The 72089-nt window shown below is 37.1% G+C and overlaps 1 protein-coding gene and 1 long non-coding RNA gene across 2 annotated transcripts; one reads left to right on the forward strand and one right to left on the reverse strand.

Moving 5' to 3' along the window:
• Positions 1-21646: 21646 nt before the first annotated feature.
• LOC114270563 (WAT1-related protein At2g37460-like) lies at positions 21647-23668 on the forward strand. The gene is made up of 6 exons (XM_028212086.2): positions 21647-21749; positions 21832-21948; positions 22120-22345; positions 22932-23093; positions 23200-23351; positions 23443-23668. Exons 1-6 carry the CDS (start codon positions 21703-21705, stop codon positions 23525-23527), a joined length of 789 nt encoding a protein of 262 aa, XP_028067887.2. The 5' UTR covers positions 21647-21702; the 3' UTR covers positions 23528-23668.
• Positions 23669-25893: 2225 nt separating this feature from the next.
• Positions 25894-28866, reverse strand: LOC145802030 (uncharacterized). The gene is made up of 2 exons (XR_014344229.1): positions 28548-28866; positions 25894-27634 (listed from the first exon to the last, which is right to left on the reverse strand). It is a non-coding gene; the product is annotated as an uncharacterized LOC145802030 (long non-coding RNA).
• Between the last annotated feature and the right edge of the window lie 43223 nt (positions 28867-72089).

Below are 72089 nucleotides of genomic sequence, written 5' to 3' on the forward strand. Positions count from 1 at the left end.
TTAAATTATTTACAATACACAGGACAATTATTTAAAACCTCACTTTTTATCATTGTACAGAAAATGAAAAACAAAAATAAAAATAAAAATAAAAAACACATGAAAAAACCATTTGCAAAAAAAAAAAAAGACCTTAAAATACACAGGACAATTATTTAAAACTTCACTTTTTATCATTTTACAGAAAATTAAAAAAAATAATTTTAAAATCAACATAAAAAAACACATGAAAAAACCAAGACAAAAAAAAAACAAAACAAAACCAAATTAATGTAATAAAAAAAACAAATATTAAAATGACCAAAAAAAACCATTTGGGTCAACAATTCCATAGCACAGCCGCCGAAATAAAAATAAAATTTAAAAAAGAAAAAAGAAAAGGGAAAGTGAGTGGTGACGTCACAGTTAGACAAAATTAGTTGCAGGGGCAGTTTAGTAATATTACATATGGACATCTCACCAAAAAGTCAAAAAGTCAAAAAGTCAAAAAAGTCAAAAAGTCTTTCCCAAACCACCCTTTTTAACCCTAGGCTTTTGAGCTCTCAAAGCTGGTTTTAGCTGAGAATTGTGGCTGTTTTGCTGTTGTGCTTCAAAGGTAAACACTTAAACACTTACCCCTTTTAAGCTTATTTTTGCACACTAATTTGGCCACCTTTGCATGTTGTTTTTGGCCTACTTTTCAACTATAAAAACCTCTATTTTTAAGGCTTAAAAATAGTGGTTTAAGTCCTTTTAGGAGTTAGGGGTGGTTCACCCTCTTTTGTAGCTTGTTTGCTAAGTGTTGTGCCATCTTTTAAAGCTTTTAAAACAATTCTTTTTTGACCTTTTAACCACTAAATTTCAGGAGAATTTTAGTGGTAAAAACTTGATTTTGGGGTCCAAAATTGGAGGGAGTGGCCTCCTGTCATGACCCGAACCCGCCCCTATGGGTTAAGGACATAACCGGCCAGTAATCTTGAGATTACCTACGGCCTCATATTCAGAACAGACATAACTTGTCAGAGTAAAGGGGCCAAACGGAAGCAAAAATTAAAAACTTTGTCCATAGAGCCGTGCTTATATGCACATCAAACAGACCATATTCAGTTACGTTAATAACCCACATCAAAAGTACAGTTTCACAAAATTCATTACAGACAGGATCATCCAACACGAGTCAACCTATGACAGGCTATATACAAATATACACTAGGCCCTTGCCAACAAGACAAAACATAAGTATATAGCAAAAGGCAAGGTAGGTCTCAAGAGTGAGACGCAAGGCTGACTTCCTCAAAACTCGGATTTCTCCTAGCAGACTTCACTGGGGCTGGGTTTGGACTTCCCTTGGCTCACCTACAAACACATGAATGAGCGTGAGCGATAGCCCAGTGAATAATATCAAACATGACAGTTACATAACAATATGTAGAACAACATGCTCCGAACGGCCTTGGGCCCAATTCATATTTCTATTTAACAAGGATATATGACTATACGAAATGCAAATCAAGTAACTGCAGTTCCAAACATTCATGGCAAAACGGCCTTCGGCCCATTCACTTATGTCGAAACGGCCTTCGGCCCATTCATTTCTGTCAAAATGGCCTTCGGCCCATTCCTTTATGTCAAAACGGCCTTTGGCCCACTCGTTCATGTCTAAACGGCCTTCGGCCTACTCACATGAGTCAGAATGACCTTTGGTCCATTCATTTACATCAGGACGACCTTTGGTCCATTCATTTATATCAGGACGACCTTTGGTCCATTCGTTTATATCAGGACGACCTTCGGTCCATTCGTTCACATCAAAACGACCTTCGGTCCATTCATTCACATCCAAACGACCTTCGGTCCATTCATTTATATCAAAACGACCTTTGGTCCATTCATTCATTCCTGTCGGACTTTTGTCCACAATCCCAATTAACAACTCATAAAGTTTATAAGGGAGTAAACAATTGGACATTGACAAGCTTTCGAATATTGATATTACTCACATTGATCGGCTTGCGGATTCGCCCTGGAGCTTGACTCTACACATTCCATGCACACAAAAGGGTCATTAACAATTCAATCCGTCCCTTAATTCACATATTCCTCTTTAGGCTTTATTCTTATCTCATTAACTCATTTATAATGTTTAACACATGCCTAAGAGTGATTACAAGTGAAAGAGAACGGAAAACGAAACACAGAACGCATGAACAAAATTCCAGAAATTAGGGTCCCCGCTCGAGCGTGTACTTACCCGCTCGAACGGACCCTTAAGGCCTGCAAAAGTACTGGTTGCCTGAAAAATGCGCTCGAGCGTGTAATAGAGCGCTCGAGCTGAAGGCCCGTCTACAAAACTCCACGCTCGAGCGTGAGGTTTCCCGCTCGAGTGGACGTCCAACTCTGCAAAAGTGCTGGGAGCACGATTTTCCCGCTCGAGCGGCCATTACCCCGCTCGAACGGACATCAAAATTCTGGGTTTCCCAGATTGTGTTCTTGAGCTCCAAATCGGTTTTCCAGCTACATTACTTGCATGCAATGGCTCAAATTACACATTTACACATGCGAACATGCTACTAATACAAGATTACAACATCAGGAAGCTCAATTTCATAATTTATCTACATGCATGTCCCAAAATATCTCAAACCCATCATCAACATGCTCAATTTCAAACATTCAAGACTTATACTCCCATGATTTGTACATGCATGTGGGAGATGCTCATCATTCTCAACTTAGATGGTACAAATGGTGATTACAACATGAGCTTTAACCAAAACTCTACATGAATCATGTGTTTCAAGCTCAAATATGCAGATTCAAAGTAACTTCTTACATGCATGAGTTCCAAGACTTCAAACTCAACACAAATCAACTTATTACATGCCCTTGATCACAAACAACTCTTGAACTCACAAGATTACAAGTTCAATTCATAATTTCAAGAGTCAATGGCTTACCTAGAAGTCCAATTCTTCAATCTATGGTCCAATTTGAGTTGGACTTCAAGATTCCAAGCCCTCAAGATCAAACACAGATTTTTCTCTCTTCTCTCTCTCTAATGGCCGACCCTCTCCTCTCCTTAGAGTGTATATCAGCCAAGTGAGAATTAGAGAGGGAGTTTAATTGAGTAGTGCTCATATACAACAAGCCCCACTAAGTCACAATATACTAGTAGAGAGCAATTGGGCACCCATTTTACCAACTTAATCAACTTAATCTGGTCCAAATCAATTTTTCAATTAAATTTCACCGTGGGCTCTAAAAATTATGCCAAACACAATGGCGTAATCAATTTCGGGTTCTGTGGCCGATAAGGCCCTCAATTTAATTTCCAAAGCAAGCTATTCAAACAGGTATTCCTACGATGAACAGATAAAACTTCAAAATCATATATATATATATATATATATACTCACATAATGGCACACAAAATCATGCTAAACACATACCCATAAACAAATTAAGGGCCAATTAGCATAATACAGAACAGGGGTATCACAGTCTTCCCCCCTTTAGGAAGTTTGGTCCTCCAAACTTAGGTTACCTTCGTCGGGAAACAAATGTGGATAGCGTAGTCGCATTTCCTCCTCTTTTTCCCACGTAGCATCCGTCCCATAGTGTTCCTTCCATTCTACTTTCACCATTGGGTTGGACTTGTTTCTTAATTCTTTCACTCGTCGATCAACGATTCTTTCCGGCCACTCTGTGTATTCCATATTCTCATCAATAGCTACCCAGTGGTAATCAATCACATGTAACGGGTCTCGGAGGTAACCCCTCAACATCGACACATGAAACACGTTATGGATTTGCTCGAATCCCGGTGGCAAAGCAACTCTATAAGCAACTGGACCAAGCCTCTCCAAAATTTGAAACGACCCAATGTAACGGGGCGACAACTTGCCCTTTTTCCCAAATCTGACCTGGCCTTTCATCGGAGAAACTCGAATGAACACATGGTCGCCGACCTCATATTCAAGAGGTCTTCTCCGAACGTCTGCATAATTCTTCTGTCGGTCTTGAGCTGTTTTGAGCCTTTGCCGAATAGTTTTGATCTTTTCAGAGGTGTCTTGTACAATTTCAGGCCCAAGCAAAGCTCTGTCCCCGACCTCTGTCCAACAAATAGGTGATCTACACCTCCTACCATACAAAGCCTCGTATGGTGCCATATCGATGCTGGAGTGGAAGCTGTTATTATAAGCAAACTCTGCAAGCGGCAAATAATCTTTCCAACTCCCCTGAAAATCCAAAGCACACATGCGAAGCATATCTTCCAAAGTTTGTATCGTTCGTTCTGACTGGCCATCTGTCTGTGGGTGGAATGCAGTACTGAACCTTAGTTCTGTTCCCATAGCTTCCTGCAAACTTTTCCACAATCTAGATACAAATTTCGGATCCCTATCTGACACAATGGACACCAGAACTCCGTGTAAACGGACAATTTCATCAACATAAATAGTAGCCAATCTATAAGCAGTAAATGTAGTTTTGACAGGCAGAAAATGTGCAGATTTAGTCAGTCTATCAACTACAACCCAAACAGAATCCATACCTCGGGAAGTCCGAGGTAGGCCAACAACGAAATCCATAGTTACATGTTCCCACTTCCACTCAGGAATAGGGAGAGGTTGAAGTAGACCGCCTGGTTTCTGATGTTCAGCCTTAACTTGCTGACACTGAAGGCACTTGGACACATATTCTGCAATCTCTCTCTTCATTTTAGGCCACCAATAGGTTTGTTTCAAATCCCGATACATTTTATTGTTACCTGGATGCATAGCAAATACGGATCTGGGGCTTCATCTAAAACTCTCTTCCTTAGCTCCGGAATATCTGGGACACATATTCGGTTTCGAAATTTCAACATTCCATTCTCGACACTGAACTCTGCTTTTGGGCTCACTTCAAATTCATCAATTGCCTTTCTGAGGAACTCATCTTCTTTCTGTTTCTGCTTGATTTCATCAACAATTGCCGGTTCGGCTGTAATGGCGGCTATCAATCCGCCCTGTTCACATACCACCACTTCAATTTCAGCCTTTTCAAAGTCTTGCAAAATCTCCCTTTGTTCAGTAAGCAAACAAGCCATACTCCCTGTTGATTTTCTGCTCAAGGCATCAGCCACTGTATTAGCTTTCCCGGGGTGGTACTGAATCTCTAGGTCGTAGTCTTTTATCAGTTCTAGCCATCTTCTCTGACGCATATTCAACTCTTTCTGCGTGAAGAAGTATTTCAGGCTCTTATGATCCGTGTAGACTTCACACTTTGCCCCGTACAAGTAATGCCGCCAGATTTTCAAAGCAAAAACAACTGCGGCCAATTCTAGGTCATGTGTTGGATAATTCTTCTCATGTGGCCTCAACTGTCGGGAGGCGTAAGCAATAACCCTTCCGTTCTGCATTAACACACAACCCAAACCTTTACAAGATGCGTCACTGAAAATCACAAAATTTTCCGTACCTGAAGGTAGTGTCAAAATTGGTGCAGTGGTCAATCTTGTCTTTAATTCATGAAAGGCTGATTCTCTTTCACTATTCCACTCAAATGGTTGTCCCTTACGTGTCAATTGGGTAAGAGGTACAGCTAATTTCGAAAAGTCCTTTACAAACCTCCTGTAGTACCCAGCCAAGCCCATGAAACTGCGAACTTCTGTCACATTAGTTGGTGTAGGCCAATTCACAATTGCTTCTATTTTCTGCGGGTCCACTGAAATTCCTTTCTTGTTGATCACATGCCCTAAGAAAACAACCTCGTCCAACCAAAACTCACATTTCTTTAGTTTAGCAAATAATTTTCTTTCCCGAAGTATTTGTAAAACAGTCCTCAAATGATGTTCATGTTCAAGTCTATCTTTAGAGTATATTAAAATATCATCGATGAAGACTACAACAAACTCATCAAGGTAGGTTTTAAAAATTCTATTCATTAGGTCCATAAACGCTGCCGGAGCATTAGTCACTCCAAATGGCATAACAAGAAACTCAAAATTACCATACCTCGTTCTGAATGCGGTTTTCTCAACATCCTCTGCTTTAACCTTCAGCTGATGATACCCGGATCTCAAATCAATCTTAGAAAACACCTGTGATCCCTGCAACTGGTCAAATAAGTCATCAATACGGGGTAGGGGGTATTTGTTCTTCACTGTTACCTTATTCAAGTCCCGATAATCGATGCACAGGCGCAAAGTACCATCTTTCTTCTTTACAAACAACACTGGTGCACCCCAAGGTGAAGTGCTAGGCCGGATAAACCCTTTATCAAGAAGGTCTTGCAACTGTTCCTTTAGTTTTTTCATTTCGGTGGTAGCCATTCTGTAGGGAGTTTTAGAAATAGGTTGGGTGCCTGGCACAGTTTCAATGGTAAACTCGATCTCCCTGTCTACCAATTCCCCTGGTAATTCATTCGGAAACACATCTGGAAATTCTCTAACAATAGGAATATTATTCAATTCAACATCCTCAGATTGTTCAGACAACACATAGCACAAATAACCCTGGCACCCTTTCCTAATCAGTTTACATGCTTTCATTGCGGATATCAAATACGGTGGAGGCACTACCCCATTACCCACAAACACAATCTCTTTCTGTTCTGGGGGTTTAAACACAACCCTCTTTGTCACACAATCTATAGTGGCACAATATTTGGTCAACCAATCCATGCCCAAAATTACATCGAAGTGTCTAAAGTTTAAGGGCAACAAATCTACATATAGGGTAGTATCCTCAATATGCATGTCACAAAACCGATATATATAGTCACATAATACAGATTCCCCCGATGGAGCAGATACACATAACAAATATGGCAACAATTCTAGGGGTCTTTTCAGTCTAGATGCAAATGCATATGTCACAAATGAGTGCGTTGATCCAGAATCAATTAGTACAAAGGCATCCTGATTACATATTGAGATAGTACCTGAGACAACGGCATTGGCATTCCGTGTATCACCCGGAACGAGGGCAAAAACTCTCCCCTGTCTCACTATATCTCCAGTAGTAGCAGATCTCAAAGTATTTCCCGGCTTTGGAACCGATGCAGTTGAACTAGCTGCTAGTTTCCCACCGTTCTGATTGCACTCTCGGGCTATGTGCCCTTGTTTCCCACATTTAAAACAGGCTCCCGATGCACGGTAACAGACTCCACGGTGCCTTTTGCTACAAATGCTGCACATGGGAGTTGTGTCTCGGGAAGAACTTGAAGTAGTTGAGGAGCCCGTGTTTTGCTTTTTCAGAAATTTCTTCTTCGAAAAGAAGCCTTGTCTTTTGTTGCCTTTCCATTCGGTTATTGGCTTAGCTTGTCTAGCTATGTTAGCCTCTGATATGATGGCCCGGTCAAGTACCCCGATGTAGGTCTCCAACTTCAGGACATTCACTCGCTCTAGGATGTCACTTCGGAGCCCTCCTTCAAAGTGCCTTGCCTTCTTATAATCAGTATCAATTAAATGTGGTGCAAACCTGGCCAACTCAGTAAATTTGGCCTCATACTCAGCTACAGTCATGCTGTCTTGCTTGAGTTCCATAAACTCTGCCACTTTCCTATCCCGGACACACTGCGGAAAGTACTTGTCATAGAAGATTTCCAAAAATTTCGCCCAATCAACATCTCTGTGGTTTTCCCTCATCAACATCCACCATCTTCTCGCTTCATCTTCTAGCATAAAGGTGGCTAGAAGCACTTTCTGTGTATCCGAGCACGGAAACACCTCAAACAGTTTTTCGATCCCAAGAACCCAAGCCTCAGCTTTCAAAGGATCCAGTCCGCCATGGAACTGTGGTGGTTTCATTTTCTTGAATTCCTTGGTGAGAGCGATTATCCGATCATCATTTTGATTATCTGGCACAGGTGGTGCCGGAGGTGGAGGTGGCAGGTGTGGTTGCTGCCACTGTTGTTGCCACTCCTGCTGCTGTCTCAAAGCTTCTGCCATTTCTTGGATCAGTCTTTCCATTCTGTCCAGTCTGGCAGTAGAGGATTCCTCTAACTCATCACCTCTGGTTCTCACCATCTGATTAAACTTGCATTACATTCATAAAAAAAAGGTACACAAGTATGCATACACTAAGGAGCACATATTTCTAGATAATTTGCAATGCAAGTAATTCACAACTTACACATATAATTATTCATAACAAAACACTTAAGCATATAATCAATGCTTCCAAACTCGTACTTATCACATGAATGCATCCTAGATCTTATCTAGACGCTTATTGCTCTTTGGACAAGTGTGTGAGTTATTAACTCGTGCTTTGATACCACTCTGTCATGACCCGAACCCGCCCCTATGGGTTAAGGACATAACCGGCCAGTAATCTTGAGGTTACCTACGGCCTCATATTCAGAACAGACATAACTTGTCAGAGTAAAGGGGCCAAACAGAAGCAAAAATTAAAAACTTTGTCCATAGAGCCGTGCTTATATGCACATCAAACAGACCATATTCAGTTACGTTAATAACCCACATCAAAAGTACAGTTTCACAAAATTCATTACAGACAGGATCATCCAACACGAGTCAACCTATGACAGGCTATATACAAATATACACTAGGCCCTTGCCAACAAGACAAAACATAAGTATATAGCAAAAGGCAAGGTAGGTCTCAAGAGTGAGACGCAAGGCTGACTTCCTCAAAACTCGGATTTCTCCTAGCAGACTTCACTGGGGCTGGGTTTGGACTTCCCTTAGCTTACCTACAAACACATGAATGAGCGTGAGCGATAGCCCAGTGAATAATATCAAACATGACAGTTACATAACAATATGTAGAACAACATGCTCCGAATGGCCTTGGGCCCAATTCATATTTCTATTTAACAAGGATATATGACTATACGAAATGCAAATCAAGTAACTGCAGTTCCAAACATTCATGGCAAAACGGCCTTCGGCCCATTCACTTATGTCGAAACGGCCTTCGGCCCATTCATTTCTGTCAAAATGGCCTTCGGTCCATTCCTTTATGTCAAAACGGCCTTTGGCCCGCTCGTTCATGTCAAAACGGCCTTCGGCCTACTCACATGAGTCAGAACGACCTTTGGTCCATTCATTTACATCAGGACGACCTTTGGTCCATTCGTTTATATCAGGACGACCTTTGGTCCATTCGTTCACATCAAAACGACCTTCGGTCCATTCATTCACATCCAAACGACCTTCGGTCCATTCATTTATATCAAAACGACCTTTGGTCCATTCATTCATTCCTGTCGGACTTTTGTCCACAATCCCAATTAACAACTCATAAAGTTTATAAGGGAGTAAACAATTGGACATTGACAAGCTTTCGAATATTGATATTACTCACATTGATCGGCTTGCGGATTCGCCCTGGAGCTTGACCCTACACATTCCATGCACACAAAAGGGTCATTAACAATTCAATCCGTCCCTTAATTCACATATTCCTCTTTAGGCTTTATTCTTATCTCATTAACTCATTTATAATGTTTAACACACGCCTAAGAGGGATTACAAGTGAAAGAGAACGGAAAACGAAACACAGAACGCATGAACGAAATTCCAGAAATTAGGGTCCTCGCTCGAGCGTGTACTTACCCGCTCGAGCGGACCCTTAAGGCCTGCAAAAGTACTGGTTGCCTGAAAAATGAGCTCGAGCGTGTAATAGAGCGCTCGAGCTGAAGGCCCGTCTACAAAACTCCACGCTCGAGCGTGAGGTTTCCCGCTCGAGCGGACGTCCAACTCTGCAAAAGTGCTGGGATTTTCCCGCTCGAGCGGCCATTACCCCGCTCGAGCGGACATCAAAATTCTGGGTTTCCCAGATTGTGTTCTTGAGCTCCAAATCAATTTTCCAGCTACATTACTTGCATGCAATGGCTCAAATTACACATTTACACATGCTAACATGCTACTAATACAAGATTACAACATCAGGAAGCCCAATTTCATGATTTATCTACATGCATGTCCCAAAATATCTCAAACCCATCATCAACATGCTCAATTTCAAACATTCAAGACTTATACTCCCATGATTTGTACATGCATGTGGGAGATGCTCATCATTCTCAACTTAGATGGTACAAATGGTGATTACAACATGAGCTTTAACCAAAACTCTACATGAATCATGTGTTTCAAGCTCAAATATGCAGATTCAAAGTAACTTCTTACATGCATGAGTTCCAAAACTTCAAACTCAACACAAATCAACTTATTACATGCCCTTGATCACAAACAACTCTTGAACTCACAAGATTACAAGTTCAATTCATAATTTCAAGAGTCAATGGCTTACCTAGAAGTCCAATTCTTCAATCTATGGTCCAATTTGAGTTGGACTTCAAGATTCCAAGCCCTCAAGATCAAACACAGATTTTTCTCTCTTCTCTCTCTCTAATGGCCGGCCCTCTCCTCTTCTTAGAGTGTATATCAGCCAAGTGAGAATTAGAGAGGGAGTTTAATTGAGTAGTGCTCATATACAACAAGCCCCACTAAGTCACAATATACTAGTAGAGAGTAATTGGGCACCCATTTTACCAACTTAATCAACTTAATCTGGTCCAAATCAATTTTTCAATTAAATTTCACCGTAGGCTCTAAAAATTATGCCAAACACAATGGCGTAATCAATTTCGGGTTCTGTGGCCGATAAGGCCCTCAATTTAATTTCCAAAGCAGGCTATTCAAACAGGTATTCCTACGATGAACAGATAAAACTTCAAAATCATATATATATATATATATATATATTCACATAATGGCACACAAAATCATGCTAAACACATACCCATAAACAAATTAAGGGCCAATTAGCATAATACAGAACAGGGGTATCACACCTCCCCTCCCTGTGTCTTGTTTGCAAGTGTAGATGGCCTTACATGTGAGCATGTATTTCTACCCTTTTGTAGCTTGACTCCAACATGTTTTAGCCTCTATTTTGACATACTTTAACTCTATTTTGGGTGGTCTTGGTCATATAGCTCATGTTTTGTATAGCTATAGTGCAAATGCCTTCACTAGCTTTGTGTTTTAAGGCCTCCAACATACTTTGCATGAGATGATTGCATGGTAGAACATCATTTTACATGTGATTCCAGTGCATATACCTCTGTCACTCTCACTTAGTTCACTCTTTCATTGCTTTTGAGAATTGTGCTTTGTGCCTTGTTTGCGTGTCAACATGTGAGCATGTTTTTCTTGCCTTTTATGCTTCAATTTTAGCATGTTGTGGCCACTGTTTTGGCATGTTTAAACTCTGTCCAGAGCTTGTTTGGTCATGTAAGCTTGATATTGCATGCCTCTAGTGTAATGCACTTCACTAGTTTAATGCTTTTAGCTTTTGAACGCGTTGTACATGTGTTGCTTGCATGATTTAGCACTATTTTTCATGCCATTTCAGCACTTTAAATCTCTGCAATCTTCCTCCATGCTTCACTCTTTCATTTGATTTGAAAAGGGCTTTGAGCCTCATGTTGGCTTGGGTGTGGAATTGAGGCTCTCATGCCTAATGGTTTTAATCCTCTCTTAAGGGTTTCTACTAACCAACAGCATGAGGCTTCTTTCATGCTCAAGGTACTTGTGGCTTAAGCCCTCTTTCCAATTAGAGGACTTTCATATTGGACTTAACCGGTTAAAGAATGACTCGGTAATGTAAAATGTGTAAACACAATGAGCAAAGTAAAACATGAACAAGTTAAGCATCTGTGTTGCATTGCATGTGTTTGGGTCGGACGTTAATCCAAACACAAGGAATGTGGGACGTTTCATACTCAAAGTGATGAAACGTGTCACGTTTCTTGGTCGCCGTCATCCTTGATCATGCATGATAGGGTGATGGCCATTTGAGTCTTGTGTGCGCATTCACTAAGGTTGTACAAGATTGGTTCTTTGGCTACCATGTATTAAAAATGCTTGGTTGGTGGCTTGAGAGCCAAGTGTCGCACTCCTTTGAGCTTGAGGAATGATAAGGAAGGTGAAAGTACACACATTTCTTGGAAATACTCTGTCTTGCCTCTGTTTGTGCTCTGTTACAGCAAAAGGAGGAAGTTCAGGAGAGCAATGGCCGACCGGCCACAAGTACTAGCCGACCGGCCACCAATTATAGCCGATCGGCTATCAGTGTATTCTTGAGATGGGGTAGAGGCAATCTGGAGGTTGGCATAATTTTCAGAGGTCCAAAGATGTGCAAACAGAGGCATCTAAAGGCAAGATAGTGGATTTTTGGGAGAAACAACCAAGCATGCATGCAATCCTTGCCCTCGGGGCCATTTAATTGCTTTAATTAGCTAGCGTAGCTAATTAGTTAATCAAGTGTTGTACTTAATTAGTTTGCGTAACTAGTTATTTAATTCGTTTTGTTGTAATTAATTAGCTTAGATGGTTAATTAGTTTAATTATCTTAATTGGCTTAGCTAGTTATTCAATTGTGTTGTAATAATTAGTTAACTAGAATAGTTAATTATTCATTTTGCAATGATTAGCTTAGCTTAGTGTAGCTTAGCTTATTCATTCGGACCCTCCTCCGCGAGGGCACAATGTTGTAATAAGTGTGTGTGCACGTGTGCATGCCTTCCAACCCCACGTCTTTCTCCTTTTTACTTAACCACTTTCGATGGTTAGTTTAGGGTCATTTTCAATTAGCATACCTTACGCTTGCATGTTTGCATAATTCGTTTGTCTTGCATGCACGGGGCTCGGCGCATCATTCAAACTGCATTGCAATTTCAATACATATTTGAATACGTGTTTCAAAGCATGTTATCAAATTGTTGCATTCATATGCCATCTTAGTAGTTGAGCCTATTAATTGCATATTGCATGTGTTGCATTAGGCATCTTAAACATAGTTAGGATCATGCATTGTTTCTAACTAGTTTTCTGTTTTGGCTTGGAGTACTCCGTAAGTTTTACGCTTTAGCATACTTGCATGTGTGCAAGTGATTCCCATGATTAGCATACTTGCCATGAGGCTATGTGCTTAACTACTAAACTACATGAATGCCTATGGATAAAGGCTTTGTTGCTTGAATTGGGACAATTCTATGATTGTGAGTTTTAAGCCCACTTTGCGAAGTGACAAATCATATTTTAAAGCCCATCTTGCGAGATGGAAAATCCGCGCTTTAGCCCACTTGCGAGTGGCAAATTCAAACAATTTTTGAAAACAAACATAAATTGTTTTGTTCCAAGTCTTGCGACGTAGTCTATACTTGTATGTTGTGCGCATCACATAGTAAAGTTAGCTAATAATCGGACAAGAACACATGAGGTTTATAAAACAACATATCGTGGTTAGAAGATGCCGATCTTTGATGGAGTGAGTGGGGGTGCTCATTTCAGGACCTTCCCCTCTTGTATCCTAGTTCCCGAGCCGAGACAACTTTGGTAATGACAGACACATGGCCTTTGGCACGAGTCAGGATTTTCTAAATTTTTCAAAAACAAAATATTTAGGTGGCGACTCTATAATTTGGAAAAGTAGTCCAATTTTGGCATTATTTGATTGAAAATCGATTTTCCAAAAACGATTTGCCGGATTTGAATTCTTTGGTGATTTATCAGTTTTCACATTGCACTTTGTAAGACTAGATTCAGAACCCTGACAGGAGTTCGAACTGTAGGACCAATTCGAGCCTCTCCGAGAGGGGGGCGCAAAGAAAGTCGAGCTACAGAGGGAAAATGCCACTATTTATATTTGTAGATGAGAGCCTTAACCATGAAGGTTAACATTAATAGAGTCATCAAATTGCCATAACATATAATAAACTCTAACCATTAGGATTAGAATTACAAAAGTTAAAAACTCTTGGTCACTAATATGGCCATCAACTCCATCATCAAAATATAAGAGTTACAAAAGTCTAAAACTCTCATGTGCTTAATATATACAAATAAATATATATATAATGATATTTGAATAATTTAAACAATGAGTCACAAAATGGATACGGGTGTTAGGTCACAACCTAATCCAAGCCCAATCTTAAACACATGTACAAGCTAAGCCTGACACAACACAGCTCAGCCCATGCTTAAGACTAGATCCAAGTCCAAGACCAAACTCAGCACATGCACAAACATAAGCCTATACTCAATCCAAACCAATACTAAGTCCAAATCTAAGCTCAACTTTTATTGATGCCCACTTTATGAGACAATTCTCATTTACAACCTAATGATTTCGGTTTATTATTTTTGTATTGTAACATTCTCACTTAGAAGAATATAAAATCACTTAAACTCACCTCAACCGATGGTTAGGTCTCACTTTAGTTTCACATTAAAGTTGCTGGAAACTATTATTTTCCAACAAGTGTCCTCTAGCCAGCAAAACTACTCCATGATGACTTGAACAGTTTTTCACTCCAGAGGATTCCATTCCCATACCATGTCCCCAATTTTTATCTTCCTAACCTTCTTCTTCTACATATACTCCTATATATATTCCTAGCTCTCTCACCACACTCCACTAACTCTCACTACTATCTCTAGGTATTGATATTCACAAAGTGTAATGATAATGATTGACATTGATAATTTTTGACATTGATTATTTGTAGTTCTGAAGTGTTTAATTTCATCATTTGCTAACACAATCAATTTATTATAAGGTAAACTACCAATAGGTCCTAATAGGTGGACTTAATTCCCATCAAGTCCTATTAAAAATAAGTCTTAGTAAAATTGTCGTTAAATATAATTTTTTTGTGACAATTTTTTATATATGTCGCTAAAAATTGGCAATTAATGACTTTTTTTTGTCATAATTTTTATGAATTGTCGTTAAAACTTACAATTAGTGACATTTTTTTATGACAAATTTTTCTCATAGGACCTATTAGATAATAAGTTCACTTATTAGGACCTACACGTAAGTATATAGCTTTGTAGTGCTGAAGTGTTTAATTTCATCATTTGCTAACACAATCAATTTATTATATATATAGCTTTTTGTTGACTCTCTCTCATTGTCATTTGTATTTCAGAGTTGGTTGCCAAATGGCAACATCATGGATAGAAAGGCTGCGGAAGGCACTGCCGTGGATTGGTGTTGTATTCCTCCAGCTAGTCAATGTGGGGAATACAATCATCACCAAGGCCGCTTTGTCGGAGGGCATGCATTTCTCGATGCTATCATGTTTTAGAAACATAATAGCATCAATTGCGTTGTTACCCATTGTCTTCATACAAAGGTACATAGTTTTACCTGTCTCTTCTTTTATTCTAGAATAATTTTATTTTTGTTATTAGCAATTTCTTTTATAAATAACGTAATAATAAAATACAACATTCAAAACACAACAGTGAGCAATGACAAACTAAACAAAAAATAGAGAAGCAGATAAAAACATCAACGGATTCGTGATAAATTTGCTTCCAACTAATCAAATTATATATATCATTCAAAAGTACGAACATCCTAATTTATAATTTAACTTGTTAGTGTATATTAGTGTATCATTATGTAGTGCATTATCATGTTAGTGTAGCATTATGTTAGTGCATTATGTTAGTGTAGCATTATCATGTTAGTGTAGCATTATGTTAGTGCATTATGTTAGTGTAGCATTATGTTAGTGCATTATGTTAGTGTAGCATTATGTTATTGTTCATAGGCATCCAAGGCATCCTCTATAAATAGAGTGCCTTCTTTGTGTAATAGACATGTACAATTCATAGAAACAATTGTGCCTCTCTCTCTCTCTCTCTCTCTATTCGCTCATCTCTATCTTCTCTCACTTTCTCCAATTATTATTTCATGGTATCAGAGCAGGGATATGATAAACTTGAGGGATAGATAAAGAAGAGGTGGAAACAGTACCAACATGACGGACAGACATGAGGGAACCATCAGCAGTATGTATTGAGGGAATATGAGGAGATGAAGAGAAGGAAGAAAAGATAGTAGAACTGGAGGTCATATGATTACAACAAGCAGAGTCAAAATACCAAGAAGAGTTACCTGGGATTACAGACAAAGCAGTAGGAGGAGGTGTACCAGATGGGGAGAGAAGTTGTTTGAGCATGGCCTCTACATCCGTTGGAGAAAAGCGAGGGGTAGACGGAGCAGACGACTCAGAGAACCCCGCAGAGGTGACAGCATCAGTGTGGGGAGAATGATTCCCGGAAGCAGCAGCAGCAGTGGGATGAGGCTGATTCCTAGAAGCAGTAGTAGCAGTGTGATGAGACTGATTCCCGGAACGATGAAAGCTTCCCCGGGCAGAGCCACCGCGAGAGGAGTGGCTATTGGACGATGATCGGGATGGATTGCGAAAACAATCCTGTTGCAGATGACCAGGACCAAGTTTGTTGCAGTAGCGGCAGGATCTGACGGGGCAATTGACCAGGAGATGGGTTGAAGGAAGACCCCGATTCTGACAATAGAGGCAAGCAGTGGTCCGTTGGGTAAATGATGGCCGGTACGGAGGAGTGGCCAGAACAGAGTCCACATGATGAGTTTGAAGAGTACCGAGACGCGTCTCCTCTGATAGCAACTCAGAAATTGCTTGTTCAAGAGTGGGCAATGGATGGCGATGAAGCAGAGAGGCACGTACGGGCTCAAAGGAGGAAGTAAGAGCCATAAGAAAATGCACCAACCTTTGCTGGTTGCGATAGATAGTAAATAAAACAGCATCTTCAGGGGTATGCCAAGTTGGTTCTGAAAGAGCAAGCTGATCCCAAACAGAGTACATTTGAGAAAGGAAGTCATTAATGGACTGAGTGGATTCTTGGCGCATGCGATGAAGTTGGTTCTGAAGTTGATATTGGTGGGCAAGACCAGTAGTCTGGTATCGTTCTTTCAAGAAATCCCAGATGTCTTTTGCAGGAGTAGTTACAGAGTCAAGCTGAAAGCGACCAAACTGAAGACTGATAGATGTAACAGAGGTATTACGAAACCAGGTAATGATTTGGTAATTCTTACTCTCCACTACTGTCCTGTTTACTAATCCTTCTGTCGATCTTTTCTCTGCTGATTTTGATACAGATTCCTCCTCCATCGAGACGCCCTTGCTCACTCCTGATCCTGTCCAGCCTGCTCTCCCTGAAGGTCTACCTCTTATTGCCACACCTCCTTCTCCACCGGTTCTTCCTCCCACCGATCCTCCTACGGGTCGACCACGCCGGGTCACTCAACCTCCTATCCATCTTCGTGATTATATTGTTGGATCTGCTGCCTTCTCTACTTATGAACCTACCTCCTATCGTGAGGCTTGTACTAATCCTCTTTGGCAGCAAGCTATGACCGATGAACTACAGGCCTTGGACAAAGCTCATACTTGGGATCTTGTTGATCTTCCTCCTGGCAAGACTGCCATTGGCTGCAAATGGGTTTACAAAATCAAAACACATTCTGATGGCTCTATTGAACGCTACAAAGCTCGTCTTGTTGCCAAGGGTTTCAACCAGGAATATGGTATTGATTATGAGGAGACATTCTCTCCTGTTGCTCGGCTAACCTCTGTTCGCAGTTTACTTGCTGTTGCCGCTGCTCGCCACTGGGGGCTCTTTCAGATGGATGTCAAAAATGCTTTCCTCAATGGTCATCTTATTGAGGAGGTCTACATGCAACCTCCACCTGGGTCCACTTTTCCCCCTCATCAGGTTTGCAAACTACAGCGTGCTCTCTATGGCCTCAAGCAAGCACCTCGTGCTTGGTTTGCTACGTTCAGTTCTACCATTCATGATTTTGGGTTCACCTCTAGCTCCTATGACTCTGCTCTTTTTATCCGGACTACTTCTCATGGTACCACTCTTCTTCTTCTGTATGTGGATGATATGATTATCACTGGTAATGATGAAGCTGGTATTCTCCACCTCAAACAGTTTCTCCACCACCAGTTTGAGATGAAGGACCTTGGTACTCTTAACTACTTCTTAGGCCTTGAAGTCTCTCATGATTCTACTGGTTCCTATTTGTCCCAGGCCAAATATGCATCCGATCTTCTGGCTCGTGCTGGTCTGACTGATTGCAAAACTACCTCTACTCCAGTTGATCCTCAGATTCGTCTCACTCCTCTCGATGGGACTCTTCTCTCTGATGCTACTCTTTATCGCCAACTCGTCGGCAGCCTTGTCTATCTCACAGTAACTCGTCCTGACATTGCCTATGCTGTTCACATTGTCAGTCAGTACATGTCGGCTCCTCGCACTCCCCACTATACTGCTCTACTCCGCATCCTTCGCTACCTCAAAGGCACTCTGTTCCATGGTCTTCACTTCTCTGCTTCCTCCTCTCTTGAACTGCGTGCCTTTTCCGATGCTGATTGGGCTGGGGATCCTACGGATCGACGCTCCACCACGGGATTCTGCTTCTTCTTAGGGGACTCTCTTCTTGCTTGGCGTAGCAAAAAACAATCCCTCACTGCCCGCTCTAGCACCGAAGCTGAATACCGAGCTCTTGCTGATACTACTCAGGAACTTCTCTGGCTTCGCTGGCTCCTTGCTGATATGGGTGTTTCTTCTTCTGATCCTACCCCTCTCTATTGTGACAATCAGAGTGCCATTCAGATTGCTCACAATGATGTTTTTCATGATCGCACCAAACATATTGAGATTGATTGTCATTTCATTCGCCAGCATGTTACCTGTGGTACTGTTCGTCTTCTCCCTATCGCTTCCGTCGATCAACCCGCTGATATCTTCACTAAGGCTCATCCTCCTGGCCGCTTCAATGATCTTGTTTCCAAACTCAACTTGGTTGATGCTTCCCCTCCTTGAGTTTGCGGGGGGATGTTAGTGTATATTAGTGTATCATTATGTAGTGCATTATCATGTTAGTGTAGCATTATGTTAGTGCATTATGTTAGTGTAGCATTATCATGTTAGTGTAGCATTATGTTAGTGCATTATGTTAGTGTAGCATTATGTTAGTGCATTATGTTAGTGTAGCATTATGTTATTGTTCATAGGCATCCAAGGCATCCTCTATAAATAGAGTGCCTTCTTTGTGTAATAGACATGTACAATTCATAGAAACAATTGTGCCTCTCTCTCTCTCTCTCTCTCTATTCGCTCATCTCTATCTTCTCTCACTTTCTCCAATTATTATTTCATAACTAATCAAATTATATATATCATTCAAAAGTACGAACATCCTAATTTATAATTTATATGTACACCTTAGGGATTCATTCATGAAACTGAAAATAGGAACATCTAGATGATATAATACAAAATTCATTAAAATTTATTAACATTTATGATCATAGGTAAAGAATGGAACTTGAGTTATTTAATAGATTATTAAAGTCTTAATTTGCATATTTTTTATATAATGCATAAATTATTATTTTCAAAAGTAGCATGACTAGGAAATTTATAACTCTAAAAATATGGACTTCTCTATAAGATCTAAATCATTTTATTATAAAGAATATTACAATAATTGAAAAAAAAAATTACATTTAAATAAAAAATTTTGAAATGCCTAAAATCTATCTCAGTAACTATGATTTACGACTATCTCGATAGTTCTCATTTACGTCAACTCTAAAGTTCTTATGTAATTGCTTAGAAAAAATAATATCATAATTATCATGAAAAATAAACTATAATTGATTAAATCACTAATATAATATTTTCAAATTAAATTTATCAACTTACATTTTTAGTGATTTGTAGAAAAATATTCGACTCATTCAAAAAACATCTATATAAAAGTAAATTGCAAACACAATTCATGCATAGTACAAATCCAAAACTAGTTCTAAGTAATTCTCTCTCATTCTTCACATTTTTTTCTTTTCTTTTTTGATTAGCAAAGAAATGATAATATATTAACTAAAGAAGAAGAGTACAACGTCAGGGCAAAACTAGACAGCAGCAACTTCTTTTTTTTTTTTTTTGGGGGGGGGGGGGGGGGGGGGGGAACTCACAGCACCAAGGCACACTGCACCAAATCAGATGTTGGAAAGACACAACCACACAAAAAATACTCATCAAAGCAAAACGCAAGAAAACAGAAATTACTCACTCCCTTAATCAATTTTAGCGTTTCTTACCATCAATGTAATGCACAAACACATTAGAACTCTGATTTTCCCTCATTAGCTTTAACCCAACTAAATGTTCTGAACTCTATGAAGTATGGATTTTTTTGACAAATATATCATGCCCGTATTAGATATATATTGAGTACATGAAACAAATACTTAAATTTATTTTCTATTTTTTTTTTTTTTTGTTAAAAGACTGAGACCCCCACTGGGGGTGACCCCCACCACCCCCAGTGAATTGTGATTGGTTCATATTTTTTTTTGTTTTATCCTCCTATGGCTGCCCCCCACGTGTGTGTGGGGGTGCTAGGGGTCTAGATGACTGCTCTTTTTTTTTTGTACCCCAAACGTACTTAGTATATATATCCAAGTTGTAACTCAACCGGAATAGTAAGCTTAGGATTTTTTTAATTTTTTTAATTTTTTTTTATGGTTAGCATTATTTTAAAATCAAATTTTTGTTTGTAAGTTAATTAACATAATGATATTTAATTTTGATTTATACTTTACTTTTTGTAAATTTGATCTCAACAAACTAAAATATTTAACCAATTTTACATTATTTTAAATTAAAAATAAATTATTTTTTATGAACATACCTTGCTGTACTCATACTTTACTTCTTTTTTTTTTTTCTTTTTTTAATTATGCTGTTGATATCATGTTGGGAATGCTTTGAAATTTGGCCTACTTGGAACCAATATTGAGGTAGGACCCACGAACCTATTGAGATTGGTCTGAGTGGTTACATGTATTATGTTGTGTGGTGATTAGTATTGTTAATTGGTTTGATAAAATCATTTACGAGCGAATGAAAAATTGACGTCAAAGTAACCTCCATAAGGAAGTGTTGGTGCAAGCATACTATAGGAAAACTATGAAAGCTAGATGAGTTTATAAGCTCTAGGATTGGATTTGGGTTTGGATTCCAAGAGACACCCCAATTTTGTGTAGGAGAGTGAGTTAGATAAAAAGACACACCATGCGCTACCGCTGCCCCACTCACTCAAATGTAAGGTCCGGGTTACTTTGTATCTAATTATTTGAATTTCAAATCTGAATTGTTGTGTTGCATCCCTTCCTTCTCTGTGATCACGTCTATTTGTTCTCGGCTATGTCTATTTTTGCTGCAAACAGCCACTTTGATGGCTATAAATACCCTCCTCTTCCAGCCAAGCCTCATACCCAAATTTCTGACTCTTTGATTTTTTATTTTTTTTATTGCACTGTAAGTTTGTATTTGCAATTGTAACATTCTGTTCAAATTTCAAATGTGGCATATCTCTATTATTTTTTATATTCTGAAATTCTAAAACTTGAAAGATTTGTTAAAATCTTAACTTTGTTTTCTCCAAATTATTTTCTGTACACAATTTATGTTCACACAAGTACATGTACACTAGTTTCTAACACCCATACCTGTGCGCGTGCTTCAAACCCCACCACTTTATAACCTCCAGCCAAACTTTCCAAGAAAAATTAGAGTATAAAAGAAGGTGATCTGCTCTTTCTTCACATTATTGATTGTATCTCTTCTGATTGTCTTGGCTAGCAGTTTAAGATTGTAACTGAATCCTTCCTCAAATTTTCATTGCATAAATTTTTTTTTTAAATATTAATGTTTTGTTTTTTATTCTGTTGTATTTAGTTTTTGGTATACAATAGAAAAACTTGCATATGCATAGCAAAAAAATTTAAACTTACGACTTCTATATACATATTTTTGTTTTTGTCAACAGGCATTCATTGCCCAACATGACGATGGGGATATTCCTACAGATTTTAGCTCTAGGAGTTCTCGAGTAAGTACATTAGTGTGAAAATCATAGTGAGAAAAAATCATTAGAGTTTTAAATACTAATAAACCTTAAATTTATGGATCAGACCAGGTCTAGATCAGAATTTTCTATATGCTGGATCCAAACAAACACCAGCTAGTTTCTTGTCATGTATGGCTGGTGTCCGTCCTGCATTGACTTTCGTTGCTTCTTGGATTTTTAGGTATGTTTTGTAACTTTATTAAAACTTACATCTATTAATTTCAAATTTACATATTATGTTCAATTTTGTTTGCTAAACGAACAACTTTCTTTTTTTTTTTCACTTGTGGGTGCGTCTTCTTTTTTCTTTTTCTTTTTTTCTTTTTTTATATTGTTCGGAATTGATATTCAGTTTAGAGGCAGTTAGGCTTAATCAGAGGCGCAGCCAGGCAAAATTGATAGGTACTATAATTATGGCAGGAGGCGCCATAATTATAGGACTTTATAGTGGCCCTATTATATCATCATTCCACTCGGATGTTCGTGAACAAGAATCCGGGCTTAAAGTGGACTATATCGCGGGTTCTACCTATGTGTTCATTTCAGTGGTCTCATATGTTCTCTACATCATTTTATCGGTAAAGTTTTCATTCATTTATTTATGTTATTTTATTGCTAAAACTCTTTTGTTTTATTGATGTTGTGATTGTTTGTTGCTTTAACCATTTGTTACTCTCCATTGAACAAAAAGAAAATTGCTACATGAATGCTCTTTAATATGCATAACTTTTGTGTTATTCCAAATTGGAGATAAAAAAAAATTCACTAACCTAAGAAATATTAAGATTCGATGTAAGTGGAACTTTCTGTATAACATACTTGTTTAGACCTAAGAAATATTCATAAATTAGTATCGTGAGTTTAATAAATATTATGTGGGTTGAATTTGCTTAGTGGTCTGCTACCCTAGTGGTTAGGTTGAGAAACTATTTAGAACTACTGATTTTATAAGATACATAAAATTTAATAACATCCACAAATAGATCTAATTATCAGTTTAAGGTTTCTTTGAGAGCTTTTATCTCTTTATAGGATTATAGTTACATATCGTAGCATGCTTGAGCAAAATTTATTAGTTCATTAATTTTTTACAGAGCAAATCAATATCTTCATGTTTATTGACTTTTTAATTTTAATTTTTTAATTTTTATTTTTTATTTTTAGGGAAAAGTTGTTATGAAATACCCTGCACCCCTTGCCCTCACGGCATACGTTTGCTTGACCGGAGCTATTATTAACACTGGGGTTGCATTGGCTTCAGAAGTAAGACGTAAAGTTTCATGGAGCATTGGGTGGAACATAACACTACTATGTTACTTCTATGCTGTGAGTAGAACCACTTGTAACTTATTTGTTCATTACTTTACAAGTCCATATTTTTAATTTGTTACAAACTAACCTTTTTGTCGACTTTATTTATTGATAATTGTAGGGCCTTGTTGTATCTGCTCTGGCTACATATGTTCAGAATATGCTGATAAACAGCAAGGGTCCGGTATTTGTCACTGCCTTCAGCCCCTTGTCAATGATTTTGGCGATATTATTTGGATTAATATTATTAGGAGAAAGTGTGCATTTAGGAAGGTATTTACTAAAAAATTCTTTACATATTAAATCTTTATCTACTAAGTATATCTATATATGTGTGTGCTTTTAACTTTGCTATTAATTTCAGTGTGATAGGAGCGATTCTGATTATAGGTGGATTGTTCATTTTGTTATGGGGCAAAAGCGGGAGAGAAGAAGTGCAGGTTTCTTAGTTCTCTGGAAACGTGCATCATCTTCTGCAATTCTATTATGGATAGGCCAATTTTATTGATGAAGGCTTAGCCAAGTTGTATGCACACCCTTTTACAGACTTTATATGGAATCGGACTTGTAATAATATTCTTAATCTTTATATTGCCATTGTAAATGTATAACTCAATGAAAACTCAAATATTTCCCACCTAATTCCTTGCCCTGATGAGGCCTCAAACATTTGTCCTTGCATGTTGTGGCTAACAGAATATGAACACTACTTTAATTTTTAATTTTTGCTATGAAAATAATTTCAATAAAAAATAATAAATATTTGTTGAAATATAATTTTGGTCACTAAACTAGTCAGGAAAACATCTACTTAAATTTTTCTAACCAAAATCCCTATTAAGTAACTTGCAACAAAAATATAAAAACAATTTTTAGCAACTAAAAATTGCATCATATCTAATTAATGATTTATGTTTAAAAAAATAAAAATCAAATTGATGCTCATAAATATGCTTCTTCGCAAATTGCTATTAGTACACAACAAAGTCTTTCTGAACTTAAAAGGATTTGCCTTTGTATAGTCTAGGTGAAACTTTACTTCTAGTTTAGAGTTTAGTTCACAATGACAAAATATTATATATTTTAAGAATTTAGCATCACTTGATTTTAATGACACAATAATAATACTGTTTGGTTTTGTTTTTAGAATTTATTTTTTATAAAATTTTTGAAAAAATATAACTTAATTTGATAAAAATAAACACTAAAAATTATGATAATTACTGCTAGATTTATTTATTCATAAATTTTAAGTGGAATTTTTTTTAATGTAGTTACCTTTTATTTTTACAATGAGAAAATTCTAAAAAATTTTAGATTTATTTGTTGTTTGTGAAATGGTAATTTGTAACTAATAATGTAATAACCCCACCGTGTAATACATTCAATTTAATTAATGATGGAGATTTAAATTTTAATTGTCTACTATTCTGATTTAATTTGGGAATTCTAAAAATTATGGAGACTGATTCGTATACGATTCTATTGAAGATTTATTTAGAATTAAAAATTGAAAGCCTGATTGGCTCAAGAAAGGATAAATAGTGAATTAAATTATTTTAATTTCTAGTATCGAACTATATGGGAGTTTAATTAAAAAATCTGATTCAGACTAATAAATTTAAATATAATTAATTGGGCTCTAATGAAAATCAAATTAGGCTAATTAAATTCTATGAGACTTGTGATTATGAATGGGCTAATTATGTTGTTGATGTGGAATTGCATGTCTAAGGATGTGAATTATAAGGATTTGAAATTATATCTGTTGATTGTAGAAAAATCTGTTGAATTTATAGCTTTAAACTGAAAATTGAGGACCTTAGACATGCCAGAAAACAAAACCAATTAAATATTTATGATCAGCATGATTTTTAGAGTCTACTAGGAAGTTTTGTAAAAATCTAATTCATAATGAATTAAATTGATTTTATTAAATATTATATCTTCTATTTATATATATATATATATATAAGTATATAGACCTTAGTTGAGATAGACTAAACAAAAGAAAGGAAAAGAAAATTCTAGAGAGAAGAGAGACAAGTAAAAGAAAAAGAAGAAAAAGCTCAAGATTGAAGAAACATAGGGAAATTGAAGGAATTGTAAGGGAATTCAAGAATTTATTACAACAAATCACATTTTTGGTGACTAAATTTTTAACACCAAAAGTCATTTTTTTAGTCGTCTAAAATTTTTGCCGACTAAAATTTTTGGTTGCCCGTTTGGTCGTTGACTAATTGTCGGCAAAAGAATTGGCGACTATTTTTTTTTAGTTGCCGAAAGTTGCCAATTAGCAACTAAAAATTTAGTTGCCCAAAAGAAAATATTTAGTCGCCAAAAAGAAAATATTTTCATCTTTAGTTTTTCAACTACCAATTTTTTAGTCGCAAAAAACGTGGCACCCCTTTTTTGCTACTAATTTTTTAGTCGCCAAAAACTTTTATTTTATTTTTTTTGCTACTAACTGTTTAGTCGCCAATAAGTCCCTTTTTTATTTTTTGGCTACTAAATGTTTAGTCACCAAAAGCTCTATTTATTAATTTTTTTAAAATGCACAAATTGAATATTTTTTATTAATTTCTAAATTATATGCATTCCATTATCAATGAAACATGTAACCTGTACATATACAGAATAATACGTCTATCAATTATAATCTAAATCCATTATCAATAATACCTATTTCATTGTCAACTATCCAAAAACTTGAATAACATCATATTCCAAATATCATATAAATTCATACCAACCAAGTGTAATCCATCTAAATTAAATATTACATACAAAAATACTGGATTTTCAAAACAAAGGATTGTACAAAAATAAGGTCTTCCATATACAGAACAAATGTTCCTCGTACACAAAAATAATTATCCACAATAGCCCACGCAAAAGCAATTTGTAAAAAAAATAAACAAATAAAAATAACCATTAGCACTTATTCAATAAAATTGACATTCCAAATTATAACAATTATAAAATTAATAATTCTGATATATTATCTTCTGCAAATTATAGCAATTATAAAATTAATAATTTCCTGCTGCAAAAGAAGGGAGAGTGGTGAGAACAATACAAAAATTTAAGGCATACAGGTAATTTTTCAACAATAAAGAGCATATAAACTCTGAATGCTGTTGTACAACAAGAAAGATGGCCAACATTAAATAGAAATGGAAGCGATTTATGAAGCTTACTTGGAATCAACCCATCAAAATAAAATGATGTAGGAATAGAAAGACAAGTAGTAGTAAGAAATGCATATATGAGAAATAAAAACTGGTGCCAATCGAGAACCAAATAAGAAAATGTTGTCTAAAATGGTTCATCTCAGTTATGCTCATTGGAGATGAACAAGAAGGAAGAGTGATTTCATTCAAATTTAAGGCACCAAGGGCAAGAGCAAAGAAGATTGACAACAAGGTAATGCAAAACATGACGATCAAGAAGTGGAAGATAATATGCCTCCATACATAGCTACATGTAAAATAGGATACATGTACCTTAACCTCAAGTAATTGGGATTTGCTTTCTCAAGTTGACATCAGAGGAAAAAAAAAAGGTTCAAGAAAATTCTCCATATCTCCAAATCAAATTTGCTTTAAGAGTTACAGCTTCAGCACACAGACCGTGCCAACTCTCAAAAGGGCAAACAGAAGACATGCATATATTGTACTATTTCAAAGTACAATTTGGAAAGAAGGGGTATCATATAATATAAGCAACCAACACTAACATATTCTTGATTTTCATCTCAAAACCTAGCTGAAGAAAATTCATTTGGTGCCATTACTTTGCAAATGTGCAAGATCTGTGAATCACAATGTTTTATCTCTATGACATCGTAATCAAATTAAACATGTTAACTTCTAACAAATTGTGTCATTATAAATTATTAAAAAAAGGTAATTCCTACTCCTTCAAAGAAATTCTGGCTTTAAACTATCCAACATATCTTAGTTTAAGGTATTTCTAGCATCTCAATTGATAGATTAGTCAAACAATGGAACTACTCCGAATGATTACTAGCACCAATATATATAGAATATTGACAAAAATGTACTACTTAAAATTAGGGTGATTGAATCATGCTTACTAAGTTGTCTAGCATCTATTACCCCATGCATGTATGTGTCCATAAGGGATGGTCCATTAGATGCCTATGGAAGTATGACATCTATTAAGGTTTCCCAATCAGTTTATATGCTAATACTCTCAAAAAGTAAAAGTTGATGAATTGGAAAAAAATAAACAATAATATGGTAGAGCAAATAGGAATCTGAGAAATATTCAAAACCATTAAATCCTGGGGAAAAACTAAAATGAAAAGGAAATGAAAGCAATAACAATTAATTACCCAAAATATCAATAGTTGATGCATATAATGATTTGAACATACATTTTGCAGTTGCTGCCACATGTATTCATTCTCGTATACCAAATGCGAAACCTGTTTCTGAAGGCAATCATGCTCTTCCTTCAAGAGTCTCTTTGCTACAGTCAACTTCTTGTTCACTAACTGAATGTTGGTAGCCTCTTTCTTCTGACAGCACCTTAAAAGAAGGAAAGAAAAGAGAAATTAGTCTTTTTTGCAATTTCACTACTAGTCTTTAAATTCAAACAAGACAAACCATGAATGGAACTCTCAAAATCAAAGTACCAGATTAAAGAAAACAATGGTAAGCAGAACTTGCTCAGTATGAGGATTGTGTGCAAGGATGGACTTAATGAGCCAATATCCATGCTCAAGTGGCTGGCTCTCAGATAACCAAAATCCAACACCCTAAATTATATTATTTAAATAATAATAATAAGCATAGTGTGGGGAAAAAAAATTTAGAGTTGGTACTCTATTGTTGAGTGCCTTGGACAAATTCAGAATCCATGGAAAAGAACTAGCAAATGTTCCTTTGTATGAATGAAACAAGAATGAACATTTTTAAAAACCATTGTTGAATTCTACAAACCAGGTTTTCAATTGACATTAATTGCACATAAAAACCATGAATCCATTACTTCTCTTTCCTGGAAGTATGAAAGAATTTAAAGTTGCGGCAAATCAAGTAGACAGAGATTTATAAATCAACATAGACAGAACAATATCAAGCATATATATATATATAAATTAAAAAAAGAACTAACATTGTTTCCCACAAAATTTCTTTGCATGTCAAAGGCTAGTAAACCAACATGTGGGAATCAACTTCAATAACACAAAAACAACAAAAACAGAGCTAATCATCATATCCAACTAAAATACTACACCTGCAGTTCTGAAACCAGAACATAAATAGAGCTAATCACCATATCTAACAAAAACAGAGCTAATCACCAGATCCAATTTTCCCTAAATTCTTATTCAAATGTAAATTATAATCTAAATTCTAATTCACACCCAATTAACTATATGACTAAAAAAAATCCAGAAACTAAGACTCAAAATTTACCCAAATTTTGTGCTCTTACTTGCACAATCAGTGATGAGACGACCTCAGATGATGATGATAATGGGGGAAAGAAACCAGTGGCCTCATCACTCTTTGTGAGGGAGGAACCACTGATCGAGCTTCCGTGGGTGATGGATCTCAACCGACGGTGATGAACAAGGAGGTGAATCGGTGCTCCGGTTGCTAGCGAACGGAAGGAGGAGCGGCGGAGGAGAGCTGTTCCGTGGTTGGTGGAGCGACGATGAGAGAGGGAGGGAAGAGAAGCGGCGGAGAGGGAGAGGGGCGCTAGTTAGTTTAGGATTTGGTTTGAAACAAGTGGTGATTTTAAACAATTGGCCACTAAACATTCTGTCGCCAATTAATTTTATAAATCACTCCAAAATTTGAAATGCCTCTCTCCAAATATTTTAATTCTTTGGCGACTAAAATATTTTTTAGTCACTGAAAATAAATTTTTAGCTACTAAACTTTTGGTCGCCAAAGATAAAAAAAATAATTTTTTATTTTACATTCGGCGACTAAATGGTTTTAGTAGCCAAAACTCAATATATAGCGGCTAAAATATATTTTTTTGTCACGAATTCTGGTATTTTTAGCTACTAAATTTTGTTTTAGTCACCAATAATCAATATACCCAGACTAAAAAAAATTAGTAGCTAAATATTGTACTTTTGTGACTAAAAAAATTTTTGGTCGCCAATTCCACAACTTTTAAGGACTAAATTTTTTTTAGTCACCAATTTTGGTCGCCAAAGGTGCATTTTGTTATAGTGATTTAATTCAAGGTATGTGAAAATGAACTAAAACTCTTGGAATACCTCTTCAATTGTGTAAAATTAGAGATTTCACACTGAAATGAGTTAGGGTTTGTAACTCATAAGGTTGAGCAAATTATACTCTTGAAATTAAACATGAATTTATTGCACTTGTTAGATTTGAGAGTTAATTCCCTTATATTTGTTTATCTTGAAGTTGATTGTGAGAAGTTGAGTCTTAATCTTGAGGTTTTGTATGGTTTGAATTCATAAAATTATATATGAAATGAAGATCTATGTGAATTTAGAAGAAGAAGTTTTGAAAAAGTTTGAAAGAGAACTAAACAAGGATTTTGATCTTGCTTGAAGATTCATTGTATTTTTGATGTTTTGATTTAGAAAGCAATCATAATCTCATGTTTTCTATTAGTTTTACATATTTTTGAGTGATTTGAGTTGAAACCTAACTTGAAAAATGGAAGAACAAGTGATAGGACCAACAGATATTTTCAGCAGCAGAATTTTGCCCAGACCCGCACGTGCAGTGGGGCTTCCCACACTTGTGAAAGTCTAATTCTAGAAACTATTTTGCTTCTGAAATAATTGCACGTGCCCCCACACATGCCCTGGCTCTCCTACACGTGCGGTTTTGGTTTCGCACGCGCGGAACTCCCCTATTTTAGCCCAACTTCTGATAGGCATATCTTCCTCATCCGAACTCCGTTTTAAGTGATTCTTGAGCCTAAATTCAAGCCCCCGAAAGTTTAGTTTCCAATGGTGGTGATTTCACATCCAAATTTTAAGTACACAAATAGATATGTTCAAATTAGTGAAGACTATTCACTTTCTTTCTAACTGTTTCATGCTATTTCCTCTCCTAACCCAGTTTCCGTTTGTTTCTTCCTATTTTTCTAGACACGGATTATGACCCATTGAAGACTAATGAGTTTAGAACCAACATAAATAGTTAGTTAAGGCAAAGTAAGAGACCAGTTTATTTGATTAAGAGAAGTAAATTTGATCGAGAGAGTAATATTATGTTTCGATATGTTGTGCTACGTTCATTGTGATTGCAAGTCAAGATTCGAGGACCGGTCAACCATTTCTGGAAACCACTATGAGTAATACCTCTATAAAGATATGTTCTATTTATTTATTTAATTATTCATAATTGTTATATTTTTTGAAGATTGTATTTATTCGACATGAGTGAATTTTACGAACTAAACTGTTATGTGAATGTGGGCCTAAGGCCGTTCTGCTATATGTTGGGCCTGAGGCCATTATGTTTGATATGGATTGCTTATGAATTATGGGCCTAAGGCTGTTCCGTTCTATGTGAGAGATGGAGACATGCCGATGTTCCATCTACTCTATGGCATATGAAATGTACTTGAGGTCGTTCTGCTTCTGTTATGTATGATGGGATCGAGGCCGTTATGTCTGATATGGATTACTTGGCCCTAAGGCCGAGGGAGATCAAGACATGTCAATGTTCAATCTACCCTATGATGTTCAGAACAGCTGTTAATATGTTGGGCCCGAGGCCGTTCTATAAGTGTGAACATGGATATTTGTAAATTGTCATACGACTCATGTTTATGAAATGTTATTTTATATGAACGAATGGATGTCCCTTTTTGAAATGTGATCCTGACCCTTTGCTTGACCCTTGTGGTCCCTTTGATATGCCTTCGGGCTCTTTGTATATGAACAGATTTTGATACGATAAGTGTTTGTTATGAAAATGATATTTGGAAATAATTTAAGATATATATTCCGTCAAGCCACCTGCGAAGTGCCTCCGTGTAGAGGCGTAGTGTTATTTCCCCACGCCTAGTTTTGTTTGAAGCCTTTCATATAGTGTGTGAAATCTGTAGAAGCCCTGTCATTGTATATGTAAATATGGAAAGTGTAGTTAAACGGTTTAATTATTTCAGGTCATCATGTATGCACAGCTTAATGGACATTTATTATTTTTGTTCTGTTTCCGCTTAAGGCCCTGTTATTACATAAGAATTTTTGGAAATTTGTCTCTGAGGCCTGAGTGCAAGCCGGTCATGACCTAAACTTTTAGAGGCGGGTTTGGATCGTGACAAGTAATGATATTGTTTATGTCAAAAATGACTGCGCTATCAGTGGCGGAGCCAAGAAATTAAATTAGAGGGGTAGTTATTAATTACAACATTGAAAATTTTTACAAAAATATTTCACATAAATTTTTACAATTGACTTCAAGAAGAAAAAAAAAATGTTATTTTGTAATTAGTGTGTATCATGGACAATATATATATATATATATATATATAAGTCATGGATATAAAGTTTTAAAATAAATTTTACAATGACAAAGTAATTTTTTATACAAAATATGCGTAAAAATTCAATATAATAGTCATACAACGTTATGATTGACATGTGATATCACCAACCAATAGTAAAGAAACACATAAATGATGAATTCTACATGTCAAATGTAAGTAACAATTCAATAAATTCTATATCTTCGTTGCACGTCAATAATGATAGACATTACCATTATATTGAAATTTTCATAAATAATAATATGACTTATCGTAGTCTCTTTATTTTAAATCAAAACAACCATTATTGTTCTCGTAATTTTAAAAATGTCATTGACATTTCACTCTAAATAATATTTTTATAAATTTTTTTATTTAAAATATTTTCTTTAGGTCTTCCAAAAAAAAAAAAAAATTCCAAAACCCCAGGGGGCCACCCCTAGATGCTCTTTACCTCTGCCCATGCATGCTATGAACTGATACCACGTAGCGTTGATCATGAAAATAAATAGATTTGCATGGTAACTTTAATAAATTTTTAGATTTGAAAAGTTTGATAAAGCTACTTCTAAGGTGTTTTTTCAATAGGCATAGTCAAATTAGGAGGTGACACGTTGGTGCAAGTGACCCATGACAGTGAAGGTGCTTTATAATTTTATCAAATGTGCTTATTAGATAATGATGTTGGTGGTTTCCCAATATATAGGATTTAGTTGAGAGATATTTTTCCTTTAATATTTTTAGCAGAATGTGTTCCTATATTTAAGGAGATGGTTGTTGACTATTATTCCATTTAAACTACTATAAACTACAATCTTAAGATTTGGTTTGTGATCGTTATGATACATGTAATTCATCCATCATTTGCAATTGGCTAGAAAGGCCGTAGTGAATGCGACCCATGTTGTGCCCACAAAAATCCTCTCATACTTTCATCGATAACCAGCATCTCCCTTCAGTTGGAAACCAGCCAAAACAATCCTCAACTCCTTGTTCATGACTCTGAGTATATTAAGAGTCTTGGTAATCTGTTCTAACCAGTCTTCTGCCTCTAATGATTTAGACTCTCCCAAAAAATCAAGTGGATTGAAGTGGAGAAAGTCCTTAGTAAGATTATGGTTACGTCCATCATCCCCTACATTGCGAGCTAGAACATCTCTCATCGTTCTTACTATTTCACATGCAACCTCTTCGCCCACAGTCGATGATGCAAAGGCAAGTGCTAACAAAACTGTTGTGCCCCAACTGACACTTCTATTCCCCACACGACCTCTATTCCCACATGTAGACATCCTATGAAAACCAAAATCCAAAAAACAAACTTAGTGAACATCACAATAGCCTTCCTGAGGCACACACTCACTACCACTAAGCTACAAGACACACTTAGCATAAAACCCACAATCCTATTGTACATAAGCAATTTAAACACTTAATCACATAATGGAATCAAGTCCACAAGGATAACTACTCATCTCGGAACTCTTGAGGAATTTTCATAAGAAACTACGTTGATCAAGCGTATTTCCAATATGACCTCAAAACAAGTTCATTGGCTACAAGCACTATCCATAAAACTTAACCAAACACTCACATAAATCCTAACACTTAACCTAACTACATGTAAACGTCCTCACCAAGCGAAGAAAACTCATTGTGATAAAAACCACTTCCTACGAGTCTAATTATTTAAACCTAGCTTGCTCTAATACCAAGTTGTCACACCCCACCTTTGTGTTACCCAATACATTACCAAATTCATAATTAAAAGTCCATTCAACACCGATATAAATACAAAAGCAATAAAGAAATAGTCAAATACAATTGCTCTCTCTCGTACATACGTTAGATGTGAAATGAATTACAATTAAATGAAAATTCCCACAGGCTTACATTATTACATGAAAATGAATGGCTTAACCCTTCTACAATAATGGCTTCCTGCCAACAGATATAAGGCCCCTTGGCCATCAATTAAAGAAAATCCTCCGACCTTGAACCACATCTCAACTTGTAGCTGAAAAATGATTAGTAATGTGGGATGAACATATAATCTAGTAGAGATCTCAAATGATCCTAAACAATATCAACATACAGATGCCTATAATCATGAATGCACCACACCATACTATATAAGTAATGTGACTGTTTTATATCCAAAATTTATTTGCATAAGTACATTTTCTCAAAAATCATCCACTTTAACATAACCAGGTATTAAACCATTCCTTTTCTTTCTAACTTTTCATTTTTATTCAAAAGGGTTTCATAATGACACTCTGTTGTGAAAATACGTTCACATAACCTATCATACTCTTATCTTATGCCCCAACTCACCACACATGCACATCTACCCTGATTTATGTCCTTAAGCACAAGGATAATGGAACACCGACAACAATATAAATCTACATATATATCTAAATTTGAATAATGGAAAACAATTAATACTTCTATTTTTGTTGGCCCAAGGCATAGAAGCTAATGGTACAATCCACATATCACAACATGCTTTATTGGCCTCACCTGGACGAGAACGACCTACACATCACATTTACCAAGCGCGAACCAAAAAGGAAAGAAACCTATGTTAAGGCGCCACGCTTTACTAGCCTCACCTAGATGGAAATGGACCCCAATTCACACTCTACTTGGCATAAATTGAAAGGGAGAGGAACCTATGTCAAAGCGCCACGTATTACCGGCCCCACCTAGAAAGAAACAGACCCTAATTCACATAATATAACATTCTAGATTACATCGATAATCTACGAATATAACACATATACATATTCTACTCAACAATAGCAATGTCATCCTCTACCGATGACCAAGGACAAAACCTCTAACAATTAAATACACAACTCTTGTAACTCAAATCCACAACTAGTTCCACAATTTCAAATCATTAACGTTTTCAATGAAATTTACCACTTTCCATTTTCCATTTCATTTCACAAAAGACTTACAAACATCATTTTGCTTTCAAAACCAAACCCATTGCTCCAAATCTTTAACACTCGCAACCATTAACCAAAACCCTCTTTTAATTGTCAAAATTCCAATTTGTTGATATACAACCACAATCCAACATAACCGTAGACACCCCATTTTGACCGGTCCTAAGGCTTGAGCGTTTTCTTTTGATTACTCAATGATGAAAATAAGAATGCGTTTTTCACAAAATTCTTGGTAAAAAAGATAGAATTTGAGCTTTGCTCTCCATCCTAAGCCTATTTTGGCCAAGTGTTTATGTCTTATCAGGCACTGGAGTAAAGCTGGACTAAATCGGAGCAAAATGGCCAACTTTCTCTTTGGCCGGTTGACCACCCAGTGACATATTTGTACATATTTTTGTTAGTTCGGGTGGGGCACTTCATAACCCCATTTTTTGACCAATTTTTGCACTAAATGCATATATACTCAGCCTCTATTGCCTAGTGCTTGATCCATTAAAGCTAATGCTCCATTTTTGTCTTCTATTAACTCCATTTGCTCCATTATTTTCCTTAATGCTCCATTCATGTCTTCCATCATTGCTCCACTTGCATTGCATTGCCTATGTAAGGAGAGCTCAAGTCTTGAATTTTGAGATAAGAACTTGAGAGAAGAAGTGCAAAGAGAATGATGAGTTTGAGAAAGAAAAGAAAACTTTGAAAAAGATAGAGTTGTCTTGCCAAAATAGTGAAGTTGTCTTAGCCTGCATATATCTTATCTTTCATTGCAAAACACTACTCAAGAAATTCATTAAAACCAAGTCCTAAAGCTTTGATAATAAAGAGAATAATCCTTGCCAAGTTCAAGAAACTTAAAGAGTGATCATTTCCTATAAACATACTTGTCCGAAGCCACCATTCTAGCTCAAATTCCAAGCTTTTGAATTGAGGATTGAAAACACAATTCACAACCTTGAGGGTGATCAAAAGGAAGTTTGGAAATCAAGAAGTTCATTCTTTCTTTGGAAGTGAATTTTTTTTTTTTTTTTCATTTTCTTGCATTTTCTATCTTATATTTGTTTTCTTGCTTTAATTTCATATTAGTTTTGTTGTAATCTAACCGGAAGTGGTTAGTTGAGCCACCTACATATTCCTTATTTGTTTTTTTCTCGGTGTTGCAACAAGACAAGTTTTGCTAGGCCTAGTTGGCCTTCCGATGGACGGAACAAAGTAGTCTTTCAGCGTTGAGCATACTAGTTTCCGGCAATCCTCAAGAGCTACATCTTCTGTTTTCTTTTCATTTGAGAGTTTTGTGAGGTTTTTATTTTGTTATAATATTTTCTTTCTCTTCCTCTCATTTGGTATGTAATTATTGAAGTGTAATAATAATTCCCCGCCCCGCTTTTTTCTATCCCGTTCTTTTATTTGCTTTTCTTATTTGTAAATATGCATCATATTTTGTTTTCCATCATATCCATGCTTTGCATCTATGTTCCATGCATCTTGATTCGGCTAAGTTTGCATTTATGGTTGTAATCAATTCTTATGTGATTATGTGTTCTACCTCATGTTCTTGAGATAATTGTCACGACCCAAACCCGCCCCTAAGGGTTTAGCATCGTAACCGGCCAGTAATCCGTGATTACCAAAGGCCTGCTTAACAATAATGACAAATAAACGATATAAAGGGGCCGGCGGAAGCCAATCAATAAAATTATACATTGTCCAATGAGCTGTGAAGACCTGAATGGAGATAAAAACTTCAAGCATATAGCCATATGTATATATATACATAACAAAACACATACACAGTACATACAAGATGGGGACGTAATCCCTTCGCCATAACTGTACAATCAAGTCTAAAACATCATTACATATCCGAGACAAAAATGGTGGATCCAAAACACCCCAAAACAGCCATGACTCATGCAGACTTGGAACCTCGAAGTGAGGCGCAATTGTTGGCTTGATAAAATAGGAGCTTAAGCTGATGCCTCTAGCTTTGGTCTGGTGCCTGGCCACCTACATACATACATAAACTGTGAGCTAAAGCCTAGTGAATACCAAATGTGTAAAGAGGTTAAGAATGATGTCCTTACAGTCTTGAAACAATCGATTAGCACTAAAACATTTTCAATCAATATCGTTTGTCAATCAGTCATTCAATTCGATCCATCATATTCATTAGGTCATGCGTGGTACATCCCATAGCAACAATGCACTAGGCCTTAAAAGATCGAACAATCAATTAATAGCCATCATACAATAACAATAGTTCCAAGATTTGGAACTGACAGAGATCTCTGTAACAATAACGATGTCAATACGCTATGGATGCCACGAATACAGTTCAAAATAGGATCATCATTCAATCGACAAAAAGTATAATTTCATAAAGCAATATGATTTATCAATCTAAAAATAAATACGATTGAACATATGTTTACAACATTGTTACTCACAAATTACTGGGCTATAGGCAGGCTAGTCAGCGTCCTTGGGTGCCAAACCTACACAATTGTAGAACGAACATACACACTAAATTACACACTCAGGATTAATAACTTAGCCCCTAACTTGATTTGGTGTGGTTCTATATCAATATCCTCAATTAAGATGCCTTAAACATGGCCTAGGAATGCCTACGATGGAATGAGGATGCAAAAATGTACTTTATAACACTTTTCAAAATTTGTTGAAAACAGAGGTCTCGCTTGAGCGTAGACTCCTTCGCTCGAGCGTAGAATCCCTCGCTCGAGCAATCTGCAAAAATGTGAGAAGTATTGGTTGCTGAAATTCTCTGCTCGATGCTCGCTCGAGCGTGAGACACAGCCTTTTGCTCGAGCGTAGGTCTTGTCACTCAAGCGTGCGTCTGCACACGCCAAAAATCTGAGAGCTTGCAATTTATGCTCGAGCCAACATTCCGTCGCTCAAGTGAAATTCTGAAAACAAAGATGGTCGCTCGAGCGAGGAAGCCAAATTCTGGATTTTCCAGATTTGCTCCCAAAGCTCAAACCAAGAATCAAACATGCAAAGACTCATTCTTTTGGGCCAAATTTCTGGAAAACACTTAGAAACTCATAATATAATATGTTTTGAAGATCATTTCATAAAATTGAAGCCCAAAAGTATGGCAATTGAACACAATTTCAATTAAAACTTCATAAATATTACAAGAACATGACATGCATGAGTTCTCGTGAACTCCAACTTCCAAAGCTTGATCAAATGCAAGATTGAACTCAAAAACATGATGAATTTCTAAAGTATAACCATGATATGACCATGCATATAAGAATTTCATAAAAACAACCTCAAAATTCAAAGATATGTACAAGCATGTAAGGATTGACTCTCAAATCTATTCTTTTAGGCTATGTACATGCATGTATGGATTGAACCATGCAATGAACAACTTAAATTCACAATCAAGAGGGTGATTTTCCTACCTTAAGTCTTGAATTCCAAGTGTGGTAGCTCAATTATGAAATTCTCCTTCAATTTCCCTCAAGTCTCAAGCAAATTCTCTTGTTGAACAAAATTTCTTCCAACTCTCTCTCTCACCCACGTTTTTTACCAAGGCAATGGAACAAAAATGGTGACAAACATGTAATAGGCATAAGAGACATGGGCTTGAGAGAGCCCACTCAATGGCAAGAGTGTAAATAACCCTAGCTAAAGTAATTCAATACCATTTATTCTAATTGGATTGTTCCAATCAAATTTTAATTAAATCTACCATAAAATTCTATAATTCTCAACTAGCATATAACACGATTCAATTTCTGAATCGGTCGCCGGTAAGGCTTTCAATTCGCAAATCGAAAATAAAACGCGAACAGATCGTTCTATAACGAACAGATAAAAAGCAATTAAGATAACGTGCTCATGTAATCAATTTAGGATTTCATCTAAACCAATTATTTATCATGGTAAATCACGAATTAACGCTAAGCATAGGTGAGGGTTGTCACAATAATTCACATGTCATATAGTAGAAGCTGAATCTTTAGTTACATTTCTTGAGTGAATTGCATTAAAATTTTGTATATAAGATCATGCATATTTTACTAACTTTGTTTTGTAACTATTCGCAGGATGTTGGTAAATATATGAGTTTTTATGCTTTAGCATACTGCTTGTATGTGTTTTTCTTACTATGTTTAAGTATCCTACCATGTGGTTACTTGCTTACTTGATATAACTGTATGAATGCCAGTGGATGGAGGTTGTGTCGCTTAATTTAGAATGATATTGATTTTCATGTTTATAAACTCAATTTCTTTGAGTTGTATATCTTCAATCTTTCAAAATACATGAAATCAAGTTGTTTCAAAATGAATGGCATAATCTATACTTGTATGCTTCACATAATAAATTTCAGGATTTATTAAATAATTAGAACATGAACATATAAAGTAAATAAAACTCATATCATGGTTTAGTATAGGCTAATCTTTGATCGAGTGAGTGGGTGTGCGCAATTAAAGACCTTCCTCTCTCATACCTAAGGTTTTGAGCCAAGCATCTTCAGTTACAACGAACAGTGGCCTTGGCATGAGTCACGGGCTTCCTAATTTTCTCAAACTATTAGGTGGCGACTCTAAGATCTAGTGATGCATCCAATTTTCTGGAAATGGTTTTGCAATAAAATGGATTTTCTATAAAAATTGTCAAATCTGGACTTTCATCTATGTTTCACATTCCACTCGTGAGACTAGATCGAAGAAATCGAGGGTCCGAACTATTTAACACGCACAGGAAACCCTCGGGCATGTTACAGCTTTTGGTGACACTGTTGGGGATTTTATGGAACATTGACTCAAACTCCATGATATGACTTTTATTTTCAATTATATGTTTATTGCATTACATGCATTGGTGCACCTAACGTCCCTGTGTTGCCCAAATACTGGTGGGAGCACAAGTAAGCCTTTTTGTGACACTATACTCGTTTCCACGTTACTTTTGAGACTTTGTGTTAATACTTTTTAAGATTTTTCAAAAAGGTAGTTCCGCTATCTAAGGTTATCGGATTTCAAAGAGAGGCTATATTGACTATTTTGACTTCCTGGGATCTTAACAGGTCATTAACCAAAGGGCTCTTTCATGACATCACCTTAACTTCACCCCCAGAGTAGAGCTGACCTTGTACATATAGTGAGCTATAATACTTTATAAAATTAGGATAGGATGCTCTTCTATTTCTAGGATGTATGATACCGCTTGTTTGAATAATGAAATCTTAGATCATTTCAAAGGTATGACAAGGTAACCCTACCCCCTATAGGGGTGTTTGTTCTTTTTCTTACTATGTGCTATGTGCAACGTATGGGATCTATACAAGGATTCTTAAATATAGATGAGTGGTTCAGGCATTTCAGTTTATGGGGTTATGTTTAGTTTTAGCAGTGATTAGTTGAGCCAGAATGCAGCTAAAATTTTGATTGGGAGTTTCGCTTTTTTGTTTTGCTAGGAAGTCATAGCACTATAGCTTCAAAATGGTCTAATATCCCCCAAGTTTTGTGGATTCGTGCTGGTAGAGAGATTTGATTCAGGGACAACCAATGTTAGTTTCTCTATCGCCAGTTACAAGGAGAAGGGTTAAAACTTCACTATTAGTACTTCTCCAGTTGGAATTTCTAAAATCTATGACGGATCCACCTCCAATCGTGATAGATGACCAACCTCCAGTAGATATAGCAAACTTGTTTTTATCCCTTCAACAAAGCATGAATGCTCTTACCAATAGAGTTGCCGCCAACAATGAGACTCTTGCCAAATTGCAACGCCCATCTGTGACATCTACATCTCATCCACTTCCAGTAGTTCATCCAGATCTAAAACCACCTCCTCCCTGACCTATGATTAACGTTAATTCATGATTAAATAAGCTTAATCAGTAATTAAGGTGAAATTCTGAATTAATTGCATGTATATGTCTCATTATTGTGCTTATATCTGTTTATCGTGGAAAGATCTGTTTGCATTTCTGTTCCTTCTTGCGAATTGAAGGCCTTATCGGCATTCAATCATGAAATTGACATGATTTATGTGCTATTTAGGATTTTTAGAACATTATGGTAAGATTAAATAAAATTTGATTCAGAATGATTAAATTAGAATAATTAATGTCAACTAATTAGCCAACTCCTAATTAAGCCTATAAAAGGCCCATATGAACTCATGAGCTCACTTTACACTCTCCTTCCACCCAACCTTGAAGAGAAAACGTGTGAGAGAGAGGGATAAAAGAAAAGTTGAGTTCAAAGCTATAAAAAAGGGGAATTTCTAGGAATTGTTGGAGACTTGCAAAGAAATTGGGAGTTAAAGTTTCTACACTTGTGCAATTAAGACTCTAGGTAAGAATTTTGTCCTTAAACTTTGTAATCAAGACTTTAATACAAGAATTCTTGAGAATTAAGCTAAATTATGCAAGAGATGAGCTAATGAATTAGAAAAGAGGATCATTCCATGCATGCATATATCATAGCACTTTAAGTGTGTTTCTAAAGAATTTTCACAAGCATGTGTCTATCTTGACTTGGTTTTGAGAATTCATCACATTTCTTTGCATTTGACCTTACTTGATCATGTTTTGGAAAGCTTAAGTTCAAAGTAATTCATGCATGTCATGTTTATGGCATATTCATAAATTTCAAGTGGGAGTTTTGATCAATTGGCATGCCTTTGGACCTTGATTTAGTGAAATGATCTTCGTACCATGGTATTTTACAAGTTTATAAATGTTTTCGGGAGCTTTGACCTAAACAGATGAGTTTTAAAGTGTATGATCCGAGTTTGGAGCTTAGGAGTGCAATCTGGAAATTCCAGATTCTGCACTTCCACTCGAGCAACAGAAATGCCGCTCGAGCGACCACCCTGTGATCTTACACTTCTGCTCAAGCGACCTGAAGTCCGTTCGAGCGTGAAATGCAAGCTCCTAGAAGTTTCATGTTTTTACAGACTGCTCGAGCGACAAGAGTTGCGCTTGAGCGAGGACATGAGTCTCACGCTCGAGCAACCATCGAGCGTCCGTCAAGCATGAAAATCACATAACCAGTACTTTTTCAAAGTTTGCGGACTGCTCGAGCAACGGAAACTGCACTCGAGCGGCCCCTGACATGTTTGCATGTTTGCTCGAGCGAAGAAAGTTGTGCTCAAGCGGGACCCCTGTTTTCAGTAAGTCTTGTTAAGAGTTCCAAAGCGCATTTTAGCATCCACATTGCATCCTAGGCATTCCTAGGCCAAGATTAAGACTCAATAAGCGATTAAGACCTAGAAACACACTAAGAATGAGACGAAAGAAGTTATGTACCAAACGAATGTATGTTTCATTATGTGTGTTCTGTTACGTGTATGTAGGTCATGCGCCTCAAGTTATCTGATTTGTTTGTTCTACAAGTGGAGCCATCTGTTAGTAATAATTTTGTAAAGCTATGTTCACGTCTAAGTATTTTCCTATATGAAATGATATGACAAAAAATGATTTGCTTTCTGAAATGCTATGTTCTGTATCAATGAATGAATGCCCAACTTTTGGCAAATATTCGTATCATCCTTAGCACAAGGCCCTTACTTGGAGGTAAAAATATCGTGGTCTACAAGCACAAGGCCCTTGCCCGGGGGTAACAATATTGTGGTCTCATGGCCCTTGCCTGGGGGTAATAATACCGAGGCCCAAGTGTATTACAAGTTCCCCATACTAGAGGTTCCTTTTGGAACTGAAAAGCATGATAACGCTATTGGATGTACCATGTATGATAAAGCATGAACTCTGATTTTCGTATGTAGTTTGAACAAGAATGTGAATACGAACCTATTTCTGAATCTATTATGGACATCATTCGTTTAAACCCTTTACTCTGTTATTAATCACTAGGCTTCCGCTCACTATTTATATTATGTATGTAGGTGAGCAGGCATGCGACCATGCCTAAGCTGCTGTTTGGAGTTTTGGGTCAACCAGCCATTGTGTCTCCCGAGGAGGTTCCCTTTTGAGATGTCTAGTTTTGTAACTTTGCTACAGATGTTTTTGTTTTGTTTTGTTTTGCTTTTCTGTACATTGGGCTAAGTTCCCTTTTTGACTTCATCTGTGTATATGGGTGACATAAGACTATTGTATCTATGACGTCTCATATATATATATATAAGTTTGTTTTGAAGATCTCTGTCTCGTATACGTTAGCACAGCTCTATGGACAATGTATATTTTCTATATTTGCTTCTGCAGCCCCTTATTATACGTATGCTATTAAGAGGCCTTTGGTAATCTAAGGATTACTGGCCAGTTACGACGTTAAACTTATAGAGGTGGGTTTGGGCTGTGACGGAGTGGTATCAGAGCACACGTTATACCGCACACACTAGTCTATATGAGCTATTGTATGTCCTAGTAAGAGTTAGGGGCATTTCATCTGCATGTGCGAGAGTGTATTAATTTATGTACCATGAAGAAAACTATATCTGAACAAGAACACATGAAATTAAAACAAATGAACTGGGAATGACTATTCCAAACACTGTGAAAAGAAGTATTTGCCTATGTTTAATTGTTCTCTTATTTCCCTATAGTAATGGAAAATACAAGAAATGATGATACAACAAGGTCCTCTGAGGCTCGAATGAGCCGAATAGAACACATGCTCGTAGCCTTAACTGAAGCAATGACATAGCAACTAAGACAACAACTGATGCCTTCTCTGGTCCAAGTTGTGTTGGATAATAATGACATCATCAACCTAAAGCAGAAATTCATGAAGATGAAACTGCCAACTTTCTTGGGTGGTATTAAACCGTTGAAAGCGGAGACATGGTTAATTAAAATAGAGAAGTTATTTGAAGTGTTCCCCTGTATTGAGACTCAGAAGGTTTTATTGGCCACCTACACTCTTAAAGATGAAGCTCGGAGATGGTGGTTATTGATCCGAAATAGTAATGGAAATATGACCTGGGCTCAATTCAATGAGACCTTCTACAACAAGTACTTTCCCAAATGCTTTAGAGACTGAAAAGTTTCTGAATTCCAAGAACTTAAGTAAGGGAAGATGTCCGTAGTCGAGTATGAGGCTAAGTTCACCGAGTTGGCCAGATTTCCTCCTTATATGGTGGACACAAATTATAAGAAAGCATGAAAGTTTGAGGGAGGACTAGATCTAGAAGTATTTGATTGAGTAGGCGTCTTGAAATTGCCTACTTATGTGGAAGTGCTTGATAGGGCATCGATAGAAGAGGTCGTACTAGCAGCAAAGAAACAAGCTATAACTCCAACAACTGAATGGAGAGGTAAAAGGGTCAGATTCAATTTCAAGAAGGATCGATCATTTCCGAAGAAGCAAAATATTGGATTGTCAAGTAGCTAAAGCCAAAGTAGTGGGTCTATGCCAATTTGTCCAGATTGTGGAAGGAAACATAGGGGCATCTGTCACCGTGCATCTGGTGCTTGTTTTCGATGCGGCAAAACAGGCCACATGATTAGAGATTTCCCGATCAGACTCGATACGACTACTCATCCTGCAGCAAGTTCAACCGGATCTACTCAGACACCAAGAACCAATGTGAAAGCCAATACTAGAGGAGAAACTTTGAGACAAGGTCGGGTTTTTGCATTAGTTCCTGGTGATGTACAGAATACTGAGTCTGTAGTGTCAAGTATAATCTCTATTTATGCTCAGAATGCTTATGTGCTGATTGATTCTAGTTCAACGCATTCATTTGTATCGCATGCTTTTTCTCAAAAATTAACTAAACAGTTAGAATCTATGAACTATTTACTATCTGTATCTACACCGTCTGGGGGTTCTATGATATTTGCTTATGTTTATCCAGTATGTGATATTATGATTAGTGATATGACATTGTATGTTGATTTGCTGCCCTTGAGCATTGGTCATTTTGATTGTATTCTAGGTATGGATTGGTTGACTAAATATTGTGCCACCATTGACTGTGCGAGTAAATCTGTTGTGTTTAGACCACCTGGCATGTTTAAATTTTTTTTTACTGGAAATGGGGTTGTTCCTCCACCATACTTGATTTCATTTATGAAATCTAGGAAATTACTAAGGAAAGGTTGTTGGGGCTACTTGTGTTGTGTGTTGACTGTGTCTTCGGATAGTGTTAGTGTGGAAAATATTCCCGTGGTCTGTGAATTTCCTGATGTATTTCCTACTGACCTACCTAGGGAGTTAATTGATAGGGAAATTGAGTTCACCATTGATGTAGTACCTGAGACGTAACCAATTTCTAGAACCCCATACAGAATGTCCACCTCTTAATTGAAAGAATTGAAAACTCAACTTCAGGAACTGTTAGACAAGAAGTTTATTCGCCTGAGCACTTCACCTTGGGGTGCTCTAGTCCTATTTATTAAGAAGAAAGACGAATCTTTGAGGTTATGTATAGACTATCGGGAATTGAACAAGGTAACTGTCAAGAACAAATACCTCCTACCCTGAATAGATGACTTGTTTAACCAACTGTAAGGATCACAAGTGTTCTTTAAGATAGACCTTAGATCCGGGTACCACCAATTAAAGGTTAAGGCAGAAGATGTAGAGAAGACTGCATTCAAAACTAGATATGGACACTACGAATTTTTGGTAATGCCGTTTGGGATGGCTAATGCACCTGCTGCCTTCATGGACCTTATGAACAGGGTGTTTAAATCATAAATTTATTGTTATGTTTATTGATGATATCTTGATTTACTCCAAAAGCAGGGAAGAGCATGAGAACCATTTGCGAACTACTTTACAGATTCTGAGAGAAAAGAAGTTGTATGCAAAATGGTCTAAATGTGAATTCTGGCTTGACAATGTGACATTTTTGGGACATGTAATCAACAAGGACGGTATCTCAATTGACCCTCAAAAAATTGAAGCCATTATGGACTGGCCAAGACCAACTAATGTGTCAGAAATTAGAAGTTTTCTGGGACTTGTAGGTTACTACAGAAGATTTGTGAAAGATTTCTCAAAACTTGTTATCCCATTGACTTAGTTGACGCAGAAAAATGTACCATTTGACTGGAATGATCAACGAGAGTCAGCCTTCCAAGAATTGAAAACTAGACTAGTAACTGCACCAGTTCTGACTTTGCCAAACGGAGCGAATGGATTTCAGATTTACAGTGATGCTTCCTATAAAGGCTTGGGGTGTGTCTTAATGCAAAATGGAAAGGTAATTGCTTATGTCTCTCGGCAACTCCGTCCCCATGAAAAGAATTATCCGACCCATGACCTTGAACTCACCGCTGTGGTTTTTGCTTTGAAGATTTGGTGACATTATCTGTATGGTGTGACTTGTGAAATGTACACAGGCCATAAAAGCCTCAAATATTTCTTCACCCAAAAAGAATTGAACATGAAACAGAGGAGATGGCTTGAATTGATCAAGGATTATGATTTGCAGATTTTGCACCATCCAGGGAAAGCTAATACAGTGGCGGATGCCTTGAGCCAAAAATGTATTGGAAATTTGTCTTGTTTCCTCACCAGTCAAAGAGAATTATTATGTGACTTGGAAAAGAATGAGATTGAAATTGTATTGCATGAATAGGGTGGGATCTTGGCTGCCATTTCTACTCAACCTACAATCATTGAAGAGATTAGAGAGAAACAACTGCAAGATGAATTCCTGAAAAAGATTGTGGATGACATAGACTCAAAACCGAAACCAGGATTTGTGCTGGAGAATAGTGTGCTGAAATTCTAGAATAGACTTTGTGTTCCTGATTGTTCGGATTTGAGAAAACGTGTTATGACTGAAGCCCACACCTCTAAATTTTCTATGCATCTACGGAATACAAAGATGTTCCATGACTTGAAACAAAATTTATGGTGGTCAGGAATGAAGAAAAGCATTGCTGATTTTGTGACTCGATGCTTACATTGTCAACAAGTTAAAGCTGAACATCAATGACCTGCCAGATTACTATAGCCGCTTCCAATACCAAAATGAAAATGGAAACATATCATGATGGACTTCATTGTGGGATTACCTCGCTCTCCTCGAGGTATGGACTCTATCTGGGGTAATTGTTGATCGTTTAAGTAAATCCACACATTTCTTACCCGTCAAATCTTTGTATAATGTAGATAAATTGGCTAACTTGTATGTTAATGAGATTGTGAGATTACATGGTGTGCCAATATCTATTGTATCTGACAAAGGTCCTAAGTTCACTTCAAGATTCTGGCAGAGTCTATAACAAGCTTGGGGAACTAAATTGAGACTAAGCAGTGCTTATCACCCATAGACAGATGGCCAATCTGAACGGACCATTCAAACATTGGAAGACTTGTTACGGATGTGTGCCCTAGATTTCCTAGGCAGTTGGGAAATCTACTTACCATTGGCTAAATTTGTGTATAACAATAGCTACCATTTGAGTATCAGCATGGCTCCTTATGAAGCTTTGTATGGTAGAAAGTGTCGATCTCCAATTTGCTGGGCTGAAGTAGGTGATAAACCTTTATTGGGACCAGAACTTGTGCAAGAAACAGCTGAGAAAGTGAAACTGATTCAACAACGTCCGAAAGCTGCACAGAGTCGCCAAAAGAGTTATGCGGATGTCCAAAGGAGGGATAGAGAATACGAAGTCGGTGATCACGTATTTATAGAAGTGACTCCAATGAAAGGTCAGACGCGATTTGGGGTGAAAGGAAAGCTAACACCAAGATACGTTGGCCCGTATGAAGTTTTAGAGAAAATCAACTCAGTAACATACTGAGTAGCCTTACCTCCGGTGATGGAAACTATGCACAACGTTTTTCATGTTTCAATGCTTCGGGATTGTTTGAGAGATCTGTTACATGTCATTGAACCAACCTATGTGCTTTTGAAAGATGACTATACATGTAAAGAAAGGCCAATTCAGGTGGTAAACCGTAGAATCAAAAGATTGAGCAACAAAAAAACACCATTGGTGAAGGTTAATTGGCAAAGCCACGGAGGGACTTATGCAACTTGGGAAACGGAAGAAGACATGATGAAGAGACACCCCGAACTATTTCCTTTGAATTCAATATTCTTAAAGACCGAAAGTAATTCGAGTTTGGAGGACCAAACTCTTTAAGGGAGGAAGACTGTAACAACCCCAACATCTGATTAATGTTAATTCATGATTAAATAAGCTTAATCAGTAATTAAGGTGAAATTCTAAATTAATTGCATGTGTATGTCGCATTATTGTGCTTATATCTGTTTATCGTAAAAAGATCTGTTTGCATTTCTATTTCTTCTTGCGAATTGAAGGCCTTATCGACATCTAATCGTGAAATTGACTTGATTTATGTGCTATTTAAGATTTTTAGAACATTATGGTAAGATTAATTAAAATTCGATTTGGAACGATTAAATTAGAATAATTAATGTCAACTAATTAGCCAACTCCTAATTAAGCCTATATAAGGCCCATATAAACTCATTAGCTCACTTTACGCTCTCCTACCACCCAACCTTGAAGAGAAAACATGGGAGAGAGAGGGATAGAAGAAAAATTGAGTTCAAAGCTAGGAAAAGGGGGAATTGCTAGGAGTTGTTGGAGACTTGCAAAAAAAATTGCGAGTTGAAGTTTCTACACTTGTGCAATTAAGACTCTAGGTAAGAATTTTGTCCTTAAACTTTGTAATCAAGACTTTAATACAAGAATTCTTGAGAATTAAGCTAAATTATGCAAGAGATGAGCTAATGAATTAGAAACGAGGATCATTCCATGCATGCATATATCATAGCGCTTTGAGTGTGTTTCTAAAGAATTTTCAGATGCATGTGTCAATCTTGACTTGGTTTTGAGAATTTATCACATTTCTTAGCATTTGACCTTACTTGATCATGTTTTGGAAAGCTTAAGTTCAAAGTAATTCATGCATGTCATGTTTATGGCATATTTATAAATTTCAAGTGGGAGTTTTGATCAATTGGCATGCCTTTGGACCTTGATTTAGTGAAATGATCTTTAAGCCATGGTATTTTACAAGTTTCTAAATGTTTTCTGGAGTTTTAACCCAAAAAGATGAGTTTTTAAAGTGCATGATTTGAGTTTGGAGCTTAGGAATACAATTTGGAAATTCCAGATTCTGCACTTCCGCTCGAGCTGCAGAAATGGAGCTTGAGTGACCACTCTGTGATTTTACACTTCTGCTCGAGTGACCTGAAGTCCGCTCAAGTGTGAAATGCGAGCTCCCAGAAGTTCTATGTTTTTGCAGACCGTTCGAGCGACAAGAGTTGCACTCGAGCGAGAACTTGAGTCTCACGATCGAGCGACCGTCGAGCGTTCGTCGAGCGTGAAAATCACACAACCAGTACTTTTTCAAAGTTTACAGACCGCTCGAGTGAATGAAATTGCGCTCGAGCGGCCCTTGACATGTTTGCATGTTCGCTCGAGCGAAGGAAGTTGCACTCGAGTAAGACCCCTGTTTTCAGCAAGTCTTGTTAAGAGTTCCAAAGTGCATTTTGGCATCCACATTGCATCCTAGGCATTCCTAGGCCATGATTAAGACTCAATAAGAGATTAAGACCTAGAAACACACTAAGAATAAGATGAAAGAAGTTATGTACCAAACGAATGTGTGTTTCATTATGTGTGTTCTGTTACATGTATGTAGGTCACGCGTCTCAAGTTATCTGATTTGTCTGTTCTACAAGTGGAGCCATCTGTGAGTAATAACTTTGTAAAGCTATGTTCACGTCTAAGTATTTTCCTATATGATATGATATGACAATAAATGATTTGCTTTCTGAAATGCTATGTTCTGTATCAATGAATAAATGTCCAACTTTTGACAAGTATTCATGGCATCCTTAGCACAAGGCCTTTGCTCGGAGGTAATAATACCATGGTCTACAAGCATAAGGCCCTTGCCCGGGGGTAATAATACCGAGGCCCAAGTATATTAGAAGTTCCCGGTACCGGAGGTTCCTTTTGGAATTGACAAGCATGATAACGCTATTGGGTGTATCATGTATGATAAAGCATGAACTCTGATTTCCATATGCAGTTTGAACAAGAATGTGAATACGAACCTATTTCTGATACGAACTCTAATTTTTGAATATGTTATGGACATCATTCATTTAAAACCTTTATGCTGTTATTAATCACTAGGCTTTCGCTCACTATTTATATTATGTATGTAGGTGAGCAGGCGTGCGACCAGGCCTAAGCTGCTGTCTGAAGTTTTGGGTCAACCAACCACTGTGCCTCCAGGGGAGGTTTCCTTTTGAGATGTCTAGTTTTGTAACTTTGCTACAGTTGTTTTTGTTTTGTTTTGCTTTTCTATACATTGGGCTAAGTTCCCTTTTTGACTTCATTTATGTATATGGGTGACACAAGACTATTGTATCTATGACGTCTCATATATATATATATATATATATATAAGTTTATTTTGAAGATCTCTGTCTCATATACGTTAACACAGCTCTATGGACAATATATTTTTTCTATATTTGCTTCTGCAACCCCTTATTATATGTCATTCTGTTAAGAGGCCTTTGGTAATCCAATGATTACTGGTCGGTTACGACGCCAAACCTAGGGGCAGGTTTGGGTCATGACTTCACCAGTTATGGAACTTCGTGAACCTAAGCTGGAAGAAGATCTTGGAGTTCTTAAACAGCCAATGAGAGGACTTTTCTCCATGGATATTGATGAAATTGACCCGACAATGCTGAAATATCCAAATTAGAGAAAATGTTCAAACAATCAAAAGGGATCAACTCGGTTCCAGACATCAAGGATGGGTTTACGAAAACAACTATGAGGTTGCCCGAGCGTTTCAAGATGCCACATATTGATAGATTCGATGGATCTGGTAACCCTATGGTTCATATCCACCTCTTCTCAGACATTCTGAAGCCTATGGGCCTATCTCGGGCTCAAAAGCTTTCCTTGTTTGGAAGAACCATGTCAGGAGTGGCTCCTATCCGGTGCTAAGCTGGAAAACTCAGTAAAGAAAGTTTGAGAGGAATTAGCTAAGGCTTTCATCACCTAGTATTCTTATAATGATAGTAAAATATTGTTGAGATTGAGATCTCCATGTTATGCTTGATTTGTTGCTATTATGGATTCATTTTGTCATTAGTGTGGTTGTTACCCCTTGGAGCCATGTTGTTGTTTTGTTCTTGTTCTTTGGACGTATTGATGAGAGGTGTAACCAAATTTCGGGGGCAAAATTCCTAAGGAGGGAAGGTTGTGATGTCCCCGGGTTTTGGGGCTTGAATAATATTGCATAGTAGGGTAGTATGCATATCTTTCGGTGTTTTATTTACCATATCGGGTCATTGAGATTCCTTTTCTACTCCTATTTAACCTCTCTTAACTTTTTTGGATTGAAAAATTTGAGTTTTTGGCAATGAAACTTGCCTTGGTTTGCAAAATCACTTTCTGAGTTCTGGGAAAAATTGCTCGTGCGAAATTGAAAACCATCCGAGCAAATCCTTACAGGGTTTTCCTAAATTTTTAGAGTTTTCTAGGCAGAAAAGCTCAAGCAGATTTTGGGTGATTTTTCTAGATAGCTCTTTGGAGCAATCCGTCTTTAAGACAAAAATTTATGCTCGTGGGGATTAGGAATTCCATTCGTGCGGAATTGAAATCGCCCGGGCAGATTTCGATGCATCTGTCTCGAAACTCGTGCTCTTTTCCTCAAAACTGATGCCAAAAGTGTTTTTGCACAAATTTTCTTCTCTCTCTCTCTCTCGCTCTCTATATTCATCTATTCTCTCCCTTCTCTCTAAAAATATACCCAAATACAGCTCTCTAAGATTTAGCTCAAATCTTCAACAGTTTGAGGGGGCTTTTTACACCAAATCAAAGAAGGCGACGAGGACTACGATTATAATCGATTGGATCGTGTTTTTGTTGACTTTGATTTCTAGGGTTTTCTTCATCTTCATCTTCATCTTCCAAGCTTGAGGTAGGGATAATCTTTGAGTTATAAATACATTTTTGCAAGTTGATACATGTTTTAAGTATTTCATTATGTTATGAGCTATGATTTTGGGTTGTTGAACCCTAGATGATGTTAGAAGTTGATTTTGTTTATTTTTTCCAAAATTTTTGAGAATATGAGCATGTTCTAGGGTGTGGGTGTTGTTTTGGAAAAACCTTTTCAAAAATGGAACAAAAACCTTGTTTTTGGTGGAAACCCTAGAATTTGGAGATTTTGGAAAAAAAGTTATGATATTATGAAATTGATACTTGATAATTTGCTACGTGAGTAAGTGATGGAGGAAATTCTATAGTTGTATCAAATGAAGAGATTTCATGAGAAAATGAGAATTATAGAATTGGAAAGCTTCAGCAATGGCTTGTTGTTGTTATTTTGGAAAGGCCAAATGCTAAAAATGATGATGAATTTATAGAAAATGGATGAAGGTTGATAATGTATTGTTTATTCTCTTGTAAATGTATCATGAGGTTATAATGACAAGAGATGTGGAATTTGATCACAATGGAGGATTGTGTGGAGGAATTAACAAATTGAGAAATTTCAAGGCATTGATGTAGAAATATATTGCATTGGCACTTAATTTAATTATCATCACCTTTCGAATTGTTATTGTTGAGATGTTCAAATAGAACTTTGTTATTGCATTGGACATTTGCATCGCCATTTTATTTTATCATTAATGCAATTTATTTTGAATATTATATTGGAAAAAGTACTACTTTGAGAAAGGGAATTATTTTGTGAAATAATATCATATTGATTTGTTTTGGGGATAAATACGTTGGTAAGTCTGGATAGGGGGTGTAGTTGGTATTGGTTAAGTTGGCCTGAGTGTCCATGGTATAAGACCGAAAACACGCGCGGATGAGATACCATGTGCCTTTCGGTTAGCTACCGATAAAGTGGGGATTGATAGTGTTTGTTAGGCCTACTTGCAAACACCAACCTAGGGATTACCTGAGTTGTATTTACTGCCCCTTTTGAACTACATTGAAATTATTGAATTGTTAAATTCCTGATATTGCATTGTGCACAAAAGTTTTAGAGGATAAAGATATACATTTTTTAACATGGCATGGTATATGCATTCATCCCATGAGATTGTATAAAATATATTTGTTAAGATTTTCCTACTAGGCTTTGTGCTCACCCAATGGGATTTTGTGTAGGAAAAGATGTGGTGATCCAGCCAAGTTAGAGGCATGGAAATATGTTTTGAAAGCACAAGGCTCTTTTCTTTGTTGTAATTATTTTTGACAAGTCAAGGGCTTTATATGTGTAGGTTCAAAACCACTTTTGTGTAACCGGCCTTAAACCTTGGAAATTGTAGCCATTGAGGACATTTATTTGCACCACATGCTATAGATCCATATACTAGGGATGTTGAATATATAAGTGCATGTGAAACATTCTTTTGTAAATCTCTTGATGGTTATAGATGTTGGAGATTTAAGGATGTTATTAATTTTGAGACATATACTTACGTTTACATTAAATAATAGAAGTTGATGAATCTTTATTGTCTAAATTTTCGAGGCATGACATGTTTGACATATGAAATATTTATTAATTTTGTAATACATAAATTTTAGATTTTACAATGTAAATGTATAATTAATTTTCCATTTTTAACTCTGGACAAGAGTATTATGTTTGAAAATTTTAAAATATTTTCATAGGATTGAACCGTCTCCAGTTCAGTATTTCTAACTGGACAGTCCAAACTAGCTCATTTCAAGTCTATTTGGGGTCTGTCTCGATGATCTACACCGTTCAATATATAGGGCTTTTCGAGTACTTTATTCTTGTAAAAAATTACGTTGATCGGATATTAATAACCACTTGATTAGATCACATTTATGTCAACAATTTATTTTTAAAATCATACTTATCGTTGACACAAATTTGATAGCTTTCGATATTAGAACAACGTGAATTTTTGCAAAAAAAAAAAAATCAACGAACTTACACATTGAACGGTTAAAATTATCGATGTAGGTTTAGTGATGAGCCCACAAAAATTCAACAATATTCTCTAATCCGATTTCAGACTGAGGGGATACCATTGCCGTTTTCATATAAGTGACATGACTTATAATACTACTTTAAAAATATCATTCTTCCCTTTAATAAATGTTAAAAGATAAAGATCTCTGGTGTATTTTTATATTTAAAAAATTCAAAATTATGATAAATAAGGATTAACGTTTTGAACTTTGACACTCTAGAACACTTTTGCTTATATGTATAATAGTGTAGATAGACATGATTCATTTCTTCTATTTATGAAAATATTTTCATACTATTTTCATTATATATTAGATAGGTTTGTTACCATAAAAAATAAAAGGGATACTTCCGTATAAATCCTAATAAATGAATTTATTGTCTAATAGGACCTATAAAAAAAATTTATTATAAAAAAAGGTCACTAATTGTAAGTTTCAGCGACAATTTATAAAAATCATGACAAAAAAAATCACTAATTATCAGTTTTTAGCGACATATATAAAAAATTGTCACAAAAAATTATTTTTAACGACAATTTTACTAAGACTTATTTTCAATAGGACTTGATGGGTATTAAATCCAACTATTGAGACCTATTAGTAGTTTATCCAAAACAATAAAAAAGCTTAGGTTGTTTTGGAAAGTAGCCATTTAGTTATTTTTTGACTTTTTAAGAAAAGATGTGCAAAAAAGTAAGAAAAATATTGACAATTGAATTTTTTGTAATGAATTTTTAACTATTTTATAGACTTGCCAAAATAGTATTCTATTCAATTCCTTAAATTTGGGTACAAAATTATTGCATCTAAGAGCCTCTTGCTACGTAGATGTCCATGAAAAAACTAGGTAAACCACCCATAAATCTTAATAGTTGGATTTAATTTATATTAAGTCCTATTAAAAATAAGTTATAATAAAATTATCACTAAAAATAATTTTTATGATTACCTTTTGTATATGTCGCTAAAAACTAACAATCAGTTTTTCTTTTTTTTGGTCACGGTTTTTATAAATTGTCGCTAGAACTTACAATTAGTGACGTTTTTCTATGACAATTTTCAAACTGTCGCTTAAGTTAAAAATTAATAACGTTTGTTTGAAATGACTTTTTAAAATTGTCGCTAAAACTTATAATTAATGATATTTTTTGTGACAAAATTTTCAGTTGCTGAAAATTAACAATTAGTAACGTTTTTTTAATAGTGTTTGATGAAAAAAGTTATTAATTATTACAAGACCTATTGGATAATAAGTTCAACTATTATAACCCACACGCAAGTCCCCCAAAAAACTATGGGGGTAAATTATATTTTACTCCATTTATGTTTGGTCATTATTTCACTTTGGTCTTTAATTTTTTTTGTTTCTCATTTTGGTACTTCGTGTTTCAAATTTTTCTTAATTCATTTCAAAATTAACTTATGTCCATAATTAGATTGATCATGACATATTAGTAACTAGGTGGCATAAAAATATATTATGATATTGAAGTTTAGGTTTGTATTAGATATGTGAATTATATATAATAATATATTTTTATGTCATGTAGCGATTAATGTGTCATTTTTGTCTAATTATGGACATAAATTAGCTTTTGAAGTATATATAATAATATTTTTTTATGCTATGTAGTTTTTAATGTGCATATTCTGTCTAATTATGGACATAAGTTAACTTTTGAAATAATTAAAAAAAAAATTGAAATATGAAGAGCCAAAATGGGAGAAAAGAATTCATTGGCCAAAATAGAAAAATGACCGAGCATAAAAAGAAAATTGTAATTTATCCAAAAACTATGTATTTCAAAAAAAATAAATAAATAAATAAATTAAAAGTACTCATTACTGAAAATAAAGTGTATAATGTAAATTCAAATTTTGTATAATATGAGTCAACCGTCTACATACTTTTACTTGGCTATTTAATTTTTTACCAAAGAACTTGTAAAAAAATAAATATAGTAATATGATAGGATATTTTATTTATGAGTGGTACTACATGTACTAATTAGTGTACTAACTAATATATCAATACTAGTTGTGACATTATTATTGACCCCACTCATTATATAAATTACAAATACCAAAAATATTTTAAATTATGTCATATCATCAATTGATACACTACTTAGTACATTAATTGGTTCATATAACATTATTTTTTATTTTATTAAATATTTTAATTTAAAATGGATTATTTAATCCAACAATGATTGAGATTCCCATTTTTTAGAGACCCCACAACCCCCTTGGATCTCCACCAATGATGGTGTAGGCCTCACACATATATGAGTGGATCCTACATATACATCAATAATAGAGATCCAAAATAAATTATGAGAATCCCCAAAAAATTAGAATCTCAAGCATTTTTCTATTTAATCCCTCCCAAACACCCCATATTTAAAGGTGTTCGAAGCCATGCTAGAAATCATGCGGGGAAACAAATCCCAAAAAAATGTCTGACTACAAGTTTGTGTTTTTCTTGCTCATTTTGTCATCGCTCATATCTTCGCAAGTTTCTTTTGCCATTAATGGCAAAGAAGAAACACAAGAGACTACAAATGGAGTGAGCTATTTGCATATCCCAACAAGGCATATGAACATAACAAATGATTTGGGAGAAGGGATAACCCTAACCATCCATTGCAAGTCCAAAGATGATGACTTAGGGCAACATGACTTGGCATTTCACTCTTCATTTACATGGCATTTCAAGGCAAATCTGTTCATCGACAACACTCTATTTTACTGCTACATGTTTTGGAACGGTGTCTCCGGGAGCTTCGACGTGTTCCGGGAGGGCCGAGACAAAGGACGGTGTGCTGAAAGGTGCTGGTGGAGCATAAGAACCGATGGAGCTTTCTCTCTTAATACCTATGGTGGATGGGATCTTATGTATAAATGGTAAAAGTAGCAGAAAAAAACAACAAAAAAAAAAACAAAATAAAAAATTTATTATAATTGTCGTTGTGTCATGGTCACGCTTTCCATTAATAAAATAGCGTTATGTATGCAATTTAAATAAATAAAAATGAAATAAAATAAAATACTTATTATATATTGTGCGTAAGTTAGTAAGAATTTTGTTTCTTAGATCTAAAGCTCAAGATTTCAGTTTCATTCCTCTTACATATCTATTTAATTTTTTTTTTTTTTTGTTTTATCCAAAGAAATATAAATAACATATAGTATAATAAAAAGAAGTAAGGAAAGGTTATTCAAGTTTTGCTTAATATAATAATATAGATAAGGAAAATGTCTCGTAACTCAAATTTTGTGGCTCAAAAGTGGCTCAAATGGCCAAAACGACGTCGTTTTGGCCATTTTTATGTTGTTCTATACTCAAAACGACGTCGTTTTGGCCATTTGAGCCACTTTTGAGCCACAAAATTTGAGCTACGTAGCATTGTCGTATAGATAATTGGAATTGGTTATTAATGGCCCTTAGAGCATCCGCACTAGCAAATTTTGAGCCATATTATAACATCCACTTTTGTATTTTAACAGGTCTCTTTTTTATATGCACACTCTATCAAATTCTCTATTTTAAAATTTTATTTCATTAAAATATTATTTTTTATTCTTTTATCTTTTTCAATTTAAATATATTTTTTCTAGTGCACCATAGCAACAGCCGAAGGAGGCAAATCCATTGAGAGAAAATCAACCGGGCAGTCGACCGATTAGGCCAAAATTTAGTAAAACTTCATTCTCTACAGGGACATCTAGGTAGACATCCAAGAGGACGTCCGGTGGACGAGAAAATATAATAAAAAATAGATTAACCTATCTCAAAAAAATAATAAACTATTGAATAACTAATAAATAGTATGTAGCAAATTCAACCAAAAGCTAGTCTAGAAATAATTTGTTGAGACTGATGGAGCAAGAATTTTATGCTTTGCTAGTTATATTTAACCAAAAATTACATTTGGTGAGGCTAACGTGGATGCTCTTATTAGTAGTCAACTTTTGTGTAATTCTTTTATGGATTTGGAGTCCTCCAGTTCATGATTTAGATTGGAGGATACTATTGTTATTCCCTGTAGTGTGTGTGTAAATTAAATATATGAACAAGATAAACAACAAAATAAAAATAAATAATCCATAAAATAATTTTATAAATTAAATTCTGAATCAAAGCGTACAGAAACTTTTAACGTTGAGACTTGTGTTAGACACAATCTCCTTAAAGTAGATTTCGCCCTCGTTCCGGTGCTTCGAGATTCACCGGGGTCTACTTCCTAGGAAGCAATGACTAACACTTGATTTGTAACACTACAAAATCAAGTATGGTGAACCAAAACTCTGCTGTGACTCTTTTTTTTTTTCTTCCTAAAAATTAAATGCAGAACAAATACAGAAACGCATATATGAACAGAAGAAGAAGAACGAAATTCTGAGGGAAAAATTAGATGCCAAGAATTGCTGGAATGGAAGGGCTTTATATAGAAGAGCAAGTGGCTTTTCCGAATAGGTAGAAAACCTATTCCGACAGATAGAACAGGTACAAAACCTGTTTGGACATATTTGAATCTGTTCGGGTGGAATAAACATGTAGAAAACCTGTTCGGTTGAATTCAACTGGTATGAACCTGTTTGGGTGTGAGAAAAAAAAACTGGACAGATTTAATTTGAATTTTGAAACCGAAATTCAAAATTAAATAAATAAAATGCAAATGTTTTTGGCCCAAAAAGATTAGTATTAGGCCGAACAAGCCCAACCCAACCTCACACCTTGCACCCGCGCCTAAGCCCAGCCCAGCCCAGCCCGCCCGACTGACTAGACGGACTGACGATAGGTCCAATGGGTCTAGTCCACTTTACCCATAACCTCACCATTCCATAAACCTGGATACCCCTTGGGGCCTATCCCATGTATCCCAAGCTAGTGTATATAAACCCATTCAAAACCTTAAGCCTTTCCAATATGGGACATGCACATTTCACAAATGTGTAAGAAACCTACCTAAAGCTATTTCCACGAATCGGAAAATACGCGTTGAATTATGATTCATCCGGAAATGGTTTTGAGCAACCAAATACACGATGTTATTCACTACACGATATTAAACATGAATCCAATTAGAAACGTTAAAAATAATGCATGGGTCCTACCTTAATTAATGCTCAAAGTTAGCAAAAAATAAGGTTTTTCCAAAGCCTCTAAAGCCATGTTCCAACAATCTCCCACATGAATGGAATTCACGATAACTGATATGCAATAAAATGCATACAAAAAAAGAGTACATTAAGAAGATACACCACATCGAGATAGGTAGCTTTTAGCTTTGAACCTTCTCTAGTAAAAGCCTATCTGACTTACTGGCTAACCAGTAGACGCGATACCTTGAACTGTTCAGCTGTTTGTGTAGGTCAAGACAATAGTCTACACATAGTGTATCGTCAGACACAATTTGGTTCTTACGGTTGTGTTCATTTTGGCCCTGAACAACACCTGGTAATTCATGAGTGCTCTGGAGAATTTAGCCTTCTCAATTCTCACAGAACCGACCCAGTTCACACTTATATAGGTGACTTCTTATTAAGAATATCTTGCTATACCCCACTTGGATGTCCAAGCAATAAGAATCATTAAAAGCAAAGTTTATCTTACTAATGCTGTAGGTATCACTCTTCTTATCATAGAAATGGGTAGGAGTAAAGCTCCTTAGTGATACGTGAAGTCATCCATATTTCGGTTATCCCTTTGAACCTAGATCTTGGGATCTCCAGTCAACTAGGTTGGGTTGCCATTATGGCGAATTTTAAGTAATAGGCTTTAATCTCATTCCCCTCGATAAATGGTTCACTTCCTCTCTAGCTAGCCCTTTAATCAATAGATTTGCAATATTCTCTCTTGACTTTACATATTCTATGGAAATTATTCCATGTAAGAGAAAATACCTAACAGTATTACGTCTTCGACGAATGTGTTGAGACTTACCGTTATATATAAAATTTTGTGCCTATCCTATTGTTACTTCACTATCACAGTGAATGCATATAGTTGGCACAAGTTTAGGCCATATTGGAATGTCTTCTAAGAAATTACGAAGTCATTCTACTTCTTCTCCTGTTTTATCTAATGCGATAAACTCATATTCCATTGTCCACCTTGCTATGCACATCTGCTTGGAAGATTTCCAAGAGACTGCAGCACCTCCCAGGGTAAAGACATATCCACTAATGGAATTTGAGTCTTTAGTATCCGATATCCAATTTGGATCGCTTAATCCCTTGAGTACTGTTGGATATTTGGTATAATGTAAGCTATTATTCTGCGTATGTCTTAGATACCTAAGTACCTTAATTATCGATTTCCAATGATCAGACCTTGGATTACATTTCTACCTACTCAATTTGCTTATAGCATAGGCTATATCTGGCCTAGTGCAATTCATTAAGTACATCAAGCTTCTGATTATCCGAGAGTACTCTAATTGTGATATACCTGCACTTGTATTTTTTGACAAATGAAGACTAATGTCAACAGATGTTTTAGCAGGACGGTCGTCATGCCTTTTAAATTTCTCCAGAATCTTCTCAACATAATGAGATTGAGATAAAGCATATCCTTTAGATGTTCTAGTAATTTTTATTCCTAGAATTACATCTGCTACTCTCAGATCTTTTATGTCAAATTTTTTGTTCAACATTTTCTTTGTAGATTTAATCATGTCATTATTGCTTCCAATAATGAGCATGTTATCCACATAAAGACAAATTATGATATAGCCTTTGTCTGTGCTTTTAACATAGAAGCATTTGTCACATTTGTTTATCTTAAAACCATCTGAAAGTTTGGGGTGATCAATTTTTTCATACCATTATTTCAGAGCTTGTTTTAATCCATAAAGAGATTTCACAAGTTTACAAACCTTTTTCTCTTGGTCAGGAACTTGAAACCCTTCCAGTTATTCCATATAGATTTCCTCATCTAACTCGCCATTCAAAAAGGTTGTTTTAACATCCATTTGATGTATCTCTAGATTATACAAAGCTGCAATCGCAATTAGCATGCAAATAGATGTTATTCTTGTCACTGGTGAATAGGTGTAAAAATAATTAAGGCATTTCTTCTGTCTGTATCCCTTAATAACAAGCTTAGCCTTTTATTTATCAATTGAACCATCTGCTTTCATTTTTCTCTTGAATATACACTTATATCCAAGAGGTTTACACCCTGGTAGAAGATCCACTAGTTCCCAAATATGATTTTACAGTATTGATTCAACTTTACTATTCAAAGTCTCTCTTCACAATGGAGCTTCAAGACTTGTCATTGCTTTCTGGAAGTTTGGAGGCTCATTTTCTAACAGGTATGTCAAAAAATCTGAACCAAATGATTTAAAGATCCTCGCCCTCTTACTACGTCCAGGTTCATCTGCTTCATTATCATTTTGGTCTTCACTGCTACCCATAGCAATATCAAAAGTTATTTTATTTGAACTTGTCTCTTCAATTTCCTTGCAAGGAAAAATGTGTTTGAAAAATGACGCATTCCTTGACTCAATAATAGTGTTTACATGCATATTCGGATTTTCAGATCTATGAACTAAAAATCTATATGCACTACTATTATTTTCATAACCAATGAACACACAATCAACGATTTTTGGTCCTATCTTAGTCGTTTTGGGACTAAGGACTCTCTCAAGTTTATATTGTTTAAAAGGTTCTAAGGCTTCATCTTTACTTCTCAATAAGTAAACATAGTCATATCGAGTGCAATTATCAATAAAAGTAATAAAATACTTCTTACCTCCTCTAGTTTGAACAAATTTTAAATCACAGATATCAATGTGAATTAAATTTAGAGGTTCAGTACTTCTTTCTACTTTATTAAATGATGCCTTAGTAAGTTTTGCCTCAACACAAATCTCACATTTATGATTAGGATCAAACTCTAAGTTTGATAAACATTCTAAAATAGCAAGTCTACGCAAAGAATTAAAATTAACATGTCCTAATCTACCATGCCATAAAAAAGAAGATTCAACAATATAAACAGAAGATGTGTTCTTATTATTAATAGCCAAATTTGGTACAACGATTAGTACATTGAGCTTCAAAAGTCTATCACTCATGTAACCTCGCCTCACATACATTCCACTCTTGAAGAGTACAACCTTGTCAATTCAAAGACTAATTTAAATCCATTCTTCATAAAAAAAAATGACCTAGAAATCAAATTCTTGCGAATCTCTGGCACATAGAGTACATTGTTGAGCGTGAGTTCTTTTCCCAATGTCATTTTCGTCATGATCTTTCCTTATCCTTCTACAGTTGATGTAGAGGAGTTTCCTATAAAATGTCGTTCTCCACTTTCCACCACTTTGTAGATTGTAAACATCTTCTTATCTACACAGATATGACGGGTTGCTCTAATATCCACCCACCACTACGTGGGATTGCCCACCAAATTTACTTCAGAGACTACTGCAGTAAGATTGATGTCTACCACTCCTTCAAAAAGATAAAAATCCTTAGCTATGTTGGCTTGTGCTGGCTTTTTTCTTGAACTCTCTCCGTCCTTGCGAACGTGACAATACTTAGCGTGATGTCCATCTTTGTCGCACACAAAACACTTGCCTTTAAACCTCTTGTTGAATTCGTTGTTGATCCCTTTGTTGATCTTACTAGTGGATCCTTGTTTAGGACCATTGTCATCATACTTCCGCTTCTTGTTGTTGAACTTTGACCCTTGTTCATGTTCCACAACATTTGCTTTAGCCTGCATGACATGGTTTCCTGATTTCTTGTTGGAACCACGGTTGTCCTCCTTAATTCTGAGCCGCACTATCAATTCCTCCAATTTCATCTCCTTGCGCTTATACTTTAGATAATTCCTGAATTCTTTCCAAGATCGTGGCAATTTTTCAATGATTGTCGCTACTTGGAAAGATTCACTGAGAATCATCCCTTCTGAATGTATGTCATGGAGAATTAATTAGAGATCTTGAACCTAGCTAATAACTGTCTTAGAATCTATCATTTTAAAATTCAGAAAACGACCAAGAACAAATTTATTTGTACCGGCATCCTCTGTCTTATATTTATGATCTAGAGATTTCCACTGTTCTTTTGCAGTGCTTTTGACACGATACACATTGTAAAAGTGTATTGTCCAACATTGAGGGTATAATTTCAACACAAAAAATCACCATATTTTCATGCATCGACTAAGGCAACCACTTGCCGATCAGTGTCTCTCTCGTTTAGTGCCAGTGTTTTTTCATGAGTGAAGCGAGCCAAATTCATTGTAGTAAGATAAAACATCATTTTTTGTTACCATCTTTTAAAATCATTTCCATTGAATTTTTTTGGTTTCTCCCCATGATTTACCGGTACTGCCGGGGTCATCACTAGCACAACGGGTGTGGGGTTTAGAGTAATAACAGTCTCAGTATTGTTTATTTCAGTTGTCATATTTCTGACGAAATAGTAAAACACCAATCACAAAATTATACAAAATAGAATTTACACACAAAATATACAGAATAATATTTTGTAACAAAATTTCAATGATAAACAGTATATGACTACTATGTTATCAAAGAAATTATTAAATAGTATATTACTACTATTTAAGAAATTAAACAGTATATGATTATTATTTAATTTCCCGAAACAAAATATTCGTCTATCTACCACAAATAAATAAAAATTCCCAGTGGTGTGTGTGTGTGTGTAAATTAAGTGTATAAATAAGAAAAACAACAAAATAAAAATAAATAATCCAAAAAATAATTTTATAAATTAAATCCTAAATTAAAGCTTACAGAAACTTTAAACGCCGAGGTTTGTGTTGGACACAATCTCCTTAAAGTAGATTTCGCCTTCGCTCCGGTGCTTCGAGATTTACCGGCGTCTACTTCCCACGACTAATACTTGATTTGCAGCACTACAAAATCAAGTCTGGCGAACCAAAACTCTACTGTGACTCTCTTTTTCTTCCTAAAAATTAAATGCAGAAACACAAAAGAAGAGGGGTGGAATTCTGAGGGAAAAATTAGATGCCAAGAATTGCTAGAATGGAAGGCTTTATATAAAAGAGCAAGTGGCTTTTCCAAACACGTAGAAAACCTGTTCGAACAAATTGAATGAGGGCCCAAGCCCAGCTCGCCCAACCGACTAGATGGACGGCGGTGGCGGCGTGCGTGTGGTTATTGTTTTGGGTCCAATAGGTCTAGCTCACACTATCCATAACCTCACCCTTCCACAAACTTGGGCACCCCTTGGGGCCCATCCCAAGTATCCCAACCTAGTGCATATAAACCCATTTAAAATCTTAAGTCTTTTCAATGTAGGACATGCACATTTCACAAATGTGTAGGAAACCCACTTAATATTTCACGAACCTGAAAACACGCGTTGAATTCTCATTCATCCGGAAATGGTTTTGAGCAACCAAATACATGATGTTATTCACTGCGCGACATTAAACATGAACCCAATTAGAAACGTTAAAAATAACGTGTGGGTCTTACCTTAATTAATGCTCAAAGTTAGCAAAACATAAAATTTTTCCAAATCCTCCAAAGCCATTTTCCAACAACTATTTGAGTTCATGGGTCTTTTTATGGATTTTATTTTAATAATTTGAATCATTCATTTTGTTAGATTATTCACGTATATCATCCACCAAAACAAAATTACATCGATATAATCGTAACATATTTAATTTATCATATTTATCTCAAAAAAATTAATGACAAATGTGTTATAGGTGAAGCACCAATAAATCTCAAAATGTGATCTTGTAAATTGTTTAATCCTTCCTTTTTTTTCTTATGAACCTAAAGGTCCCATTAAAGTGAAAATTACACAAAAGGTAGTCACTTACATATGTGGGTTTAATTTTTTAAAGATAAAAGTGGGTTTCTCCAAATGTAAAATTACACATTTGGACAATCTGAACTATAGAAGGTTTTGAATTTTCCCTCCTTTTAAACAAATCCCACATTACGGAAAAAACGTAACACTCTGTACGGGGAGGAAATAATTCTCCTCGTATAATCCTGTTGACCAAGTCCACGCTCCTCCGTACGACGTCGCTTTGTCACCTGAAAACACAAACGTGAGCTAGCCGGCGGGTGTGTGCCGGAAACCTCTCCGATGCCTAAGTCAGAAAACTTGACAAATAGACAAAGCTCTAAGTTCTCAGAAAGGTTGTGTTCAATTACCTCCTCCAAGGTGATGCTTGTGAGCTTTTATAAGTTTCATATGGCACAATCCTAGTAGGACTTGTATTTCTCCATGCAGAGTCCTCCTAGGATTCATTCTCCTAAGGATAATGCTTATCCTTTTACACCCTCCCCCACTGCTTAAACCAAGTGGGATGGTTTTCTTTATGGCCGAACTTCCATTTGACTGAAGTAAAATTGGCTATACCGAGCCACAGAGGGCCGAACTATCCTTAGCTCGGTCTTCTCCTCTAACTCCGTACTTCGGCTGTTCTGTTCAACCTTGACGTACTTAGATCAAACTTCCAAGTAACAAGTTCTGACCGACCTAACCATTGTAAGTCACGACCGGACTAACTCCGAAACCGGCCTTCTCAGAACATACTGTGACCGGACTAACTCTGAGACCGGCCTAACTGTGAGTTGCCTCCAGACCGAAGTAATTTTACTCTTCCTTGGGCCGAAGTAACTATCTCTTCTTGAGCCGGAGTAATTTCACCTCCTTGGGCCGAAGTAACTTTGTCTTCCCAAGGCCGGAGTAACTTTGCCCTTCTGGGCCGGAGTATCTATTGCGGCCTTCTTACTTAGTCCTTCGCGTTTTGGGCCTCAATGCCCTACTCGCAGCTCGGCCCAATTTTTCCCAAAAATTACCCTCTCAATTGCCCCTTAATTCCATCTGCATAGCATGATTGGGATTACCAGTCCATCAGCCGAGCTGACGTCGTTTTAAGCTATTCCAGCCGAGCTAAAAACCCTCGAATTTTTCAGCCGAGCTAATTTTACTCCGGGCCCTGTTTTGTCCGGTCAAAAACGTCTCTTCAATCATAGTGTCTGTAACGCTTCCCATTCTTATGACACGTGGCAGGTTTTGATTGGTTAAGGACGGCTGTCACGCCGTCTTCGTGTTTCGTGATTTTGAAACAGTTCCCGCCTTTTCTTTCCGCCTTTTTCTCTCTCTTCTTTCACAAAACAACCTCTCCTTTCCTTGAATCACTTCACCTTCCATTCTTCATTTCCTTTCTGTGTTCTTACTGTGCTCGTGTCTCCATTGCTGCTGTTGTCTCCATCTCTAGCTTCTCTCTTATACGGGTAAACACGCCTATCCTTTTTGTTTTGCCTGTTTTTTCATCTGTTTTTGTTTTGTATGCTTTTTGCAAACATTTTTCTCCATTTGTCTGCTTTGCTTTTGTACTTTTACGAAGAAACAAGTAAAACTCCATGTATGTATGAACTATTATGTAGAAAACCAGCCTTAGATCCAAAATCACATAGTAACCGAACTAGGATCCTGTTTGCCCCCATAGGTAGATCTCTGTAGTCAAGAATCGAACTAGAACTTAAATGCTTCAATGGGTTACCAGAGCCTGACTCACTTTAGCCGAAATAAGACCACCACATTTTGAATATAGGAAACTAGGAACTTCGGTTGTCTACCGAACTAAGTTTTTGGGGCCAAGCCGGTCTTCTTGGTTTATAAACCGAACTCAGAAAGCCGCCCCTAGAAGCTTAACCGAAGTAACTTTATTCATTCCACAACTGATTAAGGCCTTGGGGCTAGACCAGCTTTCTTAGTTTTTTAGACCGAACTCAGAAAGCTGCCCCTAGACGATAAACCGGTCTAATTTGCTCAAGACCGAGCTAACAAACCTTTTGATAAACCGAGTAGAACCAGCCCACTAAGCCGAAGTAGGATTTGCATATCTTGTTTATAATTTGTAGCGCGGTCCAACGATCTGTGCTTAACCCCTTTGTTTTCTACCTTGCAGACTTAGGTTGCCCAGGCATTCCTGCGTGTGCTCAACCGAGCTACTGAGCCTAATTTTTGTACCGAAATAATTTATTCATAAATTATACAACAAATGGGTAAGTATAGATATTTAGTCGAAACCCCTGGTGGCATGGCCGAATTTAGGGAAGATTACCAAATTCCTGACGACGTCCATCTGACGTTGGCCGAAAAAGATGCTACTCCCTGGAACAATGAAGGCTTCGTCCCTTTTACCCTTCAATCCATAATAGAAACCGGACTACGGTTTCCTGTCCAACCGCTAATCTGCGAATTTCTTAGACAGACTAGGTTATGCCCCACCCAACTGTCCACCAATACATATCGTATTATAATGGGGATAGCCGCACTGAACCACCAAACCGGACTAAATCTTGGTCTGGCCGAGATCTTTCATCAATACTCTATTGGCTCAAAGAATGCTGGGTGGGTCTATTACCTTAGAATTCGCCGCCGCCGAGAGAAGATAATTAAACACACTCCGGACAAAGATCTTAATGATGATGATTTCTTTTGGGTCTCTGGGAACTTTGAGGATTTTCAAGCTCAAATTCCTGGCCGACCTATAAATTGGAAAATGGGAGAGCCTGGTAATTTAACTTCGGTCTTCTTCCTTGCATTTTATTTCGGTTCTTCAGTCCATTGACCGAACTAACACTTATCTTTTTTGCAGATTTTGCCCACCTCCGTTCTCTATATAGTTATCCCAACCTTGCAATTTTGCGAGCCGCACTACGGTGCCAAGAGAGGAGTTGGGCTAAGCTTCTGAATTTTGAGCCGACCTACCGGTACAGTGGTCGCCGAAAAGCAAGGGTAACCGATTTTCTTCTTGAGGAAGACCCAGAACCGGACCCAACTTTGCCCGAAATAAGACTTGTTCCATTAACTGCTGAGGAAGAAATGGCAAAGAAGAGCAGAGTCAGGGCCCTTCTAACTTCAACAACCAGAGCCGAAGTACGGCCATCCATCGAGGCACAACCTGCCGTTGTGGCCCTCCCTTCTCAGCGGCCTTCATCATCTCGCCCTTCCAAACGCGCCCGACCTACATCGACCGAACAACAACTTGTCGATGAGGTTGAATCCATCCCCCAGAGTCCTCAACCTTCCCCCCAACCGGAGCAAACTGACCGACCTGAATCTCCGAAGTGGGCCCCGTTGTTGACTTTCAACGACCGAGATATCAAAGCTACTGACTCGGTCGTGGCTGAAAAAGATCACCAATTGGCCTTTAACTTGGCCAAAAGTGTGTGCCTCCCCAAGGACATGGAGCACCACTTGAAACAACTGAACACCGAAATGAAGTCGATTCGGTCTGCCTCCAAGTCCATGATCTTGGTAAGTAGCTCTGTCAGTTTTTTCTGTCTAAATTTTTCCAACTTTTACTTCGGCTGAGGAGAAATCTTTGTTCTGCCAGGCCTTGCAAAAGAACAATATTACTTATAGGAAAGTCCAAGAACTCCGCAAAACCACAAGGCAGGCGATGGCGGAAGCCGAAACAAAGGCGGCCGAACTACTACAAGCCGAAAAGAGAATGGCCGAGCTAGAAGCGGAGAACGGCCGTCTTGCCGATCTAGTTAGTTCGGCGGAAGCGGAGAAGCAGAAAGCAGCCATCGTTATGAAGGACAAGTATCTGCGGGAGTTGTTGAAGCTTGAGAAGAGAAAGGACGCCGAAATAAGCGAACTGAAAAAGAACATGGAGGCGGTCGAAAACGAGGGGTACAAGCGGGGTTACAAGGAGGCGGAGGAAGCCTATGTCAAGCAATGCGACGCCGCCAAGGAGCTTTTCTTCAAATGTGGCTGGAGGGCGGCTGTTGAGCAGCTCGGTCATGACCAACAGACCGAGGTCTACAACCCTCCAGAATACTTCATACCGAAGTCCCTTGCGGCGTATGCAGACGCTCTGCAACAAGAGTTTCTGGAGGACTCAGACACTGATGACTCCTCTGCTCCCGAAGACATTCCGGTTGTTGTTGCAAGCCCGTCACTTCGGTTGGAGCCCATGGTAGAGGACCCTCCCATTGAGCAACCAAGTGACACTGCGGTTCCAACCGAAACTAACCCGGCGACCGAGCGTGATCTTCCCCTTGAAACCGGTTTTCAAGTTGATGGTGATGCGGCCTTTGACGCTGAAATACAAGAACTCTTTTCTTGACTTTGTACTTTTTCTTTTGTTATTTCGTCTTTGTAGCCGGGCTATGCCCCTCTTGTACTTACTTTTTTAATGAATGGAAATTTTGCGCAACTCTTACTCCGGTCTTGATGTGTATGCTTGCACTTGTGATGTCTTCTAATTACTTCAACTGTTATTACGGTTTAGGCTGGTTAAAATATGCTTACTAGCCAACCACTCCTTAGCCGATATGATTACTTCGGCTGAGGAGTACCAAGTGTTGGTTTATTCCAGCCAACCACTCTTCAGCCATGCACTTACTTCGGCTGAAGAGTAACAAGAGTTGGTTTATTTCAGCCAACCACTCTTCAGCCATGCACTTACTTCGGCTGAAGAGTAACAAGAGTTGGTTTATTCCAGCTAACCACTCTTCAGCCATACACGTACTTCGGCTGAAGAGTAACAAGAGTTGGCTTATTCCAGCCAATCACTCTTCAGCCATACACTTACTTCGGCTGAAGAGTAACAAGAGTTGGTTTATTCCAGCCAACCACTCTTCAGCCATACACTTACTTCGGCTGAAGAGTAATAAGAGTTGGTTTATTCCAGCCAACCACTCTTCAGCCATACACTTACTTCGGCTGAAGAGTAACAAGAGTTGGTTTATTCCAGCCAACCACTCTTCAGCCATACACTTACTTCGGCTGAAGAGTAACAAGAGTTGGTTTATTCCAGCCAATCACTCTTCAGCCATACACTTACTTCGGCTGAAGAGTAACAAGAGTTGGTTTATTCCAGCCAACCACTCTTCAGCCATACACTTACTTCGGCTGAAGAGTAACAAGTGTTGGTTTATTCCAGCCAACCAGTCTTCAGCCATACACTTACTTGGGCTGAAGAGTAACAAGAGTTGGTTTATTCCAGCCAACCACTCTTCAGCCATACACTTACTTCGGCTGAAGAGTAACAAGAGTTGGTTTATTCCAGCCAACCACTCTTCAGCCATACACTTACTTCGGCTGAAGAGTAACAAGTGTTGGTTTATTCCAGCCAACCACTCTTCAGCCATACACTTACTTCGGCTGAAGAGTAACAAGAGTTGGTTTATTCCAGCCAACCACTCTTCAGCCATACACTTACTTCGGCTGAAGAGTAACAAGTGTTGGTTTATTCCAGCCAACCACTCTTCAGCCATACACTTACTTCGGCTGAAGAGTAACAAGAGTTGGTTTATTCCAGCCAACCACTCTTCAGCCATACACTTACTTCGGCTGAAGAGTAACAAGTGTTGGTTTATTCCAGCCAACTATTGAAGTTAGTTTTTCCAGCTAACTTAAAGTATTTGGTTATTCCGACCAAATGTCCTGCAGCCTGGATCCTTATCCTGGGCTTAGGGAGGGTGTTGGTTTAATCCAGCCAACCTCTAAGTTAGTTTTTCCAGCTAACTTAGAATAGGATGCTTGCAATATACTTAAGTCTTGAAAGCTAACTTTTACAAAGAGTAATTTGTGTCAAAAAGAATTTCTCATTTTACTGAAGGAAGAAAAAATTACATATGTTTGAAAAAAGAGGAGCTAAAAGTAAAATAACTTGAGATTGGCCGTATTCCATGGCCTAGGGATTGCCTTGCCATCCTTGTCTTCTAGGTGGTATGCCCCTTTGCCTGCTAACCCAACCACCTTATAAGGACCTTCCCAATTTGGGCCTAACTTGCCGTCTCCTGGGATCAGGGTGTTTCCCATCACTTTGCGTAGTACCCAATCCCCAATCTTGAATTGTCTTGGATGCACCTTTTTGCTGTATTTTCTGATTAACTCTCGTTGGTATGAGGCGATGTGGACCAACGCTCTTTCTCTTCTTTCTTCTGCAAGGTTGAGTTCTAAGGCTATGGCTTCTCCATTTAAGTCTGGATCAAAATTTTCGCTTCGAATTGTGGGGAGGCCAACTTCTAGTGGGATCACTGCCTGCATTCCATAGGCTAAGGAGAATGGTGTTTCTCCAGTTGATCGCCGAGGAGTGGTGCGGTAAGCCCATAAGACGTGAGGAAGTTCATCCGCCCACTTGCCTTTTGCTTTCTCTAGCCTTTTCTTTAGTCCATCCAAGACGACTTTATTCGATGCTTCAGCCTGCCCGTTTGCTTGAGGATAAGCTGGTGTGGAATTGTAGAACTCTATCTTGTATTCTTCACAAAAGCTTCTAAAGATTCTGCCGTCGAACTGAGTTCCATTGTCTGAGATCAGTGCTTTTGGTATGCCAAACCGAGTGATGATATTCTGCAAAACAAACTTTGTCACATCTTTTTCTTTGATTGACGCCAATGCTTCTGCTTCCACCCACTTTGTGAAGTAGTCTGTTGCTGCGAGAAAGAATTTTCTGCCGCCGGGCGCTGTTGGAAGTGGTCCTACTATGTCCAAGCCCCACATTGCGAAAGGCCATGGGCTAGTTAAGGGTAGGAGTTCTCTTGCTGGTTGATGTATTTGGTGTGCGAATTTCTAGCATTTTTCACACTTCTTCACATATTTCTCTGAGTCTGCTTGCATATATGGCCACCAATATCCTTGTGAAATGGCCCTGTAAGCGAGCGACCTTCCCCCTTGATGACTTCCACATACCCCTTCATGTATTTCAAACAGAAATGCTTCTACTTTGCTGGGATGAACGCACTTGAGGTAAGGCCCAGAGAACGACTTTTTGTATAGTGCCAAAGATGGAGATAGCCAAAACCGCTGTGACTTTGCCCTTATTCTGTTGGCTTCTTTTTTCTCTTCTGGTAGGATGCCGTCTTTTAGGAATAGAATGATGGGATCCATCCAAGAAGGGCCTAATTCTGCGCAACATACTTCTTCTGTTTCGGGGTCTTCTATGCTTGGTCTTGGTAAGAAGTCGATGAGTAATGGATGAGGGATTGATGTATCTGCCATTGAGGCCAGGCTTGCTAGCTCATCCGCTCGGCTGTTTTCCTCCCTGCCAATTTGTTCTATCCTTACCACATCAAACTTCTTGATCTCCGTTCTGACTAACTCTTGGTACTTGGCCATTCTGTCATCCTTTGCTTCGTATTCGCTAGAAATTTGGTTTACCACCAGCAGAGAGTCACTGTATACCATTAGTTCGGTTGCTTTCATGAAGTGTGCCGACTTGAGTCCTGCGAGAAGCGCCTCATACTCCGCTTCGTTGTTGGATGCTGGGAAGCCAAGGTTGATTGCTTGCTCTATAACCAGGCCGTGTGGAGAGATGAGGACTATGCCAAGCCCTGCACCATGTCGGTTGGATGCTCCATCCACAAAGAGCTTCCACATCTCTCCAACGAATAGTTTCCAGCAAGTGGAAGGATCAGACGATGCCGTGGGGTCAAGGATGGTGTTTTCTTCAAAGTCCATGTTGGCTGTCTGCCCTTCGTCCTCTGTTTGAACTGCTGGTGAGCCTTTGTTTGGCTCTTCCTTGTTGTCCTTAGTATGGCCTGCCTTTGTGCTTGATTGACTACCTTCTGCTAGGGGTTGCGCTATTCCGGC

The sequence above is a fragment of the Camellia sinensis genome, chromosome 11 (genome assembly GCF_055761805.1).
Source record: "Camellia sinensis isolate YWXY chromosome 11, ASM5576180v1, whole genome shotgun sequence".
Classification (NCBI taxonomy): domain Eukaryota; kingdom Viridiplantae; phylum Streptophyta; class Magnoliopsida; order Ericales; family Theaceae; genus Camellia; species Camellia sinensis.

Coding starts and splice junctions, on each gene's coding strand:
- LOC114270563 (XM_028212086.2), top strand. CDS start 21,703: ATGACGATGGGGATATTCCTACAGATTTTAGCTCTAGGAGTTCTCGA. Junction 21,750..21,831: donor TTAGCTCTAGGAGTTCTCGA/GTAAGTACATTA, acceptor TTTATGGATCAG/ACCAGGTCTAGATCAGAATT. Junction 22,346..22,931: donor TTCTCTACATCATTTTATCG/GTAAAGTTTTCA, acceptor TTTTATTTTTAG/GGAAAAGTTGTTATGAAATA.